This window comes from Gavia stellata, chromosome 4 (genome assembly GCF_030936135.1).
Source record: "Gavia stellata isolate bGavSte3 chromosome 4, bGavSte3.hap2, whole genome shotgun sequence".
NCBI lineage: Eukaryota > Metazoa > Chordata > Aves > Gaviiformes > Gaviidae > Gavia > Gavia stellata.
The window spans coordinates 84,601,828-84,667,151 of record NC_082597.1 but is presented as its reverse complement, the minus strand read 5'-3'; the positions used below and the strand labels follow the sequence as shown (position 1 = coordinate 84,667,151).

The 65,324-nt window shown below is 50.1% G+C and overlaps 2 protein-coding genes across 2 annotated transcripts in view; both read left to right on the top strand.

Annotated features, from left to right (window-relative positions):
- The first annotated feature begins 26,829 nt into the window (after positions 1 to 26,829).
- Positions 26,830 to 36,872, top strand: SLC2A3 (solute carrier family 2 member 3). Its single transcript, XM_059817265.1, has 10 exons — positions 26,830 to 26,855; positions 29,716 to 29,811; positions 31,164 to 31,324; positions 31,633 to 31,873; positions 32,046 to 32,208; positions 32,859 to 33,046; positions 33,419 to 33,523; positions 33,961 to 34,062; positions 34,326 to 34,529; positions 35,058 to 36,872. The coding sequence occupies exons 1-10, from the start codon at positions 26,841 to 26,843 to the stop codon at positions 35,271 to 35,273; spliced, it is 1,491 nt and encodes a 496-aa protein (XP_059673248.1). The 5' UTR covers positions 26,830 to 26,840; the 3' UTR covers positions 35,274 to 36,872.
- A 24,549-nt stretch (positions 36,873 to 61,421) lies between these two features.
- The window catches only part of LOC104257489 (homeobox protein NANOG), a 6,323-nt gene continuing 2,420 nt past the window's right edge, over positions 61,422 to 65,324 (top strand). The window contains exons 1-2 of the mRNA XM_059817230.1: positions 61,422 to 61,602; positions 64,667 to 64,941. Coding sequence (XP_059673213.1) covers positions 61,422 to 61,602; positions 64,667 to 64,941 — 456 coding nt within the window. The remainder of the gene's footprint in view (positions 61,603 to 64,666; positions 64,942 to 65,324) is intronic.

The window sequence follows — 65,324 nt, the reverse complement described above, 5'->3', positions numbered from 1 at the left end:
TTATTTAGCATTTGTTGCCTATTGGATTTAGAACTTCTATGCTTCCCCAGCTCTAGCTTTGTAGTGATTTTTGCCACATGCAAGCCAGTAGCTCAGGGATGCCATGAAAGAGGTACTTGTATTTCCCAGTACTCCTCTTCAGTTCTTGATAGGCAGCACAGGATTTAAGGAAGCTGTCCTTCCCAGCGCAGAAAGAACGCGGAGATCTGTAGATGAAGCTCTGGGAACACGTGAACCCTGTGTTAAGTATTCAGAATAACCTGGCTTTGTTTCAAAGCAGCATTGGCTTTGGCTGTGGTAGGGAGTCTTCGCGTCTGAGATCAAATCAGTGGGAGTCGTGTGGTAAAGCACGACTCTGTCGTGGAGCAATGCACTTGACTTATTAACCAGTGTTTCCAGTAACCTGGATCCTGAAAACCAGCAACAAGCTCTAATTTTCTAATGGCAATGCAACTTTAAAAAAAAAAAAAATCAATAAACTTGGCTCTGTTATCATAGTGAATCAAGCATTACATGTAGAGACACGCTAGTGAAAGATGACTTTGGACTTAAACTGCGTTAGTCCCTTGCCCCAAATGATTTCGATACCATACAGAGAGCGCAAAGTAATTGGGAAGTATGAAAAGTGAACAAAACGTCTATAAATTGGCTCAGTGCCCACTCAGAGAGAAAGGCTGACTCTGGTAGTAAATTAAACACGACTCTTCTCCGGCTCTGAGGGCTTGGAGTGGCCGTACTGTTAAACATTCTTACCCTCCGTAACAGGCTGGCTGCATGCAGACTTCCTTCTGGATCATTCCTTGCCATGTACTGACACCTAAACCATGAACAGAACTGTTGGGAAGATTGCTAGTTGGCTGCTAACAAAACTTTAAACATCAAATTTCAGTGCGGGCGAACATTCCCAGCCACCGTTTCATTTACTAGCGTGGCTGTATAACCAAATCACGAAATAGTTTGGAGTGAACGAAGATCCGCTCCTGGCTGAAGTTGTAAAAAAACATTAATATTCATAATAAAATCCTGTGTCTATGAAGTTTCTAGAGACTCCTGTGTCTTTCAGGCCCATGTGACCCATTGCCATCGTACTGTGGTGGGATGAGGTTACCTCATTTTGGAGCAGAGCAGTGGGCTGACAGGTCGGTGGGGTGTCTTGATGTCTGTGGAATCAGGTGTTTAACTCAAAATGGCTGAGGACCACCGTCTGTCCCACCACCACCACCTTCCAGCAGTGTGGTGGCAAACAACTCTCTGGTGCCTGTCTCTGCTCTGTGGCCTGAGGTGACAGTTGTGAATGCACTGGACTGAACATGAAGCTGAGACATGAAGCTGTAGAGAGCTGGGTGAGAAAATCGCTGCCACTTAGGAGCCCCTCGAACACTCAGCCTTTCTGTCTTGCAAGTGGGTGTCAGTACTGATGTAGAGAATAAAAAATAAATCACCTTAAACGAAGGATGTTTACAGCTGCACCAGGACTTTTCCGATCGGTGCCGGCTGGAAGCGGGGATGCTGCATCGCAGGGTTCTTTCCTGGGACCACGCTGAGGTCCCAGTACCGTCAAACATCCCCACACAGTTCCTCTGCCTTTGCTTTAATGCCGTGAGCGCAGTTTCTGCTGACTGCCCTCTCCTGGGGTCTACGTAAACCGTTAACAGAAAGGCCTCACCTTCTGCAGTGGAGGGCTTGTTTGGGCCCTCATGACACCATCGACAGCGCACACAGGAGACTGGGTCAAACCCAACCCATGGCCTAAGTGAGCAGTACCAAACCAACATCGGTGGTCCTCGTTAGTTTTGTGTGGCACGGGAAGGTTCAGCTCTGAGATGGGGCTAGTGAAGGAGCTGCTACGCTTCTGCAGATAGTTTCCCATGGGGCAGAAGCTGGTGCTGGAGCACCAACATCTACACGGAGCCGGAGTGTGGCTGGCTGCTCCTGGGATTTCATCAGCTGAGTTACTGGGAGTGACAAGATGTCATGAGTCATCCCTGCCTGTGGGAACACCGGGAAAGTCTCGGGGTGGGGGGGACTCTGTGCTTGACTGGTAAAGTCAGTTTGTTGGCGTTTAGGCAAGATGGTCACCAACGAGGCTGGGTGGTTCCGGCACGCAGATGCGGCTGGGCTGGAGCAGGGAACAGGGGCAAGAGCAAGGCTGGCACGGGGGGAGGCACAAAGGCAGGGCTCCAGCAAGGAGCTGAGCGTAGGCAGGAGCAAAAAACCAAAGGAGGACTACGATCAAATGCATCAGGATGCCCTGCTTCTGAATCGTCCACACAGTCTTTGGGGTTGGTGCCCTCCTTAAATGGGAAGGGAACCATTCTCTACCAGGGAATAATGACAAGAGGGTGAATTTGTGGCTACCTGCAGAAACTCTTGCGCTGCAGTTTCAGCCGGGCTCCAGCAGAAGCTGCAATAGGGCCCACGAAAGGAACGTGTCAAACCATCCGACGTGGGATCTCTGCCTTCCATGAGGCTTCTGCCCTTAAGCCAGCAATGGGGCCCTGCGCTAGATAGAGAGGGAGTCTGAGGCTGGCTGGTGGTTCGTATGTTCCTCGGTAGGCAGGGGTGCAATCCTATAAGGAGCTTTCTGCCACAGGCAGGTGGGGTTGGTAATTTTACGTTCATTAACTGACCCACCGTGGATGACTCATTCAGCAACTGTCGGGGCTAGAGTGAAGATTTCGAATTTAGGGTGAGCTAAACCACAAGCTTCAGAGGTTAGGAGCGAGTCGTGCCTACAGCACGTGGAGCAGTCAGCATTGCCAGCGTTGAACTGAAAACTGTGGAGAAGGCTTGCAATGACAGGTATAACCTGGAATCTAGATTAGATTAAATAATAAATAAAGACTCTAATAGCATTAACATTCTCCCCCCCTCCCTTCCGAAGGGAAGAGATTGTGATGTGGCCAGAGAAAAGGCCTGTGCAATAAATAGAGGAGAACGAGCCCCGCTCAGAGAATGGCAGGGGAGGATCTTGGTGTTTATTCTCTATTTCCAGGCGCTGCTCAGTTGCCACCAGATGGCAACAGAAATACGCTTCAGAGCAGCACGATTCTGCAGGGACTGCTCAGCTCCAGCTGCTTTCCTGGCCGCAAGGTTTGCAAGAGGCTTGCAAAAAAAAAAAAAGGGGGAAAAAAAAAAGAAAAAGAAAATAAAAAATAAAAAAAAAAAAAAGAAAAAAAAGATAAAGAAAGAAAACAAAAAGAAACAAGCCGACGTGAATGTGAGCCAGCAGTGTGCCCAGGTGGCCAAGAAGGCCAACGGCATCCTGGCCTGTATCAGAAATGGTGTGGGCAGCAGGAGTAGGGAGGTGATCGTGCCCCTGTACTTGGCGCTGGTGAGGCCACACCTCGAATGCTATGTTCAGTTTTGGGCCCCTCACTCCAAGAAGGACATTGAGGTGCTGGAGCGTGTCCAGAGAAGGGCGACGAAGCTGGTGAGGGGTCTGGAGCACAAGTCTGATGAGGAGCGGCTGAGGGAGCTGGGGTTGTTCAGTCTGGAGAAGAGGAGGCTGAGGGGAGACCTCATCGCTCTCTACAACTGCCTGAAAGGGGGTTGTGGGGAGGTGGGTGTTGGTCTCTTCTCCCAAGTGACAAGTGATAGGACAAGAGGAAACGGCCTCAAGTTGCGCCAGGGGAGGTTCAGGCTGGATATTAGGAAAAATGTCTTTACTGAGAGAGTGGTGAAGCACTGGAAGAGGCTGCCCAGGGAGGTGGTGGAGTCACCATCCCTGGAGGTGTTCAAGGAACGTGTGGACGTGGCACTGTGGGACATGGTTTAGTGGGCATGGTGGTGTTGGGTTGGTGGTTGGACTTGATGATCTTACAGGTCTTTTCCAACCTTAGTGATTCTGTGATTCTGTGACGTGATTTTATCATCACTAGGCACGTATACGTCGTCTTTTTATGGAGTTGGGTATTTGAGGACAGGGAGGGAGTGGTGACTGGTGAGCTTAGCCTTCCCTGGCAGGCGGTGGTGGGTTGGCGCAGTTGGCTGCGCAGCCTGCCGCGGGCAGCCCATGCTCGTGATGAAGAGGAGCGTGGATGCGCCAGCCCGCGCTGCGATCAACCTCCGCTGGCTATGCAGATGTGTTCTCGGTGACCCAGAAACAAGAATAGCCAGGAGTGAATTCAGGACAGGCATTGAGATAGATGATCACGCTTTGGGAGAGCCCCGAGGAGCACCGTAGCGGGGAGCAATGCCGCCCAGTTTGGGAGGGGCGAGGGAGGACGTGGGGCTGGCAGACCGAGTCACGCAGTCGCTGCTGTGAGATTTATCCTCACGTCAAAATTCCTTTTCTCCGGCAGCCTCAGTCGTCATTTTGACCTCAGATGACTTGAGCACGGTTGCCATGGGAACCATTTTGCTCTTCCCTCCATCCCATCCACTTATTGTCTCTGGCGAGCAACTAGCTGTCAGTCAACCGCTACAATAAATCAGCCATCCCCTCCGTGGTGGGCCTGCCCGTCCCTGCGCTGCCGGGTCTTAGCCCTGCTCCCCCCCACCCCGTCCCCCCCAAGCACAAGCGCATTGCTTAGCAGCCCCCGCCTGAGACGTTTCCAGGGGCAACGGGCAGGTTTTTAACATCATAAATAACTGTTCGGGTACATCTCCGGGCGCCTCACAGCCCGCCCTGGCTGGGCACCCAGGCTGGGTTCAGCAGCAAAGAGCATCAGACAGCTGAATGACATCAGGAAACTGAATCCCTAAAAATGGCCCTCGCTTGTCCAGGATTGGCAGAGGTGAGCTTGCGGAAGAGGGTTTCCCCATCAACTAGTGTAGCTAATACAGCTAATTCAGCTAATTCGGAGACAGGGACGGCTCATCTGCCAAGTCCTGGCAGCCTTACAGTCATTCAGAGAAAGGGAAAAGGAAGAGAAAAGGGGGAAGGAGGGAGAGGGAAGGAGGGGAGACGGGTGAGGGAAACAGGGAAAGCAAAAGAGGGAGTGGGTGGGAGAGCTGGGTCGAGGAGAGGCAGCGGGGTGGAATGGCTGGGACGGCAGCCGGGAAGCCACGTGATGGGCGCCAGAGAGGAGAGCGGGACGCAGCCGCAGGTGGGAGGTTTGGGGAGCGTGCGTGTGTTGAAATGAATGCTTAGCAAGATTTAAGTACCCCCGAAAATCCATCTGAAACCTGTAGCTAAAAGCAAGGTAAAGGAAATTTTAAGTTGCAAAAAGATCTAGAGCTGGGAACCTTCGGAAAAACGGGACTTGGCTGTAAGTCTGCAGCCCTGCGGCACAGGAAGGAAATCTGGAAACTCTCTTCAATACACATGCAACAGACATGACGTACATTGCAGATCCCCGGCGAGAAAACAGCAAGGGCTCTGCTGTAGCCAAATAACAGTGCCTTCTATGTTGCACTGTCAACAGAAAAGCTGTAGGGAATTTTACAGATCTGTGCACTTCTGGGGAGCAGGCCAAGAAGCTCTTTATGCCGGTTAAACCAAGATCATGTGTCAGTATTTCTTTAGGTTCAAAAGGATACAGCAAAACAAATGAGACTTTTTCATGCTATTTAACATTATCCACAATACATTATGGGTACGTGTGCCTACGTGTTGTTTTATTAATGATCTGGCCTTTTAGGGCTTCCTGTTTATGATTTTCTTGTAGCTTCTGCCCTCTTATCAGCAGCGAGGAAGGAAAATCCAGGCCACTGGAGGAAATGGTTAGGTGCCATAAGGAGACAAGAGTGTTGCAGTATATTAGTGTGCATTTAAAGACATAAAAGACCTACTACTTGACCTTAAAGTTGAATGAATTAACACAAAATAAATAGCTGGAATTTCGCTAAAGTTCCCCCAATAATTCAGCCGTCCTCGGCCTCACACGAGAACGCTGTGGCTCAGCTAACAGAGACAGTTTGGGCGCTCATTGGGGACCCATTGTCTCGCAGGGAAGAGGGGAGCAATCCGGAGCACCCCGTCCCCATGTCCAGTGTCCTCCTGCCCTCTCCTGGGTACCAGAGCCACCGCTGGGAAGGTGGAATCAGGCCTCCTCGTTGTTCCTGATGTTAGCTGTTACTTAGCCCTGTCTGTAACCTTTTGCCTTCGTGCTTTCACTCCAGCCTTATTTTCTGGTCTCTCTTTTGTTCCCTCTCTGCCTCCCGGTAGCAACAGTCCTCCCGGATCCTGGCCTCGCCTTATCCGTATCTAAGACAGAAAAGAAATTCTTTGTTCTTTTAAAAAAACATACCGTCTTTGACTTTGAGGCAGGAGCAATAAACTTGGAATGAGAAGCAAGCACATGTTAACATAAACACATGCAAAGGCGAGGTATCTAAAAGAGAAAAGCCATGTGATTCGCCTGAGAGTGGGTGAAAAACCACCTTGTGGGTAGGTGGGTCTGAAGGGGAAAAACAGGACTTGTGTCCTGTTTAGAGTGATGAAGAAGTTGTGTAAAGGAGCCTCTTTGGGGGCAGGAAAGGAGGAAAAAGAGATGGGTTCCAAAAGACGATGACCAAAACAAAAACGAGGAGGGACGCTTGGAAAGGATGTCAGAAACTGATAAAAACTGAGATATGCAAAGAAACACTGATTTCTTGCCTTAATTAGGATTTAAAGTACACCTCTTAGATTCTAACATGATCCATTTAACATCACTTAAAGCCAGTCTGCTGTGTCCATATTAGACTGGTTAAATAACTGGATTATCCTTTGTGGCTAACATCACACCTTAGACTCAGTCTAGATTAAGCCTGAGAAAGAGAGGAGGAGTTAGGTGTTGGAAAAAATGAGGCTGGAGAGGAGAAAGATGATGGCGAAGAGATGATGCAGAAGGTAACTGTTGCAAAGGCAAGGGGGACGTGTCATGTCCTGGATATTAAGAAAAATGTCTTTACTGAGAGAGTGGTGAAGCATTGGAAGAGGCTGCCCAGGGAGGTGGTGGAATCACCATCCCTGGAGGTGTTCAAGGAACATGTGGATGTGGCATTGTGGGACATGGTTTAGTGGGCATGGTGGGGTTGGTTGGGTTGGACTTGATGATCCTACGGGTCTTTTCCAACCTTACTGATTCTGTGATTCTGTGATGTGCAAGAGAGGGAATGCAGGAGGTGGGCAGTGATGGGTACAGAGCACAGCACAGAAGCTTGAGGGTGAAAGGGGACCTGTCCTGGAGAGCGAGTACGGAGCGGATGGATGAGCATGTGGTAAGAAGGGAAGGCTGGGGGATCCAGTTGCACAATCCCATCACATTACCCTTCTTGGAACTTTGGCTGCAGAGATGCTAAGGTGGAAGAGAACAGAAGAAGGGTCAGGAATTCCAGTTGCTGTGGAGGTGGGGAACAGGGGATAATGGGATTACAAAATTAGAAGGCTTGAATTCTATTTCCAGGTCTGGCATGACGGACCCTTGTCATATGGCAAGGGCATTAAATAACTCTGACCTTTGTAAAGTATTGGGAATATTAGTTGCCGCTGTTGTGGTAGTTTCTCTGCACAGTCCTTAACATGGTGTTCTGAGTAAAGGACTTAATGACAAACCAAGGCTGACTTTGTCTGGAGAGATATTAATATACCCAAGAAGATCCCCTTGTTCTAAGGCTACAATGGCTCATGTTGTCACTGAATCCAGCCGTACTTAGTTATAAGAGGAAATCAACTGGTGTTCATCTCAGTGGGATAATTTTTCTGCTATGGCTATCCCTACATCTCTTTTTACAGAAAATAAAAATTACCTCAGGCAGTAATAAGTGTCCTGCTTCCAAAGCCATTTTTAGCCTGGAAAAAAGCATAGAACTTTGAAACAACATGCACATCAGAAACAGATCATATAACTAGCAAAATAACCATTCATCGTGAAAGAGGCTGATAAGAGATTTTTATAACAGATCTAAGACGAGATGACTCACAGGAAAAACTACAAGAGGAATTTGTTTACACGTCTCAAAAGCTGCCCATTTGTGACCTACACTTTAACAAATGCAGATAAAAAGCCTAAAAAGCACAACAGAAGAATCACAAACATTTTCTGTGCTTATTTGGCCTGTGATGGGGTAGAAGGAACCATTGTTGGGAGAACTCAGAATGTTTTGGCACGGTCACAGATTCCAACACTCCTTGTCTGAAAGAAGGAATACTGTCAGCCTTTTACAAAATTCATGAGCCGGAGTAACTCCGAAGTAGTCATAATTGTTGTATACCTAAAGGCAGGGTCCTTGTCCCAGGTGGAGCAAGTCAGGACACCTGATGGCTTCAGCTGTGAACAGAAGACAACCGGCAAGCTTTAAAGGGGAGGAAGTGGCCTGTGGTGCTTCCAGGTTTTTGTAGAAACAGATGAGCTGGGGAGGTGAGACGGATCCCACCGTGCCCTGTGGCAAGCCCAGAGGCACCGGGAACAGGCTGACTGCAGCCTGCTTAGGTGGCCAAGAAGGCCAACGGCATCCTGGCCTGTATCAGAAGCAGTGTGGCCAGCAGGAGTAGGGAGGTGATCGTTCCCCTGTACTCGGCACTGGTGAGGCTGCACCTCGAATCCTCTGTTCAGTTTTGGGCCCCTCACTACAAGAAGGACATTGAGGTGCTGGAGCGTGTCCAGAGAAGGGCGATGAAGCTGGTGAGGGGTCTGGAGCACAAGTCTGATGAGGAGGGGCTGAGGGAGCTGGGGTTGTTCAGTCTGGAGAAGAAGAGGCTGAGGGGAGACCTCATCGCTCTCTACAACTACCTGAAAGGGGGTTGTGGGGAGGTGGGTGTTGGTCTCTTCTCCCAAGTGACAAGTGACAGGACAAGAGGAAATGGCCTCAAGTTGCACCAGGGGAGGTTCAGGCTGGATATTAGGAAAAATGTCTTTACTGAGAGAGTGGTGAAGCACTGGCACAGGCTGCCCAGGGAGGTGGTGGAGTCACCATCCCTGGAGGTGTTCAAGGAACGTGTGGACGTGGCACTGTGGGACATGGTTTAGTGGGCATGGTGGGGTTGGGTTGGTGGTTGGACTTGATGAACTTACAGGTCTTTTCCAACCTTAGTGATTCTGTAATTCAGGTGTTAAGAGCCAGCCCGGCCCCGCAGGGTCTGCATCTTTGTCCCTCCAGCCCCTCCGTGGGAGCAGGGAAAGGATGTCAAAGCCAGGGGACCTTGCAGAGCTTGCAGACCCCCCCGTCTGTCAGGGATTGCCAGTCTTGGGTCAGTGCTGGTATGCTGGCTCTGTCGCTGTGACAGTGAGATCCCCTCGGCAACACCTCTGCCCCAGCCTTCTGGAGGTGAGAAGGGGAGAAGGAGAGTGTAGGTGAGGGGAAAGGACATCAGGAACAAGTGAAAGGGCAAAGGAGGGCAGGGCCTGAAGGTCTGATCTTGAGTTGGATCTGAGACCCAGCAGTGCTGGAGTCTGGTTTACTGTCTCCAGTGCAGCCGTATCCCCGTTCCCTTGGCCTTCTATTCACCAGGACGAGCGGTCCTGTGTAGTGAGTGCTTGTGGCTTGGCAGCAAGCAGCGGCTTTCTCAGGGGACAAGTACAAAAAGATCAGCCCCTCTGTTCTTCAGAATGGGAGATGATCTCCTGGAAGCAGAGGGCTGCAAAGTCCTGCAGATGGCAGAGCTAACGTGCTGACCCAGATGTAGCTCCTCCTTTGGCTGTGCTGCCTTTCGCCTTCCTGTTTGCCTTGGTGAAGGCAGGTGAGGCTGGTAGGGCGTGTGGAGGCTGGAGATGGAGGCAGGTCAGCTGAGGCTGGAAGCCTGGGAGGGGGACACGCCACTATCCCACTCTCCGGAGTGGGAGGTGTTGCCCTGAGGAAAGCGCTTAGAAAGTGGGAGGGTGATTGCAAGTCCGGGAATTAGGAAGGCAGCTGAAGAAAATGTCATAGGGCAGGTGGTGAGGGCAAAGATTTCACATGGTAACGGAGCTCCTCCACGAGGATTACCTGGGTGCGTAACAGAGGGGTGCTGCAGGCAGAGGGAAAGAGGCGGTGGGAGAGCTGTTGCAAGGTAGGAATGGCAGAGGCGGTATCTGGGGTGAGCAGACACAGGCTTGTCTGTGTTGGATTGCTGTGTTGAGTCTCCATCCAGTTTTTCAGGTTGTAATAACTTGGGCTCACATGATTTGTGCAGTGGGTGACATACATTCTCCTGTTCTCTTTGAACGGGAGTTAAATTTGTTGTCACTTAAACTGCTGTGGGTCCATCTTAATTTCATGTTGGTGGAGGTTGACAGATTGCCAGTGGTGGGTCACAAAGTGGGGCAGCTCTGGTGGGGCTCCAAAGCTGCAGGGAAGGTGGGGATACAGCGACCACAGAGTGGGGGGCACACAATACTTAAATGCTGTTGATTGCTGCCAGATGTTGCAGCATCTTTCCAGCTAGGGAAGAGCCAGAGTGAAGTCAGGGCAATTGTAAGATCCTCCCTGCCACGGATAAAATCCCTATCTGCTCCATGCGTCCTGCTCCTACTGTTTAACATGCCCCAATTCTTGTTTATGTATGCATTTTCTCCTATTCTGATTGTGCATCCCTGCTTAAAGGATGGCAGAAAGAAGTACAGAGGCAACAGAAGAGGAGGGTAAGCTATTTCATTATGGAAAATTGCAGCGGAGCATAAGGAATAGCGTATCTGCCTCACAAGTCAGCCTCAATTGGGAATTTGGAGGAGAAAATGTCCCCGTATCAGGGATTCTGCCTGTAAAGTTACCCCACTGAGGTATCTTGGACACTCTCACTGGTTTGGTGGGAGTTGAAACATGACTGCCCACCAGCTGGGTGTGTGACAGGGGAGGGAAAGCAGAGTGGAACTGGAAAGGCTGGTGTCTGCCGGGGAACGTGGGCACGGCTTATCGCCTGAGAGCCGTGCGTGCTTGTCAACCACATCTCTCTCTGGATCTCTGTGGCCTTTCTTGTACTAGAAAAGAGAGGAACCAAACTGACCTCCCTGCTGTCTTCTGGGCTCCTTGAAAACTGACCAACGGAAGGGGCTGGGCAGGTTCAACGTCCACGCCTGCTGCCTGGAAGGAGGAGACAGCTGATCTCCACAGCATGTACTGAACTCGTATAAACCTGCTTCAGCACAGCAGTTTACATCGGATCCAGAAATTAGGCGATCAGGGAGCCAAAATTAGAGACAGAAAAGGATGTACGGTATTCGAGCATGTCATGTTGATTCTCTGTGACCGGGGTCAAGGCAGGTCTTTACTGCACTAGAGGCCACCAAGGTTTTGTTTAGCCTTTTGAAGGTCCCTGTGGGGAGAACAGGCCATAGGGCTGCAAGACTAGCTTGTGCTTTTGGTATGTATTCTTCAGTGTTAGTTTGGTCCTCTCTTTGACCAGGTTGTCTCCTGCCAACAACAGTCTAGGAACAATGTCACAGTACTGAGCAGCTCTTATTCCTCTCAGTAAAAAGTAAGAATGTGCTTGGGCTCACATAGGCGATCACGACAATAATTTCATGGTCCGTGCAGCAATATCCCAAGGGCTGTGCCCCAGATTTTTTTGGTGCATAACACCACCCAGTGAATAGCTTTGTTTTTCTTCCCAGTTTAGGGTGAGTGTCCTACTGGAACATCAGTTTCCCAGTCACCTAAGCACAAAAATTTGGAGTGCAACTCTAAAGGTCATTTTCTTGTTTCTGGTCTGGGCTAGACGGCCAGAATCTGACATGTGTAGGTTCCCCTGATAGCATCGGCCATGCACATTCCCAGCAGGCAAGTGAGGGTTTATGATCCATAACTACACTTTCTTGCTTCCCAGCAAATTATTCTTTGGTGCCAGAGGCTTGAAGTAAGTAAAGGAGCGTGAAATCTAGGATGAACACAAACCACATTGAAAATACAGCATTTGTAGTGGCTCTGTTTAGCAGACCTAGCAGTCACCTGTGTCATGGTGTCTGTTTTTAGCCCAGAGGAAGATCGTGGATTGCCTAGCTGGTAAAGCACTGGTCTGGGTCTCTGGATATTGAGTTTGGTTTATGGCTCCATCACAGATTTTTCTCTTGGGTCGAACCATGTAATCACTGCACGCCTGCTTCCCATATCAGCAAAACAGAGTTAATACTAATTCTTTTCCCTTACATACACAGGTGTTGAGATAGCCATGTCCTGAAGATCTCTTTCTTACTGTTTATATACAGTGCTTTCTACAGTGTCGTCCTGATTTAAGCTGGACCCTTTAGGAGGACTAATTAGTCCTGTTAATAATCCATCCCTAGCTGGCTCCAGGCTCTGAAGATCATGTCATCAGTAGTTTTCATTTGTTGGTTTCTGCAGTATTCTGAGCTCTGTGGGGTAAAGTCTGGAAGAATCGGGGGAGTGGCTGCCATGGGGAAGTAATTCCAGATCTTACACTGAGCCTGGTACAGACTGGGGTGGGATTCAGGGAGGCTTGGCTCTGCTGTATGAACGTCTGTTTGTCTCAGGTCATGGCAACAGTGGTCAGACATGTATTTTACTACTACATTTGACCCCACAGTTTAAGGTGTTCCCAGAAATCCTGCATCAACTGATTAGGAATCAGTTGCAGATAAATATGTTATTTATGGAGTTTTGAGCTTCACTGCATTTTTAGGTCAGTTCAGGATTTAGGGTCTCATGTGACTAGCACATTGTCCTGTCTGTCTCTGATCCAGTGATTCTTCTGAAAGGCTGAAGAATGTGTTATCTGATAAGTCTTTGGACCTGTTAAAGGTGGTTTGGCTCAGGGTCCCAAATTCCCAGGGAAACCTGAACTCTTGGCATAGGTTAGGCTGAATGGTTGTGGTGCCTTGCGCCTTTGTGACACAAAGAGCTGAACAGAGCCTGCACCCAACATCAGGGATGGTGCAGGAGATATATGTTGACTAAGAGAAACTTCGAAGACCTGAAAATTACTGAGTGGCTGAAGTGGTGGGCTTTCAACCGAAAAGAAAATCCTTCTGTGGGCAGTGGAGGAATCCTGCACGTGTCCTGTCCCCATTGCTCAGTGCTGCTCTAATTGCTTCACTTCACGCAAAAACGCTGCAAGAACATCCTTCCCTTACACAGTCATGCAACTTGTACCCAGTTACTTTCTGAAAGTCAGAATATCGCCTACTAGAAGGAGATGCATTTCTGTATCGGCTGTCTCTATTTCTCCTTTTCTTCATTTTTATTATGTTCTTGTCCTTTCTTTCACAAATAACATTTCTCTTGCACAGCTATTCCTTTCTTACATTGTCTTAACCTGCATCTTGTTTTTCTCTCACTTTTTTTTCCTGTCCTTCATTTTCTGTAAGACAGATATTTCCTTCTCTCATTTTTTGCTTCAATTCTTCTTCATCCCTTTTTCCATTTCTCTGTCTCAGTCACTGTGCTACCACGAGAAGATCTAGAAAAACAGGTGAGAGTTAAAGTCGGAGAAAAGGAATGCTACAGTGACTGTAGTGCCGGGACACTGGCTGGGGTTAAGAAGTAGGGCTAAACAGGCTGTACCCCACCACATCCTCCCTTCAGAGAGGTTCCCAGGCCCACATCAATGTCTGTCGTAGTTCACCCACCCTCTGTTCAGCTGCTTGTTCTACAAACAGGTAGTGTGGTGCTTGTTATTTAAGACAGACTTCAGTAAAGGGGCTTATGAATCCGAAGGGGGATATAAGCAGCGTTTAGGCAACTGCACCTAAAAAACATGTTTCCAAAAAACCACGCTTGGCGGCTGTCATTGCTTTATTGCTGAAAATACTGTTTGCATCCCTACTAGATCAGACACGACATGAAATGCAGTGGTGATTAGTGTGTTCTTGTAAAAAAGCCTCCTTGGGAAGCCCTTCTCACTACTGGAGGCGGCTGGAGTGGTGGAGGCCCTGAGAAGTTAGCGACCGCAAATTGTAGGACAGGCAGTGGGACACATCCCCATACAAAGAATAATTCAGGATGCATTGGGTATGAGGCATGAGGCAGCCCGATTCCTACCTTACCCAACATAGGTACAGGGAGCAGGTGATCTTGGCTTCTAGTCTTTGCTCCATTTTTTCACCGTGAGCATGTTTGAGTTTCTTAGGCAGAGCACATGTATATTTTAAGGACTACCACAGGTAGTTACGAGACCTAATCAGGCATTCAGAGCAGCACGGTGAGTGGGTTTGTCTTCCGATAGCAACTTGTGGATCCATGAACACCATATCTAGGAACGTAGAAAAAGGGGTCCCTTAATGGAGAAGCTGAACACAGGTCTCATGTTCTGGGGTATTGCAGTAACCATAGAGCTACTCTGTCCATGGAGAGAAAGAGCAGCTTCTTCAGTAGCTGCTTTTTTAGACGTAGAGAGAGGGGCGAGTGCAGGTTTAGAAAGGCACAGGTTGCAGGTCCCCTCTGAAGGGAGACGCCTCCCAGCAGTGCTGAGTACAGCACCATAGCCTGGAGAGTGCTGGGCTTTACTGGTTTCCTCTGTGCCGTTTTGCATTACAGCTCCCCTGGGTGCTGGCTTTTTGGATCCGTAGTAGCAATATTCGTCCCTCCTTCCGGGCTTTTGGTTTCCATTTAAGGGACTGAGAAAGTGCTTACGCTGCAGTGCTCGGCACTGTGGAATCTCAGTCTGGGATCTACTTTTAGTCTCTCTTTGTCTCAGTTCTGCATCTGAAAAAGGCTCTTTCCTCCTTTCAGTGGGGTGCTGTGAAAAATCAAGGCTGTGAGGTGTCTGGATCCTACAGCGCTGCGGAAGTGGTGTGTATGCATATGTGCCTCATGGATGCAATTAGGGACATATTTTGAATCACTTGACATACTGTTCTGCGATCCCCTGAAGATTGAGGATCTGGCAAGATACTGCTCTATTCTGTGTCTGGTTCCAACTGGCTGTACCAGAAGCAGGAATAACCCAGCAGTCCTTCGGCTGGGGACATTTGGCTCAAAGGCACGGTCCCTGCCATCACACCTAAATTCCCGTGCTCAGCCTCACTCAGCCAGGTCCTCTTCGGTTTCGGCATTTCTTTTATTTCTACCCTCTAAATTCGCCTACTGTATTCCCGAGTGGAGGGCGTGTGGATGTCTCGACGGGAGATGTCTGCTCCTTGCTCTTACTTCTGAAAAATCTCGTTCTGTTACGTCTGTCCCTTCACTCTCTCCCTTGCCAAGGAGATTCCGTTTCCCAGGGAGGATGCCCGTCAGACTGACTGCTGCGAGGTATTCGCTTCTTTAGAAATTCAGCTGCTGGGGGATTGCAGGGCTGAGATATGCACAAATTCAGCTGCTGGGGGATTGCAGGGCTGAGATATGCACAAATTCAGCTGCTGGGGGATTGCAGGGCTGAGATATGCACATAGCTACCTGCCTGCACGCCTAGGTGGGTCAGGAGTGAGGATAACCGAGAGGGGCTCCATGATACACTGTGGGAAGGCAGAGACGAGGAGCCTCGCTGCAGCCTAGAGCAACGCATGAGCAGCGTGCAGGATGGAGGGGCCTCTGCGGAGCGGCTGGGCACAAAGATAATGATGCTGCATACGCTCCAGCTGTCTTAAAAAAAAAAAAGCGGCGGTCGCTCTACCATACCCATCGCCTTCAATCCTCACGTTTCGGAGGCTGTGCCTGCCAAAAAGCCTGTTTCACCTGGCCTGCCTCCCTCCTTCCCTCCCGCCTGGCCCTGGCGCAGCTGCCAGCGGGACTGCGGCGCTGAGGACGTGCGAGACCGCACGAGGATGCGGCCCAGCTCCCTCCAGCCACCTCCTGTCTCCCCAAAGGCCATGGCACTAATCAAGGACAGAGAAGGGCAGCTCCCCACCCCCACTCATGCTTTTAACCCTGCGGTGACCGTAGCATCCTTTCCCAAGGGACCTCGGGGACAGAAGAGAGGGAAGTAGGGCTGGGGAGGCTGGGAGAGGAATGGGGAGGCAGAGGCGGTGAGAAATAGTGAGGGAAAGAGCGATGAGAGGAAGGGCGGCTGGGGAAAGGAGGAGCCACTGATGAGCAGTAGGGCGAAGAGGCAATACACGTCAAAGGGGGAGTGTACGGAAAGATGTACATTGCTCGGAAACAGAGCGATAGGGAAAAGGACGGATGGAGAAACCACAAAGGGATGGAAGGAGACTTGACGAAAGAGAAAGAAGGGAAAAAAGAAGAGAGATGGGCTGGACAGGGAGAAGGCACGACTACAGGAGGTGCCAAGAGCTGGCCTGAGGAGGGTTAGGGGACGTGCTGAAACCAAGGCACACCGCCAGCGGGCGCAAAGACGGCGTCTGGCCCTGCCTGCGGCCGAGTTTTGCAGAAGGGGAACTACCGAGGGGTAGAAATGCTGCTTGGTGGGGAGAAGACCACTGGCTGAAGACCCCAGGTTTAAAGACTGGATGGCTCCCTCGGTCTTTCCCCGTGCGTGATCTCCCTTCTGTACATCCCCCCGTTAGCACTCCTGCAGCTCTGTCAGTAGCCAGGGTTAACGGACGGGCCTGCACGCAGTCCCTGCACTATGGCTCCTCGCGATCCCAGGCCTACCATCTCATTTCTTTAATTTATTTTCTGAGCTGGGGAATGACCGGCTCTACTTATCTGTGTCATCAACAGAGGAATCTACGCTCTTCCTCATGCATCCAGTCTCTGCTTTCCCAGGTCCATTTCCCCATACTCACATTGTTTGCAGAGCGATAACAGACTTGGCAGGAGAGCTAATTCAGGAGTATAATCTCCTTCAAACAAAGTGCACCCTGTTCCCACCTGGTCAATTAAACTGGAACAAATCGGTGCCGAAGCACTGACCTGAGGCCAAGCACTTTCCCTCCTGGAAAGATGTGTGATGGTTTCCCCTGTGACCACCACCTGGAGCTACCCGTGACCCTACCTGGAGCCGTGGGATGGACGGCTCATCCCCACTGTCCGCTGTCTGTCTGCTCAGGTAGACCATAGCAGGGTCAGAGCCAAGTCCGACGGTGTTTTCTGTGTGATACCTGCCTGTACAATCCGCCCCGCTCCCTTGAAGGGATGACTCCAAGAGCGAAGGCGCTGTTGGAACAGGCGGTGTAGATGCTTTGTGAAGCTGTTGCTATCATAGACCAAAAGCCACAGAGCAGCGCTGAGCTTGTTTTCTCCCAGCTGTCCCACCGGGTGCGTTATCTCTGGGGAACTCAGATCTGAAGCTTCTCAGTACTTGAAGAGATTGAAACCACCTTTTCCTCTAAGCCTGTTCTTGAAAGAGTCCTTGACCTCTCCTGTTCCGTGCTGAGGCACAGGGCCACAGTGAGAGCTGTTTCGCAGCAAACAAAAGATTTTGGGGGGATGACTCTGGCTGGAGTAACATGGATTGGAAGGAGGGAGCCGTGCAGTCGGGACTGTGACCTCTCCCGTTTCCAAAGCTTTCTCAGGGAGAGACCTGGGGCAGAGCAGCCTCCGCTCCTGTGCAATTCCCACCGCAGCCTCAGATACCGGTTTTGGATCCATGGTAGCAATATTCGTCTCTCCTTCCAGGCTTTTGGTTTCCATTTAAGGGACTGAGAAAGTGGGAGTTGCCACTGGGGAGGGCCAAGAACCTCTCCTTACACTTAAGTGTAAAGCAAAGTGTAGCTGTGCAGAACAGCAGTTGTTGCCTACCCCATCGCTAATGGTGACGTAAATATTAAAAGCATTGCCCTTCACATCTTGTTGGAAAAGTACAGATTTCTTTCGAGAGTTTGGTCAGTAGCATTAAGTTTCTTAATGCTTTCAACGAAACTCTTATCTTTACTGTTCAAGCTCTTTCTTTTTCCGGGTTTTGAGACCTTATCACTGCAAAGAGGGATATTTTTTGCACAACAAATTACTAAGAAAAAACCACTCCTTCACTACCTACAGAAGTTTCCATGTAGGATTTTATTTTGCTTTTATTTTTGCTAATGTGAATGTGAAAGTTAATGTCTGCGTTTGGATAAACTGCGCCCAGTAGAAATAAACAATAAAAATATAGGCGTTCAAATGGGGAACAGGTGAATACTGGTACACAGAAATGCATTCATATAAACAAACATAGTAGATACATGAATGCGAGCAAGCATAGGTATGCAAACACAAACAAAATACAGCTATATATTGTGTATACATTCATATGAACTTGTGCGTACGTACATACCTTTGTATGTATGAAGTAGCGTATGTGCAAATATCTTTAGATATTTAAATGTACGCTCAGAAATAAAAGCATATGTGTATATATATGGACATAAAGTAATACACACGCACACATTTTAATGTTATGAATTCATGCACTGGTAATCTCAGACACGCCAGTATTTGTACAGGCACGCGATAGCACACATTACATATTTGTTTATGTATCAGAACGTGAAGTTACTCGGATATGAATATTTTGTATAGAATATTTTGTATAGATTTCTATACAAAGCGTAATACAGGCCCCGGAGAATCCTCTGCCTGCCCGCAGAAGCACACCTGAGTGGCCGTGTACACAGCATCCTTGCACAGCTAGGCTGGCTGAATGGAACCGCTGTCTTTCTCAGGAGGACGAGGAGGTCCACGGACAAGCAGATACACGAGTGCGTAGGAGTGGAAGTGAGCCGTGAAAGGGTGCAGGAATGATCCTGGGGGAGGACGAAGGGTGTGCGGAGCACCCAGAGGGAGCAACGCAAGAGCCAGACGGGTTTGCATGAGCAGGGCGGCATCGCTGGAGGGTGAGGAAGGAGGCTGGGGAAGAGGCGGAGAGCATGAATTGGGAAATGCGTGGTCTTCCCCTGAAAAGAGTCGGTATAAAATAAGGAGGTGGCTTAGAGGAGGTGCCCACCCTGGCTTGCTGGCATCCCCTTTCCAAGGGGGAGCGGGGCAGAACTGCCGGGATGGGATGATGAGGCTGCATGCCGGGATCCCTCCCGCCTCCTTTTTGGCAGCTGACCCTGCTGGTGATGCAGAGCGGGACTGGCTGCATAAGGCAGCTCTTCCTAAAGATGGGTTTAATCTTGTCTTTCCTTGGCCGCTCCGCCTGGATCTCAGCACCGGCGCTGCGTGCGTTGTTTTGGAGCACTCTTCACCTTGCTCTCTTTCTCATCTTGCGTGGGGTGGTCCTCGTGCTCCTCGCTGCCCAGCAGCAAGTGTGGGGTGCGGTATGTCGAGGGGGAGAGGGAAGCTGTGCCGCAGGGCAGCTCAGAGCATCTCCCGCAGGGAGAGGAACGATAAATCCCTGTGCGCGAGACTGACTTAGCCATTGTTGACCCGCGAGGTGAAACAAGCCCGCATAGAGAGAGGCTCAAATCCTGCCGCCTGAGTGTTTCCAGCTCAACAGCAGCTAATTTTAGATTACAACAGCGAGGGGAGCGGAGATGGGTCAGCCAGGGGCTTTGTTTCTTTCCTGTGACTCCTGGCGACGTAATCACATGTGATCTCAGTGAGCAATTTTCACAGTCTTTGCTCTCTCCCCCACCCCAGGCTATGACCCTTCAGGCCATTGCTGGGGAATGTAGCGTGATTCAGGCCCGGGTACCTGGAAACAGAACATGGCTTGATGAGAAATGCCTCCAGAAATGGTGTTTGTGAATCCGCAGCTCTGCTGGTGCCCAGTTATGTGTCAGCGTGTTTCTGTGTCTGAGCTGCTGTGTCAATATATGTCTAATACTTGCATTTGCTGGGGAGTATGTATGTCTAGCGGGTGGGTTCCGCTCTGCATGCTGTGTGTCTATGTGCTGGCTGTGCCGGTGGTTTTCTCTTACTAATGTTGGGGTGTGAGAAGTACGCCTAAATGGGGACGTGAGATAAGGTAGCCTCCACCCCATGCCATGGCGTGCAGGCCCAGACTGGCTCCGTGTGCCAGCAGGCAGCGTGCCCCAGCACCTATTGCACAGGTGCTGGATTGACCAGGCTAGGCATAAAACGCTGCTGTGAGGAAGCCTATGCTTTCTGATCGGTATCTGTGGGACTGAAACACTGCAGCTGCTTAAGCAGCTAGAGAACGTTGTCTAGTTGAATTTGTTAAACTTCCCATCATCCTTTCGTTGGGTTGGCGCGGCGCCCCGCACATACCGAAGAGGGATTCTTTTTATGTCTTCCAGAGAAAAATTGTTCCCCCTCCTTAAGAAATAACATTCTTCCATCTGAACGTAGTATTTTCTCGGGAAATACAAAGATTAGTTTTGTGAAGACTCAACAAAAACAACCCACTCCTTATGCATGTGCTGGTCAGCCCTTGGGAAAAGGAGGGAAGGGTCATCTGAGGTCTCAGCCGAACAGCAACCCTAGTTCCCTCTATCCCATACCTTCTGCTCCTCTCCAGGCCTCTTCATGAACTGACCCCCCATCCAACCACTCTCCTGAACCGGGTGTATTTTCCTTTTGCTGCTCAGGACTTTGCTAGGAAACTCTCTGTGTAATTTTGCTCCTCGGTAGAAATTTTTTTCTCTACTTATGCTGATGGTTTTTAATTGAACTTCTTTAGCCAGGTTGTTGCCTTACATTGCCCTCCAATTCAGTTTCTTGCTCAGGGCGGAGAAAACCACAGCGAGATGCAGTGGGTGATACATAAAATAACCCTCACCACAGCTATTTTGGCCAAAGCCTCTTGCTCCTGCCCCGCAGCCTCCTGCTAGCTCAGCCCTGAGCTCCCAACACAGCTCTGCTGGTGCCTCCACCCCCCCCACAGCTGCTGCAGCATCCCAGTCCGGGACTGGGACATGGGCTTCGGGGCAGTTTCAGATGTAGTTCACCCATTGCCTGTACGTTGCAGAGAAAAGAAGGCAGAAACTGAGAGAGACCATAAGAAGGGCAGTTGCTTATGGAAACAATATATTTACAGCATTCTCTGTGAGTCACATGCACGTACTTCGTTATTGCTATTCTTAGATGTGGACCAAGGTTGGAATAAAAGAAAATAAATAGATAGCACAAGACAAAGGCAAATGCACAGATATATAGCTCCTCTCTTTGCTAGAAAGCCTGGTTGCTCAGGCAACATCAATCAGAAAAAAGTAGGCTTGTAGCCTAGATGCTGGGCAGGAGTCTTTTTCCAATCGGAGCAAAAGGAGAGGACAAGACCTGAAGTGTTATAGGAAGCGGGACTAGGAAACTTTAGATGACTTTCTGGGGGTTGTCACGTCTCTCGCATAGCACCGAGGTAGATACAGGAAACAGAATTTTCAATATGATGCTACTGCTCATGGTTTACTCTTCAGTGTGTTGGTTTCTGCAGAACTATTTTTTTTTTTTTTTTACGGTAGTTACTTCCCCTTTGCAAGTGATTGTTAAAGCATTAAACGTTGGTTTCTGCAGACTTTTATTTTTGGTTTTACAAATAACATTGTAAAAACAAAGTTGAGCCCGTCGGAAGGGCAGAGCCATTTACAAAGGTTACTTCCCCTCTGCAAGCAGTTGTTAAAGTATTAAAAACTTTTACTTTCAGTGATTTGATTAATCGACGAGGCTAATTAGGAAAGTTTTCAGCGACATTAGTTCCAACCTACATTTCACCGTGGTTAGAGGGCAGAGGTTAAAGGCGGCTTTGGTTTGATGCCATGATCTCTCCAGTGCTGTGTCTGTTCTCTCCTAGCTGGGTAATTCTGCAATTCCCTCCTGTACCTCTCTCTGTCCGTGTTCATCTTTTCCATCTGTTCACCTGTTATCCCTTTTCCTCTGGTACTTTGCTGCTGCCTTTTCCTTCCTTTTCTCTTTTTATTCCCCTGCCTTGCCCTTGTAATCTCTTTTAGTGCTTGCATTCTTCGCCTCATTATGGCCTTTCTTTTCTTTTTGTTTTTGCCTTCTGTCTCTCCATTGCTTCCCTTCTCACTCTTTTAACCTCCTGCTGACTACGGGCCAGTCTACTCCCCACCCATCATCTTGTTTCTCTTTTATCTTTCCTCCTTTTTCTCACTCCTTCTCAGCTCCTCTCAACAATGGAAGTTACTCGTGGCTTGTGGGGGAAGCATCTGGCCCATGCTGGTTCTCATTCTCTCTCCTTTGTTCTGAATGCTCTTTTGTTACAAACACAATAAACAGAAAAGCACAAAATCATCTCTCAAGGCAAACACTGCATAATAATCCTCCTTGTCTCTGCTCCTCTTATCTCTGAAGAATTTGTTCTCCAGGCAAAATAATAAGAAACGTGAAAAAGGATTCACTAAACTTGCAGGGGAAAGAGAGAGACTGGAAAGAGCTTCATGGTATGGGGCAGCACCACCGAACTGACAGTCGGGCAGATGCGACAAAGCAGCTAGTGTAAGGTGAAATAGAGCTTGCTGGGAGCTTGGACAGCAGAGTGATGACCCTGTGGTTGATCACTCCCTGTTCCCTTTACGTCGTGAAGGCATGGACAAGATCAACAATTTTTTTTAATTTTTTTTTTTAGCACCCAATTTCTTGTGCCTTCCCCCCATTTGTCCCTTGAGCCAAGGCCTTGTGTATATGAAATGTGTTTGCCAGAGAACTATACCCGTTGAAGCTCCACTGACATTCTCAAAAAGCCACAGTAAGGTGTTTCTGTGGGGTCATTTGCCAGCTCCAGCCTCTCAGATAAATTAAGATAAGAACAGGCTTGCCTGTTGTTGGGGGTCTTGAATGCTAAATAGGCGTTTTCTGATTAAGACAGCTTTCCTCTGAAAATGTAAGTTCCCTGGAAATGAAATGTTAGTTAACATGCACTAGTTTAGACATGCCAAACGTTCTCAAAGCTAAAAGGAAAACGCTTGCTAAGCAAAAGGTGAGCCTCTCCCAGTCCCCATAGCTCCGTGGTTAGGATACGGGTGTTTAATGTGGGGCAGCCAGCATCCAGTTCTACCTGGGGCCAGTTCTGCCTGGCCCTTCCCTTAGAAATCTTACGTCTGGCTGGCCACTGACAGCTTGCAGTGGGCCTCCATCCTTGTGCAGTTAATGCACTTTGCATAATACACGAGTATTATATTCGCAGAAAGACTAGGAGGATAGTTTTAGTCGGTGCAGTATCGGCTAGCTCTGCTAAGCGGGTATTAAGGTACTTCCCCCAACAGCTGAGCTTCAGAAGAGTTACCTGTGATGTGGGAGGTAGGTGTGTGTCCTAGGCCAGAAACAAAACTGATATTTAGGAGGAAGAGGCTGTGATGCAAACTTCAAATTTAAATATTTGAGCACCAGCAGATGAATTCAGACTGGGGCAAAACTCACTGAAATGGGAGGGTGGAGTATTTTCCCCGTGTTCCTTAGGGAAATTTGGGTTTCGGTGATGCGTTTTGAGCTTGTCTCTCTTACTGCTGTTTACTCCACCAGCTCTGTAAAAGTAAGGAAGTGCCACCCACTGTGTTGTGCATCATGCGTTAGAGATTTAATTTTCAGCTAAACTCTTATTGCTTCTAAGTTGGACTGGTAGCTACATACGTATTTAATCTAATCTTGAAGTTTGGATTGCTCAGCACTTACAACGGAGTCATGTGGGTCAAGAACAAACTAGGAATAATGCCATTTCAGAAGAACACTTTTCGCAGTCCGGAGATTGCCTCTGAAATTTGGATATGCTTAGAGCCTCCCCAAATATGGCAACTTCCCACACTCACCAGTAAATGAGTATTTCCAGAGCTAATGCCAGGGTTTGAGACAGACAGATTCAAGGTGGAGTTTGCTATGCTTGCAAAGAAATGGAAAATAAGCTAGGAAAAAGTAAAATAAATGTGAGCCAAGATTAGTCAAACAAAAGAGTGTTAGGGAATTAGGGCCGGATCCGGCAGCCTGATAGAGGTAAGGCTGCCACAGCTCCTTGCTTCCAGCTGCAACCAGTAGCAAGGCTGAGCATCTATTCCCGGTAGGCACATGCACACAAACACACATATACACCGCATACATACACATATATACACGGCCGCCACACAGATCTACACAGAGACACAGAGCATTTACACAAACACAGACAGCACCAATGGCCTCATCCTGTTCCCCTCCCAAACTGAGCAGGATGGAGGTCCAGTAGTGGGAAATACATATTTATATATACATGTGCATAAGGTGGATCCTTCCAGGAGCTGGGCTCAGACGCTCAGTCTGCCCCTGGATCCCATTCTTCCCAGTTGCTGGCACCTGGGCATATGAGACCCAAGGCTGCAGCCCCACTTCTCTTGCTGGTACAGTCCCCATCACTCACACACGCACGCACAAGCGCGTGCACGGCTGGCCAGGACTGCCCTGGTCCCTCCAGTAGCCAACCTGCCACGGCCTTACCCTTAGAGACACAGACACCAGTGGGTCTCACCCCTATAGACCGCCGGACCCCACGGTCTCTCTGGTAGCTGGCTGGGACTGTCCCCGTCCCTCACATAGGCAGCTCCTCCCTTACAGGCACCCCCGGCTCCCAGGCCACTTCACCTGCTTGCCGGCCGGTCCAGCGGGATCTTCACCAGCGCTCGCAGCCTCACCTCCGCGCCCACACTCACTGCACCACAGGCACCCGTGACCTGGCGCTCAGACCCCCTCAGACACACCACATCACCCACCCTCAAATAGAGAGTACCTCACCCAGGGAAAGAATTAGAAATAGAATTTAATAACAAGGTAGGACTGTGCTGATCAAGTGCAGGGCAAGGCTGGACATGTGTGCTGGCCAGCGAACATGTTTAGTGCAACGGGCCCTTTTTTCTCCTTATCCCCCCCCCCCCCCCCACCTGCTGCGATTCCTCCCCTAAACATCCCATAGTAAGTCCCGTGCAATCCCAAAACGCTCTCCCCCTGCACCCTGTACCCAGCACCCCCCCCTCTCCCCCAGTCCGGAAGGTGCTCCGGCCCTCGGCTCTTCCAGATGGCTTTCACACCTGGACAACGGGGCTGATGGCCCACCCGGGACAGCCCCCGCGGGGACTGGCCCAGGCAGGGTGTCCCTTCTCTCAGTCCTCCATTTGGGTTGCCACCTGGCATTGTGTCCCTGTCCTCCTCCGAGCGTGTGGACATGGGGCCTTCGATGTGCTGGTGGCTGCAGTGGTGGGCTGGGGGGCAGCTGGGGCAGGGCGTTCTTGGGGTGCCTCCTCCTGCCATTGTCTCTCTGTGCCCCTTTGTGGGGGTGCGGCCGGGTTTTTATCGCCTAGACTGAGGCGGAGGGCTGCGCAGGCTTCCCCTGCCCTCCTACACACTTTTTCTGTTGGGGAATCAAGATTTTAACACCGCCACATAAATACCCACAATAGGAGTGAGGGAAAGCGTCACCCCATTTGACCTGTTGGTTTCCGGTTATTTGTCCGTGCCAAATAAACAGCAGAAGTGAAATGAAAATGCAATCCTTCCAGTTCCTCAGAATTTGGTGACGGAAGTGATGGCTGTTCCCAAGATCATTTTCCTAACAACAAAGAATCAGCGTAAGCCAGCTTTCTCCCTTGCCCCCAGCCCCAGCTCTGGGCTCTTGCTGCTTTCTGGAGTCAAAAGGCTCAGCAGGTTCTTAATTCAGCGAGGGTTTGTGTTGTTTGGCAGTGGGTTTGCCCGACATTCAGAGCACAGCTCTTCATTACTCCCTGGAAGGGTTTGGCAGTTGTTTGGCCTGAAGGACGGACGGCGACTAAACATGAAGCCCAGGAGTGTGGTTTGGTGGAAAGGGGACCAGTTTGGGACTAAATGCTGCTGCAGTCACGACTCAAGCGTTGCCCTCATAGATTCTAGCTTTGTAGGAAAAATGCATTAAAAAAAACCTCCAAAAAAAAATGAATCGAAGCAAAAATCCCACAAACCCCATTATCCAGAACTGTGCCTCACGCACAGCTCCGGGGGGTGGGAAGGGCACCCCCAGGCCACGGCGTTTGCCTGCGGGCTCCTGCCCGTGCTGTCCCTGCACCCGCCGCTGCTTTCACCGTAGATCAGAAACAGCTTTATGTCACACAGCTCCTGTCACGCACGTCACCAGTGAAATGAGCTAACTGTCATTCGCGTGGTAGATACTTCTTCTCTGTGATTGTGGCTTTTCCTAGGTGCTCTCCGTCTGCTGGGCTGCTGGGGCCTGGGGCCGCCGAAGCTGGGGGCCGTCGGGGCGGTGGGCTGCCGGGGCGGTGGGCTGGCAGGGCCTGGGGCCACCGGAGCCGGGGGCCGCTGGGGCCTGGGGCCGTCGGGGCTGTGGGCTGCCGGGGCCTGGGGTCGTCGGGGTGGGGGGGCTGCCGGGGTGGTGGGCTGGCAGGGCCTGGGGCCACCGGAGCCGGGGGCCACTGGGGTCTTGGGCCGTTGGGGCTGTGGGCCTCCGGGGCCTGGGGCCGTGGGCCACCAGGGCCTGGGGCCATTGGGGCAGTGGTCTACCGGGGCCTGGGGCCGTCGGGGCGGTGGTCCGCCGGGGCCTGGGGCCATCGAGGCTGGGGGCCGCCGGGGCCTGGGGCCGTCGGGGTGGGGGGCTGCTGGGGCAGTGGGCTGGCAGGGCCTGGGGCCACTGGAGCTGGGAGCCGCCGGGGCCTGGGGCCGTCGGGGCTGTGGTCCGCCGGGGCCTGGGGCCGTCGAGGCCGGGGGCCGCCGGGGCCTGGGGCCGTCGGGGCTGTGGGCTGCCGGGGCCTGGGGCCGTCGGGGCTGTGGTCCGCTGGGGCCTGGGGCCGCCGGGGCCGGGGGCCGTCGAGGCCGTGGGCCGCTGGGCCTGTGGGCCGTCGGGGCGTGGGGCTGCCGGGGCCTGGGGCCGCCGGAGCCGGGGGCTGTCGGGGCCTGGGGCCGCCGGGGCCGGGGGCCGCTGGGGCTATGGGCCGTCGGGGCCTGGGGCCGGCTGCCCGCCCACCCACCCCGGCAGCCCGGTCCGCCGGCAGGCCGCTGCCGGCGTTTGGAGGTCAGAATTGCGGTGCGGGCTGCGGGGGCTCGCCCGGTGGTTCTCCCCCTTACGCCGCGGGGACGGCGGGGAGCTCCTCCCCGGCCCCTCCCACCAGCCCCCTCCCGCCGCGCAGGCCATAAATCCCCGGGCCGCGGCGGGGCGAAGGCGTGGGCTCGCGCAGGGCTCGGGGCGGGAGCGGGCGCGGCGCGTGGGCGGGGAGCGGAGCCGCCGCCTCCTCGCGGGTTCCGTTAGGTGGGGGAGCGGCAGCCGTTGGCCGCCAGTCGTCCGCCGGTCGTCGCCGACGATGGATACCAAAAAGGTATCGGGGGAGAGGGGAGCGCGGGTTTCTTCCCCGGCGGCGGGCAGCCGCCGCTCGGGTCCCCGGGCGGAGGGCCGGGATGCGGTCGTGACTGGAGGCCGGTCGTGGTCCATCGCTGTCCGCTGCCGGTCGCGGTGAAGATGGAGGCGGCGGTGCCCGACGGGCCGTTAGCGGGGGGGGCTGGGGAGAAGCCCCGGCTGCGGTGGGGCGGGGGGGGGGGGGGGGGCACACACCGTTTGGGAGGGGCTGCCGCGGGTCGTGATATTGATTCGCTTTGCGATGCTCCGCGTGTCTCACTGTATTGACCGCGGGCGGGGCGGCGCTCGTTTGTCCCCGGTTTCATGATGCGGCAAGCGGGGTTGCTCTCAAGGCTCTTTTTTTCGTGGTGGTGCGGCTTATTAAAAAGATATTTTTAAATTTCACGGAGAAAGCAAAACACGTCCGTCCCCCCCGCCCCGAGAGCCGGGGCCGTAGCTCGTCTGCACCCACCAGCGATGCGCGCACCCGCGGGGTCAGCCGGTGCCTGAGCGCGTCGAGGCGGGAAGACGGGCGTGAGGGGAGAGAGGGGCGGCCGGCGCCCAGCCGGGCCCGGGGGGAGCAGCAGGGAGGCGCGGGGCCCTCACCGCCATGTTGATGGGAGCTGCGGCTGGTGCCGGGAGATGGAGAGGCGAGGAGAGCCTCTGGTCAAGGTCGCTCGGAGGAGGGCTGGGAGGCCGCTTCGGCTGGGCCCGGCTGGTTGTGCCCCCCTCGGGGCTGGGGGAAGCAGCTCCTGGGTGATGAACGCTGCTGATGCCTCTGCTCGGAGGGAGGGGTGGCGGTGGGTTCAATCCCTGTGCTCTTCCCGAGCTCCCCACCCCGGGGTGGGGTGGGGGGGGAGTGAGGCCTTTCCAGCGGTAACAAACGATCCGTATGTCACACCACGGTCCGCCTGACTGGAGGGGACGGGTCAGGCCATGTTGATGTCGAGGTGGAACGAGACTGGGTGGGAGGCGAGCAGCAGACGCCAGCCGGGAGGTGGGATTATGAAGGAGGTGGAAGAACTAGCCGTAGTGTGGGGTAGGTAAGGGGGTACCCACAAAACAGGGACCCCGTGGGCCCTGCTGCACCCAGGAGAAGGTGGCCAGCTGTGACCGCTGCAAGCCGTGACGAAGCAGAGCCCTGGGCCGAAAGATGCTCTTGTGTTGAGTCACTGTGTTAAAAACGGGGAGAGCGGGGTTTTGGCCTCAGCTTTGCTATACCTCTGATTAGGGATGACCTGGTCTGGGGTCCTAAAAGTGCTTAGATATCCGAATGCCCTTTTACAGGCATCCAGATGTTTTGAAAGAGCCGCATCCTTGTGCTCCTGTGCCAAATTTCCTTGCAGCAAAAATGAGGGGAGCAGTCACAGGGTGGCAGAGAAACGAAGGCCTAGATCACCTAGGGTATGTTCAGGTGTGAACAGTACCTTGGGAACCATCTGCCCCCTGCAAGAAAAGGACCCTCGTCCCCTCTGTCTCCATCACTGACCTCTTCACGAAGAGAGCTCAGCCCGAGACATTCGCGTGATGTAGGTGGGGGAAACCATGCCTGAGAGTAATTTCCCCAGTTTCTGTTTACTGGGGCCTAACTGGTAGCTGTGCAAGAGTTGTGCAGGCCAGAAGCACCTACGTGGTCAGCTTGAAAGATTGGTAAAGGTGGTGTGAGCGCTGGCAGATGGGTATTGGCAAAAATTCGGGGCAGCCTCGGGAGCCCTTGTTCCTGGAGCTGAGCTGGAAAGCAAGAGACTAGAAGAGCTGTGAGAATAGGCCCCATGGAGTACCTTTCTCTCCCCTACCAGCCTTAGGACCATAACCAGAAAGCCTTGGAAAAGGGACTGTTAATGTTTTTGGAAAAGGGACTGTTAATGTTTTTGGAAAACCTTCCAATCCCTCCTGAGACAGAAACATGATCTTTCCAAATTGTGCCAGCTCAAGCACTGGCTGTCTACGTGCCAGCTCCTGAGTCACCTGCTCCCCCACACCTCCCTAACACAGAGCTGGCTTAAATGCCACCAGCTTTAAAAAATCTAGAAAATGTCAGTCGCTTTTCACTGACACTTAAATTTCTCAGTCAGTGGGACTTCTGAGATTGGACCTTCAAGCTTCCTGTATGGCTCTGAGGGCTCAGCAGCATTTTATTTTAATAAATAGAGATTCACACACCCTCAAATTCCAGGGACTGTGCCTCATTTAAAATACCAAGTATTGCCACAGCATCAAGAAAAATAAATGGGAAGGCTGGCAGCACTGCGGCTGCAAGGCAACTTGCAGCTGTGCCAGTGCCCTGGGGCAGGGCTGGGAATCTCTAGCCTGGGAAAAGCAGGCCTGTTGCTGAAGAATGCGTGTTTTAACTGTGTTATAACTGTTAGGAGCGTCTGCCAGTGTAGCTCATGGGCAGATCTGAGATTCAATTTATGGGAACTTGTCAGCTGGCATGGGGAAGAGCTAGACCCTTGTTTCATGACACGCCAGAGATCAGCAAAAGCTTTTCTGTAAAGCAGATCAACCCAAAATAACAGCCACTAATGCAGCCAGTGTATTCATTACTAATGAGCTGAGAATAGTTGATGAAGGTCAGGAGATAATAAAGGGGAGGTCCTGACAGGCTGTGCTACTTCTAGTCAACAGAACTTTTTCCTGCTGTACGGCTGCATCTCCCTTTCCTGGGTCTCTGTTGCTGGCACCCACCCTTGCTGGATAAAAGCCCGTTCCCTGCTCTTGGCACACTTGCACATGGCACCTATGAGCTGCAGCTGCTGTTCATGCTGGAGAGAAACTCAAGTTGTGTAGAAAGCATGAATAACCAAATTAACTAAGTAATTGTTTTCTTTCTCCTTCCACAGAAAATCACAGCACCCCTTATCTATGCTGTTTCCATTGCTGCCATTGGATCTCTCCAGTTTGGGTACAACACTGGTGTCATCAATGCTCCCGAGAAGGTGAGAGGGAGAATGAGTTGGAAAGATATGGTATGGGTGGGGGGCTGATAGGAAAACAAAGGTCTAAAAAGGAGAGGAACTGTCACCCAAGCAGCTAATAATTTGGATCTGGTTTATGAAGTCAGGAAGACATTCAAAACCCCCTCTTAACTACAACAGTGGGCAGGAAGGGCAAAGTTTTAGGGAGGAGAGAAAGCAAGCAGAGAGTTAATTCTCTTAATTAGGAGTGCAGGGGGGGCAGGAGGGTCCATCTGCCATTTCTTGGTAGGTCTATATTTGGTGCGTGGAGGAATGTGAGCACTTCAGTTTTGAGTCAGAATAAATCAGCCGTGGCAGAAGGAATGTAGAGAGCAGTGTGCAGAAGAGAACTGAGGGTTGGTAGGGATTACAGCTGCTCTAGTTTAGTTATCTAGGGGACCATCTCAAGCTTCTTTCTTTGTTTATTATTTCCTTATGTTAAGCGTAGATTCAGTGCTGCTAAAAGAGTTGTGACTGGGGCACTCTGACCAAATCATCTCATGACTGTAGTCCAAGAAAGACGAGAAGAGATGAAGAAAAGGAGAAATGTGTTTTTTCTTGTAACTATAAGATGGTTCCTCTCTCTCAGGAACTGAGTCACCAATACCACATCCACCCTGTCTCCCGGAATAGATGTCACATCACACGGTGGGGGTGGGGGGTCCTCCCTAGCTAATGTCCTGCTGCCATCTGCTGGGGGCAACACTCTGAGGCCATGTGTCCCTCAGCCCTTGCAGAATTTCCCTCGTTATCGAGAGGATGCCTCGGAAATCAGCAGCACAGCCCTGGCACATCCCCATGGGACATCGAAGGACTATTTTATGTAATGCTGCAGTCTTTCAGGCTTACCTCAGTGAAACTTTCTCTGTCTCTTAAACTATTTCCGTCCCAGAAAGCCCATCCCTGCTGCCAGAGTTCTGGTATTGCCAGAAACGTTCCTTTCCATTCTCTGGTCATGTTCTCTTGCTCCCTCTCGCTCCCAACTGTCTCTCGCATCCCCGCAAGCACCACCAGTGACTCACATCACCCAGAAACATTCAGAAGATAAGCCTGTTTTCCTTAATCATCGCTGGCCCACCCTCAGCTGTGTTCAGTGAAGCAATCTTTCCTCATCATACTGCTACCTGTCTCTGAACTTCTCAATGAAAAATTCTTCTTTCTGCACTCTGATCTCCTTGTATGACTTGTTGCTGCCTGCTGAACTTTTAAGGTCTATTCTTGCTTTTTGCCTCCACCAAAACAGAAGGAGGACCTCAGAAGTAATCTCCCCTCTCCCCAGTGCAAAATGCCTCCCACTGGATTGTAACTCTGTCCCCACCTGGTTTCTCTTGCAGATCATCCAGAGGTTCTTCAACACAACCTTGTCAGAACGGAGCGGGGAGGTTGTCTCCCCAGAGCTCCTCACCTCTCTGTGGTCCCTTTCTGTGGCCATCTTCTCGGTAGGAGGTATGATCGGCTCCTTCTCAGTCAGCTTGTTCGTCAACAGATTTGGCAGGTAAGTTGGGAAGAAGGATCCAAGCCATTAGAGAACTTTATCCTTCTACAGTGGAGTGTTGGGAGGAAGAGAGCAGAGGTGAGAGGAGGGGGGGAGGAGGAGGAGACTGGGGAGGAAACAAGAATGCGTAGGCTGCAAAAAGAAAGGGATGCAGGCCAAGGCAGGAGCTGAACAACAATAACACTGTCCTCCTCCCAAGCCTGAGACTGGGGGGAGGGTCATGGATAGGTTTACCCCTCTCCCCATGATTGTTTTTTCCCACTGTATTGGCAGTCTTGAGCTCAGTCTTGACATCTTTACCCTGGCAGGAGGAACTCCATGCTGCTGGTGAACATCTTGGCCTTTGCTGGTGGCACTCTCATGGCCTTCTCTAAGATGGCAAAGGCGGTGGAGATGCTGATTATCGGCCGCTTCATTATTGGCCTCTTCTGTGGTCTCTGCACTGGCTTTGTGCCCATGTACATCAGTGAGGTCTCGCCCACCAGCCTCCGTGGAGCCTTTGGCACCCTCAACCAGCTGGGCATTGTCGTGGGCATCCTGGTGGCCCAGGTAGGCTTGACACAACCTGATCCTGCCCTCGGGGTGAAAGGGAGGCTGGGGGAGGGCGAGGCGGGCTGTAAGTGCCATCAGGCGAGGTATGTGGTCCTGTCAAACCCACTGGTGTGGGGGTGAGGAATCGGAGTATTTAAATAACTCTTTTTCTCTGCAATTCTTGGTGTAGATTTTTGGCCTGGAAGGAATCATGGGGACTGAAGCACTTTGGCCACTGCTTTTGGGGTTCACGGTCCTCCCAGCAATCCTGCAGTGCGTGGCTCTTCTTTTCTGCCCTGAGAGCCCTCGTTTCCTATTGATCAACAAGATGGAGGAAGAGAAAGCGCAAGCAGGTAAGAACTCATCTCTGAAGGGGCAGGGCTGTATTCTGGCTCCCAGCCTGTGCTGAACTTGAGTGGGAGGCCAGGACTGACTTTGGAGCCTGTGGTGGATCAGGGTGTGACTCCCAGAGGGCACCAGGCCTACCCTGCCATCCTTTGGGTTGCAGCAGTGCTGGGAAGTGTGAGAAACCTGGCATCCCAACAGGGACTCCAGGTGGGATTAAGACGTGAGGAGTGGCACGTGCCCTGGTGGGATGTAGCAAGGCCAGCTGCTGCAGCTTTGTCAGCTCCTCCTGAAGGGCAGGAAATAGGCTGACATCCAACAAGGAGCTTAGAGGGTGTTTCCTACTGCGGAGGGCTGGAGTCAGCTCTGACAAGCGCGTGGATGGAACTGGGGGTCAAATATAAGTTTGGAGATCAAGCAGCGTGAGCAGGGCCTGGGCCTGGTTTCCATGCTGATCACAGCACCGTGACCTCTGGATTGAAAAGATGAGCAAGGCTGCATGTAGAGGCTCAGTCTTTCCCACGCAGCAGGCCCAAACGCTGACTAGCAGGAGGTCCAGTCTTCCCAGTGTGTCCTCCCTGAAATAGCAGGGCAGGGTGGGGGAAACCTACTGGCCGTGGGTGTATTATACCTGGCATTTTTGGATTCCTCCCTCCAGTTCTCCAGAAGCTCCGTGGTACACAAGATGTGTCTCAAGACATCGTGGAGATGAAAGAAGAGAGTGCTAAAATGTCCCAGGAAAAGAAAGCAACCGTGCCAGAGCTCTTCCGTTCTCCAAACTACCGTCAAGCCATTATCATTGCCATCATGCTGCAGCTCTCCCAACAGCTCTCGGGCATCAATGCTGTGAGTTAATCTTCCTGTCCCATCTGCTGGGGCCTCCCTTATCTCTGGCTGTGCTTGCATTTGCCACTAATGTTGAGAGAACTGTGGTTCCAAAAACCTCCTCTGCGCCCTGACTGGAGGTCACTGTTTTGTGATACCGCAGAGATTGCTAAGATTGAAGGTGGAGATTATATTGGCTTTCACTCTTCCACCCCACACCCCAGCAAGACATTGCAGCCTTGCATCAAGTGAATGAACCTTGACTGGAAGCATTCTGGTTTACACTGAGTGCTTCTTAGAAACTCCCTGTTGGGCCTGCAAGCCATTAGGCAGAGAAAGAGACACTCTCTCAAATTGCTGGAATTGTGACGGTGTCCAACTTCTTCTTCCCAGGTATTCTATTATTCTACAGGGATTTTTGAAAGAGCTGGTATCACACAGCCTGTGTATGCCACTATTGGAGCTGGCGTGGTAAACACCGTCTTCACTGTTGTGTCGGTAAGTGGAACAGGGCCTTATGGTGAGCAGTAACTTGTCTGCCTGGGCTTTTTTGGGAGATGTGACTGAAGACAAGTAGCCAGGCTGTGGCAAAGCGTTGGGCTAGGCAATGGCCTAAAGAGCAAAGAAAAGAATGTGTTAAAAGCATTGTGGGAGGAGAGGAGGGGAGAAAGGTAGTGTTATCATTTTAGAAGAAAGGGGGGGTAGAAAGGAGTGCATGGGGGGAAAGAAGTGATGAGAGCAGGCAGTAGCAAGAATCAGAGAGGAAAAAAACAGTGCCAAGGATGGAGCAACCTGGTGAGCTGCACTCAGATCACCACTGGCACTGAGGGCTACAGGCAGATAAAAGAAAGAGGTGCAGGGCACACTAAGCAAGGGAGCCTCTTCAGCTCTTCCTGCCAAAGTCACATTTTTTTCTCCTTTTGCCACGTTTCCAGCTGTTCCTGGTGGAGCGTGCAGGGCGCAGGACCCTCCATTTAGTTGGTTTGGGTGGCATGGCTGTGTGTGCTGTTCTCATGACCGTCGCTTTGGCCCTGAAGGTGAGTAATCGGTGTTCTTATCCCCTGCTGGGGTCAGTCAGGACGTATAAGACTATACACCTGCCTTGCCCTACGATTCTGCCCTGTAGGCAGGTACGGCTGGGGCTAGAACTTGAGTGTGCGGTGGAGAGCACAACTTCCTAACTGCAGAAACTGTGCCACAGTGTTCACAGTGCAGCTGAAAAAGCTGTGGCACTGGAGAGGTAGCATTGTGCCACGTTTGCCTCTCAAATTGCAGCTGATCGTGTTTTGTTCCCTTGCAGGACATTGTGGAGTGGATCAGATACATCAGCATTGTGGCCACTTTTGGCTTCGTGGCTCTCTTTGAGATTGGCCCTGGCCCTATCCCCTGGTTCATTGTGGCAGAACTCTTCAGCCAGGGCCCACGGCCTGCAGCCATGGCAGTGGCTGGTTGTTCCAACTGGACCTCTAATTTCTTGGTGGGAATGCTCTTCCCCTATGCAGAGGTAAGGACCCGGTTTGCAAAGCACTGTGAGAGTGCCGCAGCATTGGAATATAGGTGTCCAGAGTGGTTGTCGAATCTCCATCCTTGGAGGCTTCAAAACATAACTGTATGACCCTTAACAACCTCGTCTCTCCTTGAAGTTGTCCCTGCTTTGAGCAGAGGGCTGGTCAGTGTTCCAGAGGTCCCTGATTCTGTGTTCTGATTGTTACTGAAGGTTGAGTGTTGTGGCTCCCCTTGTATTCTGCTCTCTTAACTGCTCTTGGCTTACAAATAGTTGGAAGAGCCATCTTAATTAGCACATCAAGGCTTTCCCTTAAAAGCCTCGATTTTGGTCACCCCCAGGAACATTAAAGCATTTCAGAAGCCCACAGGAACCTGATTTCATTTTAAAAAATGCTGTGGTGAGAAAGGCAGTAAGGGCACCGTTGGAGAAAAGTGTTAGAATTTTGACCTGTCAGCAGCAAATGACCTTGCATTTAGGTTTATGAGCTTTTCAATTTAAAACCTCCTGCTTTTGTCCTCCCTGCAGAAACTATGTGGCTCCTATGTCTTCCTCATCTTCCTTGTTTTCCTGGTCATCTTCTTTGTCTTCACCTTCTTCAAAGTGCCAGAGACCAAGGGCAGGACTTTTGAAGACATCTCCAGGGGCTTTGAAGGACGAGCAGAAGCCAGCCCCTCATCACCTGTAGAGAAGAACCCCATGGTGGAGCTGAACAGCATACAACCTGACAAAGAAGTTGCCTAAGATTCATGACACACCCCTTCTTGGACTCTTACCTGCTTAAAGAGTCATTAAAGGAATGAGCAAAGAAAACTATGAGAACTGGGACATTTCCTCCCCCCCCAATTGCTGCTATTTTCTTCTTTGCACCCACATACTCCCCCTTTCTGCCAGGCTTACCAGCATTAAGCAAATCTGATATGGGTGATGCCGTTTTCAAGTACTGGAAGGCACCTGGCATTTGCAAAAATAATCTCATCTTCCCTGTCATAAACATCAGGAGAACAGAGAAGAGCTGGCAATATTTTTGCTTTTCTGCCCTATAATTGCTATTTGGGGTTAAAATATTTCTGCACGCAGTGACCGTTCCGTATTTGAATCTAATTACTATTTTTGTAGTGAGTTGAAGTGACCCACTAAAGGAGTCCCCAGCCCTTTGAGTCTACTCTGTGTGTGTGTGCGGTGTTACACTGGAATTTAACAAGCCTACCAAAAAGCCATCTCCTTGCTTTTTCCTATCCAGTGTGCACTTTTTTCAGCCTCAGGAAAAAGGGGACCAAGTTACATGCATATTTTTTTCCTGCTCTTTTAATTTTTTTGTATAGACAGACTGAAAGCATACTTTTACTTAAGTTTATTTATTTGTATGTCACTTTGTAAATATTTATTTTTTTAATGGTGTACAAAATTGTACAGATAATGAAATTGAAGATGTTTAAGAGACATAGGTATTCTAACAAAAGATACTGTAGACTTGAGGTGCAATAAGACTGTAAAGGAGGAACGTGCTACTAACTGGGCATTTTGGATGGTATGTACAACGGAGCCAACTGTGCACATCACCTTAAGTTATTTGTGCCCTCTGGAAAGAAATTCAAAGAATTGCATACTAGTGAGAAGAGGTATGTTTGTTTGTCTACCCATATCTCTGTTTGGGATTTTTTGGGTGGCAGTTTTAAATATTGTTCCCAAGTGTTGATTGGAAAGCGTGGTATTGGAGCAAATGGGTGGTGTTAGTTTATATTTTCAGTCATGGTTAAGCATTGTATGGGATGATGGAGGGTGGTGGTTGCAAACCAGAAGGTAACTTTTCCTGCCTTCTTTTTTTTTTTCTGTGGTTTCTCTGCTGTATTCTAGAAGGTCAGAAAGTCTGAAATTTGCAGATTGTTACTTAAAGGTGTGCGAGGATAAAAAAATTATTTTCCAAAGCTGTATTTTCTTAGCAATTGTTCTTACAAATATTACACAGAGGCATGGTCAGTTACGGCATGTGTAAGCTCATAAAGGTAGAGATGCAGGACTAGAGACCAGAGCAACTGGAACTTGCTAGCTTAGCAGTGTGAAAGGTCTGTAGTGCTCAGTCCACTGGTTGGTTGTAGGCCAAATGTTTTTTGCCCCATGTGTCCTCTCTGGAAGATCTGCATGGTGTTGTGATGCTCACCAGTATGCAGCGTGCTGTGTAGATGTGTACAGCTCTGTAATACAACCTCTGATGAAAGGGATATGACAGGCAGTAGTTGTAAATCAGTAAATATTGGTCTCCCCACTTGTCATACTGCTAGGCAATCCGTACTGCTACACCTCCCCTTGCTGCCAAGATGGCTCAGTTCAGGAAGACAGAAAGTAGCATGTATGGTATACTTGCAGTCAAGGGTTGGGAGCTTTGCTTTGCTGACTGCAGCGCTCTGTTGAGAGAGACCCGAGGTCTGCGTCTGTTCAGACCTGCACAAGCTATCTAAAGGTAGCACAGAGGTAGGTCCGATTTTAAACTCCTGCTCTAAGATCTTAGGTGCTTTCTTTCGGACTTGATCAAACTTGGGTCTACCTGCAAACTCATGCTGGAGTTCATCGCTGGATATCCTAGGAGAGAGGCAGGCCCACAGATTCCAAGGTGGGTAAAAGGAAGAAAGGCTCAGAAAGACAGGAATGACAGCAAAATCGTCGTAGCACTGATAGCCTGGGCTTTGCTGACAACATACAGCGTCAGAGCAGGTCGGCCAAGTTCCCATTGATGTGTATTCTGGGGGCGTGTATGTGGCATTTTCAGTAACTAGAGTGATGACACTTCTACCTTCCCTAATGAGAAACAGTTGCAAAGAGCAGTAAAATTTGCTGCTGTGAAATACTTCCTGTGACTTCACTTAAAATATTCCAGCTTTGCACAATGCAATCCTATTACATCGGTTTTCCCTAGCTTTCTATCAGGCTTCCATGCCAGATATTTATTCTCAGAACTATTATCTATGACGTCTTTCCCAACTCCCATATTTTGGCTCAGTTGTTAAGACAGATTTTTGTGCCTGCCCTTTGACCCTCCAGCACTCCCAGACCTGATACTTCTATATGGGCATATATGTTAGGAAATTCCCCCTACAGCTGTGTGTAAGAGCATTCCATACTTTGCATCAGAGATGTGTGTTGGCTTGGACCGAAATGTGTAGGTCTTTCTCACATGGTATCTTTGTTATTTTCTTTTCCTGTAACAGCATTGTGAATATTTTGGATGGGTTTTATATGCTTATTAATGTGGTTGTTTCTTGTTTTTTAAAATAAAAACTATAGAACTAAGTATCTGGTTTGGATTTTACCTTTACCCTCTAGGCTTTCTGTTTCTTACTCCTTTATCACAGCCTGGAACATCCCCCACAAACAGTGTGCTTTTCTGGCTCTTGTTTGCCCAAGTCATCTTGTTTGCATCCAAATCCTTTCCCAGGAACAGGAGGGGAGGAGAAGGAAGTGGCTGGAGGTTAGGAATCCTGCCCAGAGCTAAAACACCTGAGACTTCTGCCCCTGCCCTCTTCTCTACCACAAAGGTGAAGAGGGGGGAACCCTTCCCACTGTAAATAGAATCATTTAGGTTGGAAAAGACCTTTAAGATCATCAAGTTCAATCGTTATTCTAACCCTGCCAAGTCCACCACTAAACCATGTCCCACAGTGCCATATCCACACATCTTTTAAATACCTCCAGGGATGGTGACTCCACCACCTCCCTGAGCAGCCTGTTCCAGTGTCTGACAACCCTTTCAGTGAAGATGTTTTTCCTAATACCCAGCCTAAACCTCTCCTGGTGCAACTTGCATTCCTGACCCAGTGGAAGGTCTGTGGGGTGTTTTCACCCATGGCTCTCTTGCCTACAGAGTACTGAGCACCTACTTATTGCCATGCAGCAACAAGCTCTTGTTCTAGTGCCCTCCTTTCCCTGTCCTACAGCCCTCTTACAAGCTCAAGGCATCTGTACCTGTGTTTCACAGGCCGAAACTATGAGAACAGTTCATCAAAATATAAGGAGAGAAAATACCCTTCAGAGGAAGAGGATGGAGGGAGGTGAGAGGAAGGAAAAGGTGACAGAACCCAAAGGCCCCTAGAAGAAGAATTGGGCTAATGGAACTCCAGAGTCAGCAGACTATACAATGCAACCAGGGAACAGGAGGGCATGATGTCAAGTCTGAAAAAGTTCAGCATAACGCAGGGCCAGTGCAGCTTTCTGAAACCTGACATTACTGACTGCTGCGTGTTCCCAGCACATGCCTGTGCTCTGCAAAGTTGGCTATGCAACCAACCTCAGCGCCGGGGAGTGCGCTGGCCTAAGCTGTGTGTGCTTGTTTTTCAGCTCTGTGGCTGAGCTGAAAAAAATAAAACCCAGCCACCCAAACTCCTAAGTGTATCTAGGTCAAACTTAACTCTAACATTTCGGTTTTCTTGTCAATATGGGAACCGGAGAGCAAAATCATTCGGGGTCAAAGCACGTGATTCATTGAGCCTTAAATTAACATTTTGTGTAGGTTTTGTGATAAACTTTTGGTTGGGGAATGAATGTTTTAGATGTGGTTATTTTATTTCTGAAAATCTTAAGGAAGCTTCAAAAGGAAAAGCTGTTTGCAATTAAATGGTTTGAATGCTTGAAGATGGGTTGTTTTCAGTTGAAACTGTTGATCACGTTCAAGCGAGCATGTAGGCAGTTCTTACAGCCACCACAACCCCCCACAAAAAATGTCATTCAACTCTGAGAGGGGTGGCAGAGCTAGCTTGGACAGGTACGTCTTTGAGACTACCCACAGGACTTTGTTCTGGCTTGCTGTGTGCAAGTGGCACTGCAGGGACCTTCGAAGTATCACCTCGGGTTGGAAGTGGAACATCCCAAGTCTCTGCATCCCATCCCTAACCGGACCTGAAATGGAAGAGAAGGAAGGCAGCCAACACCCCAAGTCTCTGCACCCCATCCCTAACCGGACCTGAAATGGAAGGGAAGGAAGGCAGCAAGGGAGTACAAAAGGAGAACGTGATAATAAAGGAAGTGAAAATTTAATCAGAGAATAAGTCTCGGAGGAACCCCCCTCCCTTTGCCACTTCCCCTCTCTTTGCCCAACAGCCTACATTACAAAACCCGTGAGCTTCTCAGCACCTTCTCAGATGTCACACTATTGGCAGAGATGGAGTTCGTACCAGGTCAGGACCGCTCAATTCCATCTCTATTCCGCTGCGTTCCCATCTGAGCAGCGGTTGGCAGAGGTGTTACCACCAGAAAAATCCCAAATGGCATGGAAATTCTTGATGTTGTCCATGGAATCAGAAGGCCCTGGGATGTATATGAGTAACTAGATCACTGGAGAACACTTCTAGGAGGGAAACCACTGCTGAGTGGACAAGACATGATCCCCAAGAGTCATAAGTGACATCAACCACATCAAAGGTTTCAGTGCCATTTTACAGGCTGGAGCGTGATAGTGTCACAACGTCCCTGCCAACATTTGTCGCTTTTTGCACGTGTTATTTCTGATGAACACATTTGTGTACCAGACAAGAAAAAGCAGTTGATTTCTGTGAGAAGAATTGTGAAGAAACATTTTATTGGAGGTAAATTTCACCGCTGCGTGCTCTGTGCACAAATCTTTATATCTGATTTTGTGCTCTTTTTAAGTTCCAGACATCTCAGTAGCTGGGGAGATCATGGGGATGCTTCTCCTTTGGGGAGATACCTGGGTGAGAGGCCAAGCAGTGCTGCAGTCTTACCTCCAAGCAAAGCTGCTAGGTAGCCCTCAAAGAATAGCCCTCAAAGAATAGCCCTCAAAGAAGTGAGGCCGCACCTCGAATCCTGTGTTCAGTTTTGGGCCCCTCACTACAAGAAGGACATTGAGGTGCTGAAGCGTGTCCAGAGAAGGGCGACGAAGCTGGTGAGGGGTCTGGAGCACAAGTCTGATGAGGAGCGGCTGAGGGAGCTGGGGTTGTTCAGTCTGGAGAAGAGGAGGCTGAGGGGAGACCTCATCGCTCTCTGCAACTACCTGAAAGGAGGTTGCAGAGAGGTAGGTGTTGGTCTCCTCTCCCAAGTGACAAGCGACAGGACAAGAGGAAATGGCCTCAAGTTGCACCAGGGGAGGTTTAGGCTGGATATTAGGAAAAATGTCTTTCCTGAGAGAGTGGTGAAGCATTGGAACAGGCTGCCCAGGGAGATGGTGGAGTCACCATCCCTGGAGGTGTTCAAGGAACGTGTGGACATGGCACTGCGGGACATGGTTTAGTGGGCATGGTGGGGTTGGGTTGATGGTTGGACTTGATGATCTTGCATGTCTTTTCCAACCTTAGTGATTCTATGATTCTGTGATTCTGCTAGTTTGATGGGGGACTGCGCCATCGTTGGTTTCATTTGAGAGAAAGGAAGGTGTGGACACTCTGCTGACACCATTCTGGGGGGGCCACGATGGAGCAGCAGCAGGAGGTGACTCACTGCAACGTTTTCTCCTGCTGTAGACATAATGCGAAAGGTCCTGCCAACAGGTAGATCAAACACACAGAGTTGCACAGAAAATTCACTCTGACTGGGTTTTTTTCAGGCTTTCTGCAGACCAGACCAAGGACACAGTTCCAAGGTTTTCTTCACTTTGAGAGGGGCTCTTTGAAGACACGTGAAATGCTTACTGGAAAACCTGGGGTACATGGCTCTGGTCTGTCATGCTTACACTTTAGCTTGGCACTGTCTTTACAATGTGAGCTACCAGACAAGAGACACTTGTCTTCAAAGTATGCTGCTGGGAGGAGGCAGCACTCAGGGAAATTAGGCTTGATTGGACTAGGAAAGAAAATTATCTTGTTTCCCAAAATATATTGCTAACATAGTTTGATTGGTGTTACCTAAACGTATGCCATATCTAGTGGAGGCAGGCTGTGTAACTTTTAAAACAATTCACATGTAAACCTTGTTTCTATGCCATACCCACTAAAATACAGTGTTTACAAGATTTGCCTTTTCCTTCTCCATGAGACCCAGCTTCAGCATGTCTGATAGATACGTGACTGACCTGCTAAGTCTGTTTTCTGCTTCTGTTGCACAACCATGTTTTGTTTAGCAAACGGTCACAGGGATTTGTGTAAGGCAGTCACGTTGATGCACCAGTCACTGTGGCATGCAGTGTGGGACCATCGCAGAGCATGTACTGAACAAGTAACCGGTCATTCATCCAATGATCAACCTGACCAAACATCAGCCAGTCTTTCGTCTCTGCTCTGGACTCTGTTTCATCCTGTTTTCCTCTCTTCTCCATCACAAACAAATTTGCTATCAAGTACTCAGATGTTTATTGCTTCCTTTATATTCCTGTCACCAGCTGCTTTTGTCATCCAGACTGCCTGTTATCTTGTTTTTAACTTGTATTCATACATTAAATACTTTGGGGTCTGGACTATCTTTGTCCGCCCCTGCTTTGCTTATTTCTTTCAAAATGCTCTCTCTGATACGGCTCAAAGATCTCGGTGACATATCTTAACCTCATAGCTCTGCTTTGAGTCTTGTCTATGACGCAAGTCTCTGACCTAAAGAGTCCACAAGGTTTAGGACAGAGTCACCAGAATAATTTTCCACTGAGGAAAGCATGGGGATGCAGAGCCAGGAGAGGATGAAAGCTGGGAGCAGCGGTGAAGGTGTGGAGGGTTATGTATGCAGCAGTGTGGCTGGAGAAGTTTACAATGTATGGAAGAGCCTGTAGGAGGCTGAATACAGAAGGGAAACAGTGGAGATTATGGGGATGTGCTGAAGCAATCAGTAAAAAGAGAATGGTGGGTTGCTGACCTCCAAGGAAAGGAGGAACGAGATGCAAGATAAAAAAATACCCTGAGATCTGGAAGGAAGGTGAGGCATTCAGAAGCCTGAGAAGGTGGAACAGGGCCTGAGAGAGAGGAGTATGAACTTTGGCAGAAGCAGGTGAGAGAGTGAGGAAGAGAAAGACCAAAGAGAACGTGCGGTAGAAAGGCAACAGCCATAGCGCTGAAGAACGGGCCCTTGAGCTGCACGCAAAATAACACAAAGCCTCATAGGACTCGGGTAGCTTATGACTCAGGGGCAAGAGGTCATCGGTTCTTGAGGGAAAAGGAAATACAGGCACTGCACCATGAGTGCCCATGAGAACCTTTGCAGCTGAAACAAATAGCTATTTCAGAGCCACAGCCTTCCTAGCAGTGGGACCTCACCACTTGGTCCACAAATCTGGGGTTCTGCTTGCTTGAAGGAGAGCATTAAAAACGCCTACTGATGGGCAGGAAAACACAGCTGGCTCAGGCAGGCTAACGTTGGCAGAGTAGCATATCAGAAGCGGCCTTTCCATAAAGGCATATTCCTGACTGCGTGAGGTAATGCAAGAGAAGGTCCTGACAAACAGAACCAGCCAAGACAGATATCAGCAAAGCCCGGTTTGGCCAGATGCCACCACTGCACTGAAATCTGCAGGACCTCATCCACCTCAGAAAAACTGTCAGGGCAGAAGCAGTGAAAAGAAATGCTTTCCAGCATCCTTCCTTCATGCCCCAGGCAAAACTTTTTGGGACCGATGGAGCAGCATCACACCACCTGTACTGTTTGACTTTTGTCTCATTCTGACGCAAGAACAATATTCACACTGATCCTACATAGCTCAGAGGTAATCGTGTATGTCATAAGGCTTTGGTCACAACAACAGCAACAGAGTTGAGGTTCATCACCCCCTTATGTTGCCTGGCGTGGAAGAGCAAGGTGGTGCAGGAGGGACACAGGGAAGGGGGTTGTACTCTCCCCAGCGCCAGTGCAAAGGGCTGCGGGAGGTGCCGGGTGACTGGGAAGGTCTGGGAGCCAAAGGTGACATGTCCCCTGCTCCCAGGCTCTCAGAACTGGGTGCTCCCGGGAAGGTTTTGGAGCACAGCCATGATAGCCGTGTTTGAAGTGGCTTCCCATCAACACTTCAAAACCCAGTTTAGACTCATATTAGAGGCCAAGTCTTTCTTCTGCGATTAAAAAATATCTGATGTGTGGTTTGTGGGTGTGAACACTTGGGTTGTGCACTTACAGTGTGCTTGATTGCTTGCTCAAGGTAGGGCATTAAAAGTGCAGGCCAAGGTAGTTGGGACAGACGATGTTTCTGTGTTTAAACCCAACTTTCTATCTCTCCCAGTTTTTGAAATAACATAATCTGAAATCATGTTCCCCTGTCTGCCCCCTTGATCCACAATGACACCTTGACAAGGCAGGTATGAGACTCTCAGAACTGTTTTTATCGCATTCTTACAGAACTCTGAAGACCGAGAGGTGCCAGTGTCCTCTTGGAGGAGGTAAATGAGACAACAGAGGAATCAATCACACTGGAAGACACAAAGGTCAGCTGCACGTGATCCATTCCATCCCTCCCAGCCCCAGTGCCAACTCCACACTCTTAGGGTTCAATGCTGTAGGCGGCTGTGGGGTGACCAGTAGTCTCATGGGCAGAGAGGGAGCAGTGTCTCAGGGGGTGCGGAGGGACTGGACTTGAGCTCTTAGCAGCTAGATCTGTGCTGATCATGAAGAAAAATGGTGTTTCTGGAAGGCAAGCTTAAGAGGGACAGGTGGTGGGTTTTTGTAAGTGAATTGGGGGGGGGCCTCAATGCTGGAGAAGACTTTGTCATCACCCTGCTCTGTCTCCTTCTCCCTATTTGCCTTTTAAAATCAACTGTTCCTCCAAAATCGTCCTGCTATCTGGGGTTTTCCATTCTACCTTGACCAGCCCAGAACAGGGATCCATAAGCTTCCTCCTCTCCATATTTCCTGTCTGTGCCTTTAATACCAGCTCCTCATTCTCAGTGGACTGGGACAGAAATCCGAGCACAGGGTTTCTTTGCTGGAAGGAGACAACAACGCCTTAGTCTCTGAAGCACCCGGTCATGTGGGTGGGTCAGAAAATGGACCAGTAGCTACTATGGGGTCCCACCTCCAGCCGTTCCAGATCCATACTAACCTGCAGATGTTGGCATGTCCCACTTTGCCCTTCTACCTCACAGAGTCTGACCCACCTCTTCTGGTGTTGCTCTAGTCTGTTCCACAGCCCAGTAGACAGAAAAATGCGAGTCAGCCTGTATGGCCTGCTATCTTAGTTCCTGCCTTCCGCACTGAAGCATCCTGCTGGCTGCCCCACCATGGCCATCACTGTACCAGAACAGGCTAGTGGGCCCAGCAGCTTGTGCCCAGATAGATGCACTGCTGGATTTTTCTTTAGGAATAGCCCGTGACCATTACGCATGAGCTGAAGCTAGTGTGAAGCCTTGCTTCCTCACTCTGTCTCCCTGGTTATGAATTCTCCATGGATCTATCCTCTGGCCTCATGGAGCTGCCAAATGTTTCATGGACAAATGCATCCCTACAAATTACATGCTCAAGAAAAACAATTTTTAGTGGATGGATATCAGCAGAACATCAGAAGTATGTGGTGGCAATAGATGTGGGATGCTTCTTCCTTTTCCAGATATTGCTCACAAAAAGGTTGGGGGAAAGCTGTTCATATTTGGTCAGTTGGTTATGGCTTTGTATAGTCCGTCTAGGTTTTCCTCTGCCTCCAGTTCAACCTTCAGGGCTACAGAATATTTCAGTGGACAATCAGCTGGTGTAGGTGCTATGCTGAGTCTTCCTGCTGTATTCTACCCTGAGTCAGGGTGTCAAAGAGTGCAGTGGGTTGCCCAGGGCACTCTTTGAGCAACATCACGTTGCCAGGACACCAGCATGGAATTAGGAAGAGCCAGTCTACTGGTAGTGTCATTCTCCCTCACTGGGATATTGTCCATCTTCCCATTTCCCAGTATGCTGAGCAGTGGTTTGCTGCCATACCTCCCCCTCCTTCCAAAGGAGCATGCTGTGAGAGACAGCACCGACAGCGTAACTCAAGTCAAAGTATTTTACATCAACCACTCTCCCCTAATGTGTACAGCCAGTCCTTTCCTTTTAAAAGGCAGACAGTTTTCCCTCGGTAAACTTTTCCCGATTACATTCTTGTCCTTCGCATGTTTGGCACTGGGTGCCAGGAGAACATAGTACTGAGGTCAGGACGGCTGGTCTGGCGTTCCCCGAATCACCCTGCTTGCTTTCCGTACAGTTGGGCGCAATGTTGCCCTTTTACCAGCTGACAGGGATGACAGATGAAAGCCTGCAGCCTTGTAATCGCATCAGGCAATTCTTTCAGCAGCTTCAGACGTAGCCCAGCACCTTTGAAGCGTGTCCTATCCAATCCCATGCATTGTGCTGTATCCAGCCTCTCTAAGTAGTACCGAGCCCATTGCTGCCCCACTCCTGGCTGTCCCTCAACTTTCCAAACCATTATGATATGTCTGGAGATCTGGGAGCAGGCTTTGCTTCTACACACCGTTGCAAGGAAGGCTTTGCATACCTCGGTCTCTTCGAAGGCTGAGGCATCCATCACTAGTTTGTCCCCCATTCCTCAGCAGACCTGTATTTTCCTTGGACTGGCTACCAGGATAATTCCAGAATCCCTCTTGTCAGCCATCCTATCCCATGCAAGTTTTTGCTCCCGCTGGGCTCCGAGAGGCCTTTCTGATTTTGTCCTTCAGTACCCAAGCAGTGCTTCTGTCCTCCTCCTCCTCCATAGCCTATCCTACTTTTCCACCTCTCGCATACATGCTTTTTGCATTTGAATTCATTGCGGAACTCCTTCCTTAGCCAGGATAGCTTTTGTCCAAAATTTCCGGACTCCCTGCACAACAAAATGGTTTGAAGACACTGCCTTTCATTCCTCATGTCCCACCAGGATGTTAGGCCAGGGCAAATGGCTGCCGCTGCTGTGCCACTGTCTTTTTACAGGTCTCTGATGCTGCAAATCAGTGGAAGAGAGACTGATGGCACAACTGGAACTACGGATTTCCGGGACACAAAGAGTTGCCTACCTTCCTTCCCTGGAGTTACATCAACGTGGACGAAAGGGAGGCTGTCCATGCCGAGGGACAACGCATTCCCAAAGCCCAGCGAGGACTTTCCACTCTCTCAGAGCAGTTAAAGGCTTGGAGAGGCAGCACGGAGCTGGCGGAGCAGGGGCGAGGTTGAACTGAAATTGAAGGCGATATTTAGGGAACAGAATAAGAGGAAGCCAAGGAAGACTGGAATGGAGTGAAGCACTGAGAGATGATGCAGCAGGAGGCCTGGCAGAGATAGCGAGTGACTCCAAAAGGGGCTCCTAGAGCAGGCAGGAGGTGGTCACTGTAGTCACTAGCCAGGAGGATTATCATATACCCACAGCACGTCGCAGTTAAAGCAGGAGACAGGAGGAAGCTGTGTGTGATAAGGAGAGGGGAGAAGTATGCAGTGAAGAGCGGTCAGGTCTCTGAAGGCAAAAGTGATTGAAAAGACCTCGTATGGGAGACTCCTTGAAAGCGGCGTGGCTGTGAGCGGAGCTGAATGAAGGGAGGTGGAGTGGCTCCCGGGTAGTGTTAGCTAGCTGTTAGGTGTCTCAGTAGGAGACTCCGCTTTTTAGTCATGGGATCACGGCTGCAAGGTGGATTGGGAGCAGGCAGCTGTGAGGCAGAGGAGGTAAATAAACTCTAGACTATGTCCTCCAAGCATGTGCCGCCCAGCATTTGCTGTCGCCCAGCAGTCTTTGTCTTTTTGTCACCCTGCCTCATCCAAAACAATTCTTTCATGCCCATCCAACAGTGCTCTGTGGGTACCAAGAGATGGCTGCCAAGCATACTGAGGTGGTGGGAACGAACAAAAACATGCAGACAGCTTTGGAGTAAGGGGTATACTGAAGGCTAATCTTGTTTCAGCAGCTAGAAACAGGACTCGATGTGCTCTGGGCCTCTTCATCCTGTGAGTAAAGCAGAGCTTGACAACAGTCGATGGGAAGGGTGGGGAAACACCAGCGTGCTTGCAAATATATTGGATACGCAAGCGCGGTGCTGAGCCAGCTGGTTAAAAGCAGAGAGCAATACTACATGACACAGCACTTGACTGGAGCGTCTACGCACTTTTTCTGACAGGTCTGAAATGAGGGGCAGGGGAAAACAGGGACAGGGAAGGGGCTGACATAGATAGGGAGAGGAGTGGTGGCCGGGTATGTTGGGCGCAGCAAAATGTTGTGCCAGTGCGCTTTTTTCTTCTCCGGGCTTTTGACCTGAGCAACCTCAGTGGAAGAAGGACAATCAGGGTGAAAGTTTAGCAAACAGAACAAGGTAGATCACCCAGGTCTTATCGTGGGGTGGTGCTTGGCATGCAGGGGTTGAACTGGAACTGCTGGCCGTGCTGTGTGGTTGCGCAAAATGCTCGCCAGCTCCATGCAGAAAAGCTGGCAGTGCCACCTCCTGGTCAGAGGAGAGGGGCTTTCAGCCGAGAAGTTGGCATTTCACTCTGCTGCTCACCAGCTGAGTGATCTTGAGCAAACCCCTTCCCCTCCTTGCACCTGGGTATTTTCATGAACAGAATGATGACCCGAGGGAAGTCGGTGAGCAAAGCTCATACCCATCTAAATTAAATCTTGACATCGTCAAATAAAAGTGCAGAACTATGCTCAGGTTGACGGTCACTGCTCAAGGGAGAAGGACAAATATTGTCTGGGTCTTTCCACGTCTTTTTACTTTCACAGGTGTGACATTATTTCTTGGCTGCCATTCTTTCTAAGTGGGGGCTTCCTAAAGGACCTGTCCTGGTCCTATCTCCAGCTGCATCACTGCTGAGTTCTTCAGCCATGTAGTTGCATCATGTTCCCACAGAAATTGTACTTGATTTGATAAACTCAGCACTGTCAAGTTTTAACAACCATCACTGATAAGGGAGCTGGGTGTGGTGGGGGATGAAAATTTCCACTAAGCACACCATAGCTATATTTGCACTGCGTTATGAAAGCAATACCTTCAAAACTGTATCTTACCATCCATGCAGGCTAGATTACAACTGCCCCACAGGATATGAGCAATCAGCCTCTCCAGAAAGTTACTCACATCCTGCAGACTAGAAATTAGAATGCCCGATTGCAGAATGAGATTTTTCCCATGAACCCAAAGAGAAACATGACCAAAACACACTATTCACACAGCATCAACTGCTGGAATTTATTGTCGGCTGCAATTCGGAGCTACCTGCATAAAGGACTTGGGGCAACTGGTAAATGCTCAGGACCTATTGAGTGTCACAGCCAGGGAGGACTGATGGACATGCAAAACACAGCTGGCTCAGGCAGGCTAACGTTGGCAGAGTAGCATATCAGAAGCGGCCTTTCCATAAAGGCATATTCCTGACTGCGTGAGGTAATGCAAGAGAAGGTCCTGACAAACAGAACCAGACAAGACAGATATCAGCAAAGCCCGGTTTGGCCAGATACCACCACTGCACTGAAATCTGCAGGACCTCATCCACCTCAGAAAAACTGTCAGGGCAGAAGCAGTGAAAAGAAATGCTTTCCAGCATCCTTCCTTCATGCCCCAGGCAAAACTTTTTGGGAGCGATGGAGCGGCATCACACCACCTGTACTGTTTGACTTTTGTCTCATTCTGACGCAAGAACAATATTCACACTGATCCTACATAGCTCAGAGGTAATCGTGTATGTCGTAAGGCTTTGGTCACAACAACAGCAACAAAGTTAAAAGCACTGTGTTAGTGGAAGGCTTCAGTGTTTCCAAGTACATCGTCTAGTGCAATTTTGCTGTGTGAGTAAGTCTGATTTCTTTTTCCAAGTGTAATTGAAGCCAAAAACAAAAGAAGAAAAAAAAAAGAAGAAGGGAAAAAAAAAAAATAAGTAGAAGTAAACAGAGAGGTACATTTTTCCTTGGGTATGGAAAGTCCACCTCCTGACTGGCCGTGTGTGTGAGGACAGAGCAGCCAAAGCACAGATGCTAGGGCTGGCTAGAAATTAAGCTTTAGCAAAGATTTAGTGCACAGTGGTGGCTCATGAAAAGATTGTTTCATCTTTCTTTTTCCTTTGCCGGGACAACCTTTTGTTAACCATACTGAACTGGGAGAGCACATTTTCTCCTGCTGAAGGAAGGATCAGGATCATTAGAAACACTTTAAAAGCAGAGACCGAGAACATCTAAAGCTCGTGGGAAGCCTTAAAGGAGTGATGCCCACCAGCTGCACAGGCACTGGGTGTATTTGCTTGCGCAGTGCCCCGACACGAGGGACACTGTGAGAGCATAGCACAGATTGAGGTTCATCACCCCCTTATGTTGCCTGGCGTGGAAGAGCAAGGTGGTGCAGGAGGGACACAGGGAAGGGAGTTGTACAGTCCCCAGTGCCAGTGCAAAGGTCTGCAGGAGATGCCGGGTGACTGGGAAGGTCTGGGAGCCAAAGGTGACGTGTCCCCTGCTCCCAGGCTCTCAGAACTGGGTGCTCCCGGGAAGGTTTTGGAGCACAGCCATGATGACCACATAGCTGACGTGTGATCTGTGGGTGTGTGCTTTGGTTGCACACATACAGTATGCTCGATTGTCCCCAGTAGTGTAATGAAAAGGTGCAAAGTGTCCACACGCCCAGCCAGCTCTAGGGAGGCCTTCGGAGAGCCTTGCTCACAGCTTGCAGATCTGTATCCTCCTTTCTTCTGCAGGGGAAAGTAAGGCAAATACTGAATCATTGTAATCACACAGCCATCCACACATGCCCAGCTTTGCAGCAGAGAGAATCAAGTTTTTCACCCAGCTGCAGTGATGACCTAGCCCCCACACTACACCCTGGGGGGTCTCTGGGGCAAGGGGGCCACAAAATCGCTGTGATTCGCCTCTGATGTACACAGTGACTTGCAGGAAGAGTGCAATGCAATGCCAAACCCTCTTCCAGCAGCAGTCAGAGACCCAAGATTGTGTCTTTCCACGCGGAAGCCTCCATTATCAGAGTTGAAAAGACCGCATGCTCCTTGCTAATGCTGTCTTAGGTGATTTGTCTCCATCAAGGGCCCAGCTACCACAAAAAAAGGGGTGAAACAGCACAGCGAGGGTGGTAGAGGCTCTCCTTCCATTTAGCAGAGCAGGGTCTTTTCTACAACCCCACAAGCACCATCAGAGTCACTATAAGCTGAACACGATGCATGATCCTTGGCACCAACAGGGCCCTTCCCTTCCTTTCCATGATCTCCCAGGTCCTTGGAAGTAGGGAATTGTGCTAACCTCCTCTCCTCCTTCCAGCTCATAGTGGCTTTTCTTGCTCCTCACAGGCTCTCTGGTATATCTGTCTCTGAACCCACTTGTGCATGCCCAGAACTAGGGAGCAATACACCTTTGGGGGCGATCACTGCCCACTTTCACCAGGCTGACATCTCCCAGCCTGAGGAAGGGCAGAGATGGGTAGACTGAAAGTGTGGATGGAGACGGGCTTGCATTTCCTGGCCAGCTCTGGGCTCTCTCTCATACCTCAAGGCCTTTCTTGTGGCCCTGAACCTTGCTTGGTCTTTCCTTCCACCACATGGCATTTTCCCACTGCTGTCTGATGGCCCCATTTCTCCTGTAGCTCCCTCTGCCTCGTGCCGTGTGTTGCAGGGTCTGCCTGTATACAGAGCTGAGGGTGACCTGGTGTTACATTCCTTCACAGTTTTGGGATTCTCTCTGCATTTTCCCTGATGTTTCAGCCTGTTCCTCCTGCTCTTCCCCACTTTTCTGCTTCCCCTTTGCTCTTCCCCATCTCCCCAGGGCTCCGCAAGAGCCATTCTTCAAGCCCTGCTTCATGCTGCTGTCCTTCCCCTGCCTCAGGTTTTCTCCAAGTTGCGTAGCCCTGTGGACAAAGCTTTGGGTGTGGAGGTCTGACGCACGTTATCCCAGGCAGTGACTGAACTTGCATGAATCCCACCCCAAACTCTGCGTGACACAGGGGACCTGCTGAGCTTAAATCCAAGCCAAAGCCTTGTCTCACAGGGACCATGGCCCAGTGGATGCTCCTGCTGCCATCCTTGCATACTTCAAGTCCTGCTCTAGTGCAAGGCTACCTTATGATGGCTTCTGCTGTGCTGGAAAGAGAAATGCCCGGCGGGGATGCCGGCGAGGATGTCGACAGGGCTGCCACTGGAGGTGGAGGTGTGTGCAGTGCTGGCCCCACAGCTCATTGTGTGGCCGTGCCACCTGGGCTTTGCAGCCCGCAGCTCCTCAGGCACCACTCCAGTAAAGGCCCTGAGCCCAGGTGACTTTTGCCCCATGCCTCTTCTGCTGTGAACAAAAGCCATTTCTTCACCTGGGTTCCAAAAGAATATCACAGCCTCTTAAAAACTCTCTCCTACTTTTTTTCATGCTGAGATTTCCACAGGCCACCAGCCTCCCACTCTCTCTGTTGTCTTCCCAATGAGTTAACATTACCTCTCCAAAACTGATTACCTTTGGGCCATGAATTTCTTCCTTGCTCCCGAGATCGCTCATTCCTGCTAGAGCACAGCGCCCAGCGGGAAACACAAGCTGCCAAGTGCAGCCTCACTGGAGGGTGCTGACTCTCTGGTACCCCATCTGTAGCATGGAAACATGCCTGGTTATGTGGCACCACGCTAGCAGCATGTGTGTTTCCCAGGTGCCTCACCCTTAGCAAATAGTCCATACAGATGGTTGTCATTCACCCCCCAATTCTCCCTGCAAAGCTTAGATTCATCTGCAATGCAATTATCAGTAACAATTTTTTAGAGCAACTGTTAGCTCAAAGAGGTAAATCTTGACTTGCCGAAGCACAGGGCTACTCTGAAACATGAATGCCATGCCACCACTCCACAAAACATGCAGTCCCTTCCCTCCCTGCTCCCCCCCCCCAAACTCCAAACCACAACCCAAACCACAACTCAAACCAGACTAGGGCTCAGCAGCACCTCTGTGGCTCCTGGTGTGTACCTGAGCCAGAGCTATAGGCTTCAGAGATCAGCTGATTTCTCTACAGAGTCGACAGTCCTGCTGCTGTTTGCCCTGCAGAGCTAACGCAGCTCACAGGGGGGAACCAGACCCATTAACAACACTCACGGAATCACAGAATCATTAAGGTTGGAAAAGACCTTTAAGCTCATCAAGTCCAACCACCAACCCAACCCCACCATGCCCACTAAACCACACATTGCTTATTTAGATCCAGCAATGATGTGACTGAAGCCCCGACAAAGGCTGTCGGAGGATCATCCAACACAACTGTTACTAACGGTGATGAGGCAGAGGACCAGACCTGGCTTGGCCCTCCAGCTCATCTCTGTTACAGAGTGGGCTGGTACACAGGTGAGATGATTGTGAAGAACCAGCGGAGCTGGAGTGACGCACAACCTTATTTACTTTCATCACAGCCCCGTCTCCAGCATTGTCTCTGCCGGGTCAGCCCTTTCCACCTGTCCTCACCCGCCTTGTGGGAAGGGCAGCCTGAGTGGAGCTGGCAGCAGGAATGCCTTCAGACACAACTGATCTCCCCCTACGTGTACACAGCGATTAGATCCACAGATCGCAGAATCACAGAATCACAGAACGGTTTGGGTTGGGACCTTAAAAATCATCTAGTTCCACCCCCCCTGCCATGGGCAGGGACACCTTCCACTAGACCAGGTTGCCCAAAGCCCTGTCCAACCTGGCCTTTATTAAAAAAAGAATAAATGGTTCAAAATAAAACTCATGCAGATGCTACTATACCTGTGAAACAATGAAGATTGCTGAGAAGCAGAGAGGATGAGATGCTGCAATTCTGGTTTGATACTCGCTTGGCAGAGAGAAGGTGTTTTATAACACTCCTGTGCCTACTGCTCTTCCCTGGGGCCTCCCTCTCCTCCTCATCCCCCTCATTTTGCAGGGCACCCAAACCAGAATGTAACCTTTTTTGCGTGATCTCACCATAACTATGCATAATACTGCCCTTTAGCTCTAAGACAAAAGTTTTCAGCATTGACAACCTGGTGTTTCTGCCCAGCCAAGGTCTGGCCAGTGCTGCACAATAACAGGCCTTTCACTGAGCCTGTGTGGTGCCTGAGTTTCCCCATCCATGAAAATGAGATTCTATGGATAATTGTCAAGTGCTTACATGCCTGCAAAATAGTAATGCTGTCGCTTGAATTTGGTATACCTCAGCGGGCAAACATGCATCTCCTTTGCTTGGCCTTTTTTTTTTTCTTTCTTTTTTTTTTTTCTTTCTTTTTTTTTTTTTTTTTTTTTTCATGCTGTGCTTTCTAGACATCTCCCTTTGATTACTTACCTTTGGGATTCTTTCTCCCCAGGTGCATGACTAGCCCCCATCTTTCCTTCTTCCTCCCTGCCCAAGCAAGATAGGTTCCTTTTGCATTACTTCTTTGTTCTCTGTGGTATTTGCAACACCCTCCCAGCCTTATATCACCTGTGAATTCCTTTCCTCCTGGTTGTGTTTTCCCTGTCTTTGCAGCACCTAAAATGACGAAGTCTTTTGTGCTGCTGTTGCTGCAATTGAACCTGATACTTGAAAGGAGGAGAAAAGGTTGGAATAAACTGCTCTGATGATTCATCCCCGGGGCTGAGAGATTTGCTCCTTTGATATCAGTCCCTTGATCAGAGCTCTGCTATGTTATCTCTGTTTGTCTGGGGAGACTTAATTCCTGGCACATTTGGGCTGGTGGAATCCCAGATACCAGAGCCGGTGACTGGAAAAGGAGCACACTGCATTCTTTTCCCACTCTTAGATATATCAAAGAGTCTGTAAGGTTTGATGCTCCAGGGCCTGTAAGCCCCTGAAGACAGCTTTTGTCTGCATTTAATGCAACTGAGAAACCTCTGACTTTCTTCCACCTGCCAAAATCCATCACCCTCTCGCTCTATATCTCATACCCCTGCAGAAGAGTCCCAACACGGTTTACTCCTCCTCCTGCCTTGTCCTGTGGGCAGATTTCCCCACCAGCTCATCCTCTGCTTGTGTGCCACATGCTCACAAGACATTGAGCACCCTTTCACCATTCCTTTATGAGACTGTGCACTGATCCACTGGTCATGAAGCAGGATGAATGAAATCCATGAAAGCAGCAGGAAAGCCTAGCTTGAGCCCACCTCAAATATCTTGGTCGTAAGCCTAATATCAAAGGGCTGGATGAGTGGGATGGATTCCCAAGTATTGACAGCTGAGCTGGAAGAGGGGCCATGGAGACCCACAGTTTTGCAAACTGGGCTTAAGTGGGAATTCCTTGGAAGATTTGCCTAGGAACAAGTTGAGGGGGGTCACACAGGGACCAACATTGCTGTAGGACCAAGTGGGGTTCCCAGTGGTGGGAGAGTGTTTTCTCTATGTAATACCTTTTGATTAAAATGCTCTGCATTACACAAAATGGTTAAAAAAGATTTGAGATTTCAAGACCTCAGACAGTTCAGTGCCATGGTAAGAACCACCTTTAAAAATCTTCATAGCATTTTTTAAAGAGAAGGGAAAACAGTTCAAGTACTAAAAAAAGTAAGTGTTAGAAAAATCCCTCATCCCCTTTCTTTTTAGGGAGAAAGTATACCACAGATAACATTAACAGCAGTTAAGTTCCATTATTCTAGGGGAGTTAGTCATGACAGATCTGGAGCATAACCTCATTCTTACTTTATAGACAAAACACACATTGAGTAGGGAAAGGAAGATCAGCGAAGTAGGAAAGTGCACCTTCCATTTCTGATGCTGGACTCTCACGCTGCTTTCTGCTGGTGGCACACACCATATGGACAGGCACTTTGGGAAGTGGGAAACACACAGCAGCATCAGGCTGGCTGAGAATTTGCTGTGCTTGCACACTGCCCATCAGCTTGTAGCCATATTGCCAGAGGAATTGCTTTGGCCAATTACCACAGACGCCTTTTAAACACAAAGTCAAGAGACAGAAGGTAGACAGAAAAAGCTTTATGAATGACTGGGGAGAGCAGAGGAATCATCCACTGCATTTTGAGAGATGCTGGAATGAGGCTAAAAGCGGTAGACGTGGTGACACTGTCCAGGGCTTGCTTTTCAGCCTACGCTCATCACATTTTTTTTAGCAGACCAGGGAATTAAAATCCTAAAGGTGAGACCCAGGAGACTGTGGGAGTGCTGGCAACACTGGCAGTTCTTTTCTTCCAATTTCACCATCCTCTTGGCATCAGGGTCAAGTTACACTTCTCCGGGAGGGCCTCACTGTGTGAAGGACTTCAGGAAGGATATAGGAGCAGAAAAATCCATTTCATGATAATGATCAACAGCTTGTCCTAAACTGCTTTGCTGGAAACTAAGCCCATTCATTTCTTGGCCCTTACATTTTTTTCCACTGGGCAGATTTAAAAAGAGACAGAGGGGGAGAGAAAGAGATGGGATTTAAATATATACATGTGTGTGTGTGGCACGGATTTTCACTTTTACCTTTTCTTAGTTTTACGGAAAAATTTTGCACAGCAAAATAAGTTGGGGTTTTGTTACTCTGAGTAATTTAAGAGAAGGGGCCTCTGCAGACTGTTCCCTGCCTTCATGAACCAAAACCGCTTAGCATGGGAAGCTGACTCCTAAATTACATTTACAGAAGGAAAAATGGAAGGCAGCTAGGAAATACTGATGAATGTTATTTAAAGTTTGCAGACTTCCTAGCCTCTCCCCCAGTCTGTTTTAGGTCAGTGTTACCATAGCTCCCCTTACATCTTCCAGCCCTGAGAGGTCTTAACTTACTTTTTTGTGGCTCTGGATGGCTGCTATGTAGAGTGAAGTACCAGCTCTGCCCCTATTTAGCTCTAGGCCCAGAATAGCCTGAGGAGAAAGGGAATCCTTTTCCCTTTCCTTTTTTATTACCCTACTGAAACTTGGTTATATTCTCTCACTGGGAATATATTTTACGCCTTTCAGAAATTTTTCAGCCCAGCATGACACACATAAGAAAAAAAAAACAAACAGCAGCATGTTTATGATTTTTTCTTTCCAATGCCTAGCCTCAGTACACAAAACAGTGTGTTAGGGGGAAAAAACCCCTCCTTTTCTGGTACAGACTCATTAACAGTATTTGCAAGGAGGACAAGGCCATTGTGAGAACAGGCAACCCCATGGATCTGACTAGATTACAGCACAGTCTCACACAAAGCAAACAAAAAATGTAGAAAATCATCGATCACCAAAAAAGAAAAGTCTTTGGAGAAAAATATGATGCTTTAGGAGAAGTAAATTCAAGTTCAAGTTACAATTAAAGAATTAACACGCTGAACTAAATGGGAATATTGTAATGTGGGAATATTTTAGCTACTTTGCTTCCTATCACTCAAACTGTATTACTTTTCCACTTTTTTGCTTTTAAAAATGTCTTTTGATTAAGCCATTACTACCAATGTCAATCTCAAAACCCCTGCGTATCTTCAAACAAAGCAAGGCATTTGTTTAAGGCTTCAAAGAAAGAAGATATACTATAAAACAAGACCGTCTAAGGCTTCAAAGAAAGAAGAAATACCATAAAACAAGACCGTCAAAGCTTTTTTCTTAAAACAACTGCATTAACTATCTTTGAATACTTAACCAAAACCACATTCGACAAGTTCAAGGACTGAAAACCATACTTTCTTTACAAGCCAACTCGGGCAGAAAAAAAATGCTTTTTTGCCAATATTACTAGTCGCAGAAAGCGACTGTATGGGCCCAGAAAGCCTTGGGAGGGTTGCCAGGCGCTCGCTTGCGGCTAGCAGCCAGTGAGCCTGCAGCGCAGGTCCCTGTGGGGAGAGGTGCTCCCCACGTCCCCCCCCGAGTGGGGTCTGGTGAGACCAAGCCTCCGAGAAACTTGGCGTTCTCCTGGTTTAGTAGTAGCAATAAGGACTTCTAAACTGTCGCAGCCCAAACTGCCACAGCTCTGCCAGTTGAGCCCCAATGCAGATGTGGCAATACTCCTCTTGGTGGCATCAGCTGTATCTTCACTGAAGAGGCTGTTGGGCAGAGCTACACCAACAAGAGCTGAGCCAGGAGGGCTCAAGCTGGGACTGAACATCTGGGCCTCGTCAGGATGCTGTCAGCTTTAACTTTCAGTTCTTGCTCTGTTACATCCACGTCAAGCCTTGTTTGCATGTTAGCTGTCATGGAACACTTTGCCGGAACACAGACGTCTCAGAGTCAGGTCTGTCCGGTGTCTTTATGCAGATCTGAGCTTTCCGATTTGACCCTGTTTGATTCCTCTTTTAGGAGAAAAGAGCAGCAACTGACAAATGAAGAGGTCTGAAAGGTAATTTGTTACCTAAAACCCCAGTGAAAAGGAGAAGCAAAAAAAAAGACCAAAACCAAACAAATCAAAAGCTGTCACCTGGAAGGATGATTTTGCTGAGGTCACCTACGAAAGGTGTAGAAGATATTGGGGCAGTGAGAAAACATGGCTAGGTAGGGATTGTTACAAGAAAATCAGGTTGTCACAACTGTATGGACTGTGCAAGTGAAAGGAGCTAGTTACAGAAACCATTTCTGTGAGCATGTTCACCATCTTCTGCTCCGCTTGTGCATCTTATGAATGATGTCCATAATCTCAGCCTAGTTTTCAAGGTTGTTTTTGCAGCCTCTCCTGCCTTCCATGTCACTGGAGTTACCTGCGTTTGCTAGTTTGTGGCTATCTTGGGCAAGTCAGCATGAGCTACAGCCACATTGTGGAGGGCATGGGGGCAGAGAATTAGGACTTTTCCTCTTTCCTCCTGGCCTCTCTAAGTTGTCTTCCTACCTCGCTGCCTTTATGGGGGAAACCTGGTCATTTACAAACTACTGTTTAATTTGTTGTGACTGTTGCACAGTTCAGTGCCATCTCAGAGAAAGCAAAGGACTTGGCTGTTGATGAAAGATCATGTCACTAACATGCCTGTGAAGAATTTACCCTCTTTTTACTAGAGTGTGCTTTCAGCTTCATGGTACGGAAGAGCAGATAAAGGTTAAGATACTAGAAAGCCCTCTGAGCCAAGAGCATGAGCCTGGGAAGGCCCTCACAGAGATCGCTGTCGGATGGCCCAGCCTGGAATAACACAGTGCCAAACCAACCAGGGTCTGGCTCAGCTTGATGCCAAGCCACATCTGATAGCTGTCGGCAGTGCTGGGTTGAGGGAGCTGCTCCTTGCGCCACAGGCTGCGTCACGTGCTGCGCAGGGGAGATAAGCTGCTCGGTGAGAGGTGGTGTGGCTCTGAAACCATGGGGGTGAGGCCCTGAGGTTCCTCCAGCTCCTCTGCCCCTCCATCCCCCTCCCGCTCCCGGCAGGTGACTGCCTCTGTGCCGCCCCACTCACTGGTCCAGTTGGGCGGGTGGCTCTGCTCCCACCACCCTCCTCCCCGCCTTCTGCCCAGCGGGACTTTGTAGTGCAGGTGACTATGCTAGTTTATTACGGCCTCTGGGCACTTTGCAAGAAAGATCCCAGACACCTTCAGAAGTAGCTGAAATCAAGGAGATCAAGCGCAAAGTGCTCAGCCAGTGAGACTCCCAACAAGTACGGTGAAGCCACAGATACCCACTGCCACTAATGCCGGCACCCCAGGTCTTTGCCGCATTTTCTGCCAGGTCTTCAGATTAAACAGTGTTAGAAGATATGGTGATATCCTCCAGGTCTACTACCTTGTTTTCATTTTCTAACTGCACCTAAGCCCACGAAAGCTTGAACACCAACGCACAGTAACAGGCCAGACATGAAGAGGAAGGAGCACATGTCATTCTCCTTGACTGGTGGCACTGGAGCTGCCCAGTGGGGTCCCGAGCTCTGTACAGCTCATGTCACTGGTGTCCATCCCTTTGCTTAATTAGCTAGGGACTGAGGGCAGATATGAGGGACTGTGATCTGAGCTCTTGTGGCACTGCAGCTCTGAAACATGGAATGATTCAGAAGTGAGGCACAAGCCAAAACCACCACGTAGAGGCTGTTGCAGAGTAATCACCATGTTCAGGACGTTCTTGGGATTCTATGGGGGCAGATGTGCTCAAAAGCCCTTTTTTGCTTCAAGTTTTTCAAGTGAATTTCCTATTTAAAACTGCATTTCTTGTGCAGAGAGATGTCAGTCCCTGCAGTTTGTAGGCACAGAAAAGTGTTTCATGCAAACAGAAAGCATAATACCCACCCTAGCCAGGCCCTGAGTTCCCTCCACTCTGCACCTCATGGCAAAGTAGATGGCTGATCCCGAGGCAGCAGAATCGTGCTGTGCTGTGGCGAGTTGACTAGTCTGCCCGCCGCAGTTCAAGAGCAGCCGCACTGATTTTCAGGTTCCCTTTGGATTCCCATGCAGGGTTCTCAGAAGGCTCCCAAGTTGCCTCTGCTCTACAGATGGGGAAGCTGGGACTAGCAACCTGCCGTGGGACACAGAGCAGCAGCGGAAGTGCTGGTAGAAGTGGTGCTCTCCATCCTTTTAAACTGATCTAAATCCTATTTCCTATGGTCTTGCTCACCCCCCACCTGTCTGTTTCTTCTCCCTGCTGATAGATGAACACTCACAGCAAGCAGGTTCCCCTCCCTGGCCTGGTACTGGGTGCTAGCACGGGCTTGGGAAGAAGGCAGCGACAAGCTCCTGTGGAGCAATGAGGCACAGAGGGGTGCAGGGACAGTCCAGATTAAATAATTTTACACTTCTGTGGATCTGCACCCTCAGGTCTGAGCTTCTGACATGAGACGTGCATATCGCCTCGTGCCAAGGCAGGGCTGATTCTAGCAAGAAATGCTTGAATTAACTCTGGGGTTTTTGTCTGTGCATTGAGAAATACAGACATTAGCTAGAGACTTGTGAGGTCTCTTGAGATGAAACTACTGAAATCTTCCTAAACACAGAGCAAAACCTCCTGAGGGGAAGGGACCGGAGCAAGCCCATAGAGCAGACCAACCTGGAGGCCCATAGCTGAATTCTGTGGCTCACTCACTTGTACCTCTGGTTATTTCATGAGCAGCTCTGCAGGTGCCTGTCCCCTTTGGGTAGTCCATATGTCAGCAAACATCAGCTAACCCTACCTAAAAGGAAACACTTCATCTTCTTTATCCCAGACAGCCCTGGACAGGCTGGCAAAGGCCACAGCCAAGACTATGCAAATGAAACGTGTCTTCGAAAGGTCATGGGCGAGCAAATCTGTTAGCTGTGGACCTCATCTGCACTAAATCTTTCCCTACCTCCATAGTGAAAAAGTCTCTGCTGATTGTCCCTCTGTAGACCAGTCAGCTGAGATTTCCGAGTCTGCTTTGCAAAATGAGGTCTGGTGTTGCGTGTGACTTGCCCAGTGTTTCTGAGCTTGCCCTGGCACAGACATGTGGAAGATGGGCCAGACACATTTTCAGCTGCTCCCTCAAGTGCCTGTGTGAAGGAAATTCCTTCTCCATTTCAAAAAAAATGTAGTTTCTAGCCCCCAGGTCTCCTTTGCTCCATCTCTGACATCTGCACCAAGAGTGTGGGAAGTGCTGGCAGGTCGTGTGGCTGTGTGCATGCGCGTGTGGGTCTTGTAGGGGTGTCAATGTGACACAAGCCATGAAGCAAAGGTCTCAGAACCCTCCCCATAACCTGGAGCCAAGGCTTGGGTTTGCTCGGCATGGTAGTGTGCAGCTCAGGACCAGATCTACCTCCCGCTCACTCTCATGTGGTGGAGATTGGTTGGAGTTTGTTCTCCCAATGCAGTGATCAGCTCTCTTCTATGTGACTTCTGCACTCATGGGATTATTTTGGGATGGGGCCATTTGAGCTGAGCCCAAAGAAGCAAGTGGGAGGAGGTTTCCTGGGGCTCAGACCCCTGCTCAGGTGTGACTGAGGAACCTGCAGAATGGGAAGAATTCAGAGGGGACATATTTTAGCCCTGATGCCATGTGTGGCTTTCTCTCCCCTCCTCCACCCTGCTCTGTCCCCACCCCACCAATCAGCCTTTTTAACATGACAAAGAGCCTCAAGGAGCGGAGGATGGTGGATATTGCAGTCCCAGGCAGGGTATAGCCAGCTATAAAGGTAACTACCTGTCTACACTTCGGGGCTACCTCAGCTTGCTGGTGAGACCTGCCCCCCAAGTGGAGGTGGCATCTGCTGGAAGGTGGGGGAACCACACCTTCTTCTGCCCCCCATGTGTGCACACTTGGCTTTGCCCCCCTACCAGGCTTACCCCAGCGGGACTGGCATGGGGTACCTGGAGTTTTACTGGAACTCGGCGGGAGAGGCAGGACATCTCCCCGCTTTGGCCGGGCCAGCGGGAGCCACCAATGCCAGTCAGTCTCCGGAGGCAGGAGGGAAGAGGCAGACGGCAGGTAAGGCGTTCCAGCTAAGTCCTTAGAGCTGATCCCCAGGATACCTGTGGTCCCAGATCAGCCACTCGCGTCACGACCTCGAGCAAATTTTTCTCTCTCCCTGCCTCGGTTTCCTAATTGTGGGCTGGGCAAAGTGCGATGCGGTAGGCAAGGAGGACGGTGACCTTGGGCAGTCACACCACCTTTCAGTGCTGCTTTTCTTTGGTGACTGTGAACCGTTTCCTAAACCTCAAAAGAGCCTGCGAGAGTCTGGCAGGTCTGTGCTCCAGGCCGAAGGGCGGCGTGACAACATGGTTTCATGGAAGTTTGTGGTTCTTGGGGCAGGGATGTCTGGGCCTCCTGTTAGTCAAATGCTGTCATGTGTGCTATGGAGAGAAACAAATCCTGAAGGTAATTCTGCTCGTGGCATCCCTTATCCCCTTACAAACCCCTTGCGCCCTTCATGGGCTCATTAAACTTGAGCCAAGGCGTACTCTGAATCACTGTGCCAGGAAATCCACTCCCTTCAATTGCAGCGTTGTTACTCTCTGCTTCTTTCAGTTTGCCATTTTCCTCTCTCTGTTTCCCTCTCCCTTCCAAGCTCTTGTTGCCTTGCCTTTCCCTCTTTGCAAAGAAGTCCCAGGACCCACCGCGGTGGCATTTTCTGTTCCTGCCGGTCCTCTCCCACTCCGGTGAGTGGCAATAGAACAGCTGATGAAAGCAGGTTTTCACCCAGCCTCGTAGCATGTTCGGCAGGGTAATGCTTACTGTCAGTAAGGTTAATGGGTGGGAGGACAGTGAGCTTTCGGAGTGCCGGTTTCAAGCTGTCAGACGCTATAGAGCTACAGGCTCCGGCAGGGCGATTAGTGGCTACTCGGCACGTGGCTACTTGCCCTGTAGTTTGGAGAAAGGCTTAGGTTCTCTGCATGCTGCCTGCTCCACAAAGGCAGCAGGCAGCTTGACTCATTCGTGCCCCCAACGGTATCTAGACTTAAAACCCGTCTTCAAACACTCTCCTCTGGTGCCTCTCTCCACAGAGAGAGCCCAGTTGTGGAAGCAAAGGCCAACAGATGTCAAGGGCTTGTGGGAGTGGGTCTGTCTTAGGTTTCCATGTTTATTTCTGTCGCACTGCTGTTTGATTTCTTCCTTCCTCTTTCCTTCGCTCTCTTCTCATGGGAGAGGGAGCGCCTGTGTCGTGAGCTGGAGCTGCAGGTGGGGACTGACACAGGGGTTTGGGGTGACAGGCCGGGCAGGAACGTGTGGGATCTTTAGCTCCACGGTGCCTTGCTGTTGTTCCCGTCTAAGAGAAGAGTTTCCCTTTTTCCAAGCCCACATTCTCGGCATCCTCATTTCCTACCTGTGAGGTTTTTACTGCACAGCCTGCAGGAGCCAAGCATCCCGTGGGCCCACACGGAATCTTAGCTTCCCGTGCATCCAGGTCACAAACGTTCAGCTTCCTCTTGGGCTCTGCAGTCTACCCCCATGCACGTAACACCTCAGGCCCTTGCATCCTTTCTGTTGACAGCCCCTTTCCCCTTGTAGGCAGAATCCCTTGGTAATCCTCACGGCCCCGCTCCCCAGCACCTGAAACCTGCCCCACCACACGTCTGCCTCTTCACGCGGCCCGTGCTCCGGGCGGTTGTCATCTCCCGGGGATAGGAAATAGCCAAGGGCCAGCCTGTGAGAGCAGGCAGCCCTGGAGCGGCAGGCAGGCGTGCCAACAAGGGAAAAGCTACCGCAGACACGGCCACCTTTCTGAGGCCCAGCAAGACCTCAAGGGTGGACAGGGACCTCGTTCCTCGGAAGGGCGTCACTACTTTGCGTCGGACATACGTTCTGGAGGTTGAGGAGGGCAACTCGGTGGGCTTCAGAGGTACAGCTCTGGGGTGACTAGGAAGGAGATTGGGAGCTACTGGTTGGGGTCAGTAGGAGGAGGGGGGGTGGACCGTGCAGAAGGGTTGGCAGAGGAGTAGCGGGAGGAAGGAGGGATGGACAGATCTATCATTGCGGTTATGGAGAAAGGGGGAGACTGGCATTGCAGCCCTTCAGTCAGGGCTGGCCTGGGAAGGTCTCAGCCTCTCACAGACGCCAGCAACCCGGTACCTGACAGAAAGGCGCTGGGATAATCTCTCTTGTTAGCCTTTTCCTATTCAGGCAGCCTGAATAGGCTTTGCATCTTGGCAGCTTTTGTCTGGACTAGTAGCAGCCCAGATTGTTTAGGAAGTTTTTGCTTTAGATCTTTAGCTCAACTTTGTCCTCAACAGAGGCCCCGTAAGACATGTACCAGGAGAAATGAGAAGGGGCTTGGACACCTTCCTCTGCACTCCTGAATTTTGTCCCCCATGTCCCCGGAACAGGATTACTGGCTCTTCTCACCTGTCCCACGCATCCACCTTTCCTCTCTCCCTCCCCACTTCCATGTCAAATTTCTCTCCTTCATTCTTCTCTCCCCAGAAGTGCCCCTCAGCCAAATGGGTCCTTCCATCTGTACCTGTGTTTCCAGCAGTGGGATGGTCTGTGGTGGGAGCCACAGGCAAACAGGAGTGAGCCGATATCCAAGGCCTGACTGATGCTCTCCACATGCTGCCCCATCGCTGTAAGCACCGGTTGCTCTGCCCCACCATACCTCCTGGTCAGAGGTTGCTTTGCCACTGTCTATCGACTGCCTTGAGATTGCTGGGCAGGCAGTTTTGGGGACCCCAGTCACCAACCCAAATCCATGCTTGCAGTCATGGCCAGGCCTCTTTACACCACGCTGAGACCGAAATATTACCGGGGTCTTTTGGAGGAGGGTAGTAACATTGAGAGCCAACGTGCACCACACTCCCCTCCCTGCCCTGAGTTTTCCACCTGGTGAAAGGGAGCCACGGGCACCCCAGAGGGCTGAGCTGGGAAGCTGCTTGCTGTCAGCGGGCTTGTCTGTGCTCACAGATCCATGAAGGAAGGAGGGTCATACAAGCCTTTGCTTCAGGAAAGCCCCTGTCTGGTAGACAAGGAGCTCTACAGCAGGCAGGGAGCATGCTCATACCCGTACAGCTGTGCATTATCTCTTGTATATCTTTTCCCATTGTCTTTTTATTTCTAGAAGTATCCCCAGCTTCATCCAGTTCTGGGAATTTCAGCCAATTCACACCAGATTCAGCCACCAGTCCACACTCAGCATCCTCGTCCCCACAGCCTACGGCTAAGTCTCAGAAGGGCAGAGAAGATGGCATGGAGGGGGTGAGGAAGGCCAAGAGCCGCACGGCTTTCTCCAAGGAGCAGCTGCAAACCCTGCACCAGCGGTTCCAGAGCCAGAAGTACCTCAGCCCCCAGCAGATCCGGGAGCTGGCTGCTGCCCTGGGGCTCACCTACAAGCAGGTGAACACGGAGACTTTGACCCATGGTATATCTGTCACACAGCAGCTGAATGGTCACATAAGGCAGTGACAGGATGGAAAGATGAGTCCCCAGCCGAGAGCAGAGGGAAAGGTGCCAGCTAACAGTTGCTCCCCTGCTTATTCATGCCCAGAGATCAGAAGCACTTCTGGGGGGCAGTGGCACCTCATTGGGGCTTCCCCGGTGAGGGGTCAGTTAAGGGTACTGTTACCAATACCGGTAGTAGAATTGCAAACCCAGTGATGAATATGTTGTTTGCCACAAACAGCCTCTACCCTGGGCTTGGCAGCACTTCACAGCCTTTTTCCACGCACTGGTGAACTTCACACAAACCCTGCCACGCATCAGTTCTCTGAATCCCAGGG

Excerpts from the sequence above, each read along its gene's own strand:
- SLC2A3 (XM_059817265.1), top strand. Across the intron at positions 29,812-31,163 it reads TCATCAATGCTCCCGAGAAG|ATCATCCAGAGGTTCTTCAA; the intron begins GTGAGAGGGAGA and ends TTTCTCTTGCAG. Across the intron at positions 31,325-31,632 it reads TTCGTCAACAGATTTGGCAG|GAGGAACTCCATGCTGCTGG; the intron begins GTAAGTTGGGAA and ends TTACCCTGGCAG.